The sequence below is a fragment of the Silene latifolia genome, chromosome 4 (genome assembly GCF_048544455.1).
Source record: "Silene latifolia isolate original U9 population chromosome 4, ASM4854445v1, whole genome shotgun sequence".
Lineage (NCBI taxonomy): Eukaryota > Viridiplantae > Streptophyta > Magnoliopsida > Caryophyllales > Caryophyllaceae > Silene > Silene latifolia.
The window spans coordinates 26,826,783-26,898,191 of record NC_133529.1 but is presented as its reverse complement, the minus strand read 5'-3'; the positions used below and the strand labels follow the sequence as shown (position 1 = coordinate 26,898,191).

Sequence of the window (71,409 nt, the reverse complement as noted above, 5' to 3'; positions counted from 1 at the left end):
CATGCCAGTGACATAGTGAGCAGTTCAAAAATTCTACCGCCCGTCCTCCGGGAGGACGGTAGAATTACTCGTGAGCAGTTATAGGAATGGGCAGTGTTGGAACCCTAAAATATTAATATAGCAGTTCTATTTGCAGCAATGTTTGGAAGCAGTTTTCCCTTTTAAAAAACTATACAGAAGAACACCCAAAATTGATAGAGTTTTTTTTTTTTGGTGAAAGAGTAGCAGAAAATTGATAGAGTTATTAATAGTAAAAATATAATCTTAAAACGAAAAAGGTAAGTAAATGAACGACACAAAAAGAGTAATCGTCTAAGGTTAGATTAACTAATAATCTAAATGAAGATTATGTATGATGTTGCAAATTAGTTATGTTCATCTCCGATTATATTAATTATTGAATTTGACTTTTAAAATAATAATCTTATTGTGTTAAGCAATGTCAACAAAGCTAGCGCTTTGCTAACTGCTTACTATTAAAGTATATATTTTAACAAAGCGTCTTGCTTGTGACGGGCTAATCCCATCACAAGCTGAAGACCTCTCACAAAAAGGGAAAGGGGACAAGGTGGGGCACCCCCATGTGCTTCCCACTTACCTCTCAATGGGTATTTTGTGAGAGAAAACGGTATCCGTCACAAGCTTGTGACGGATATCGCCCGTTGTCAATGAGATTTTGTGATATTTTAAAGCCTACATATTGAATCCATGTGTGGCATCTCCATTTTCCAAACCCCCTTGTCCATCCATAACACATGAATCCCCATCAACCACTACATATAACTATATAAGTTTCTGGACAAGCACGCATTTCTACAAGCGGCAATTGTATTTGCGCTAGGCAGCTTTTTCATTCTATCGACAATTCAAATGACAGTCGTTTGCCTATTCTTATAAAATACTCCCTCTCTCTTGGTTAATTGTTTACTTTTAGGTGTTAGCACAAAAACTAAGGAAAGGGGATGGGACCATTTGTGATTGTTTATAATGAATGACAAGTGGCTATAAAAATCTTCCTAATATTGAAGGTAAACAAATGACGGAGACATCCTAAAATGGAATAGTTAAACAAATGATAGGATTAAAGAGAGTAATTTGACTTTGGAAAAACAAGTCTCAGTTATGAAAAATAACAATAAGCTAATTATGCTTTAAATGTGTAACCGTGTAACCTCGTCATTCCTTCCTATATAAATTACACCATAGATGACCCAAGGAGGTATACAAGTTACAACCCACCAAGTAAAACAAAATAAAATAAAACATGTTCAGCAGATTCACCATCATAGTTAATTAGAGTGATCTACATCTTTGTCACTATCATCTTTCACTTCATTCCTTGGCATGTTCTCCTTTGGCCTTACTGTAGACGGTTCAACGGCTCGAGGAGTACATTTGCCTTCAAGCACGAACATTTTTAGAATCAGATTAAATTAAAATTTACAAAAATTTACAAAAGAAAGTACTGAAACATAAATTTCGACCATTCTCCTTAGCAAATTGAATATCTTCTTCCTCACCTAAATAAGCTACAAAAATACAATAGTACGATTTTTCAATTAGGGTCACCATTCTCCCTAACAATCCTTTAAAAACATCATTTTACTACTAATTTTGTCTCAAACATGAACCGTAAGTCCGTCCGTTATTCTCCTACTGTTAGACGGAAGTGCACAGAAAACCTGAAGACAACGCACCTGAGATTGTTAGAGCGAGCAGGAGCAGTAGCAATATTCAGTACCAGTAATGAACCGAAGTCGCACTGATTTGATCCTGGTGGCCTCTTGATTCTGGTCGTTTTCATATCTACAAATTAACCCATTTCACGACTAAAGATGAGTAGATACTCTGCATAAAATGAGCTAGGTGAGCAGGAAAATGCAGGCATCTTGTGTTCATTATTCAACGATAAACAACGATTTCTATGGGACATTTTCTAAATTTGACCTTCCACTCAGGCACAAATCTGCATAATTATGGGGTTGGCAACATAATTATGTGAACAAACAAAGGAAATCCAGCAATTCCAACAAACACACTACACAGCTACCTCCCTTCCAATTTAATGATGTTAATAAATGAAGATTTGAAATTTGTGCTTCTTTCTTCTGATTTTTAATGGTTGTGGAATCTATTCCATTCTCAGAACCTTTGAAGTTTTTTATCTTTTGCTTTTGTTGAGGTGCAGTCTTTTGGCTTATTTATATTGTTCTTGTAATGTTTAGTTTAAATCTTTAGATCTATATATGTTTTTGTGCTCTAATTTAACTCTCATTGTTTTCTGGAACTTTTTCATGTGGGTTGTGTTTTAGACTTTCTCTTTTGAGAGTCACTTTGCTCTGGCCCTTCATGTTCTTCTTCCTCTTATTTGGTTTTCCTGGTATTTTGGAACTCTGAGCCTGCCTTTTACCGTTCTCATCAGTAAGGATGATATAGGAACGATCAACCTAGTTTCCTTTCCATAGCCAAAAAAAAAAAATTCAATTACCTTTTCCTAATTCTGCCTCCATAATTTTTTTTTTCCTATTTCCCACCTAACCATATGCAAAGCTAGTAAGCTTATAGCTATCCAATAATTTATTAACAATAGGAGAGACATGATAAGAAAAGTCTTGTTGTTTCGACATGGGATCGAAAATTCATCGCTTAATCTACCAAGACTTTAAGAAACGTATACAATCAAATGTGTTACATTGCATAGACATAGACTTAAGTTCTATGGAGAAATAAATGGGAGCTTCTGCATTGCAATTCCGCATATATATGTGTTACTTCATTCCTCTTTCCATTTGATTGTATATGTTCAATATGTGAGGAGACTTTAAGAAACGTACAACCAAATCCAATAGAGAAAGTGTAATACAACATGCTGCATTTTAGCTTGTTATCTTGGAGTTTATAGTGAAATGACTATAACAAGGATGAAAAATTAGCACAATTCAACATATAATACTCACCATTAAAATCATGAGATTGAAACTAAGCTTCCAGCCTTCCACTGTTACGTTCCACCTTGCATCACCACTCACCACCACCGGCTCTGGCAAGCAGCCAGTATGATACTCAAGCATTGGTCACGTCGTTTCTCTCTGTCCACCGGAAGCCCCAACATATCTACTTAACCAACTGCCATCTCGCAATCTATTCAACTGCAGAAAGTCGAAACATAAATCTAAACTTTAGACCAAGACCCACCATATCTCCTTCGACAGCCATGGTTTGAGCTTTACTTGGTATTCAATTGCAGAGCTACAAATTACCACAAATTTATTCAAATAATCGGTTTTTTTTTCAAGCTAACTTTTCAAGTGATTAAATCTATAACCTGTAATTGAGATCACGAAAGAGGCGATTTGTGATGCTTGTCTACCACCATGTCCAAAGGTTTCTACTATCGAATGACCCACTTGTTGACAAATAACATTTACATCATATAGTTTCACTCTCTTCATTCGCTTATTCGTCTGGAAAGCGCCGCCCCACAATCTCAATTACAACAGTGAGAAGTAAAATAGTAGTAGTAACTTAAACATCAGTTCAAAGAACTCAATAACAAACCTTACTTGGCGACGATTAACCTTCCTCTTCCCATATCTTGCCTTCTTAAGGTTTTCAGTAGTCTCCAACAACCTATCTATATCTAAACTCTGTGGAGCAGACTGGGATTATCGTGCACTTGCATCTTATCGTCCTGTCAGTGTTCGCTTTCCAAGTCCGCTGCGTTTTCACAATATCAGAGTTCCTTGGACCCTTCTTCGCCTCTTCCAACTCCAATGCTCTCTTTAACTCCTTTGACAATTTGCACCTTTTTCTTCTTCTCTTTGAATAAATCAAGTTGACTATGTGCTACAGAATCGAATTTAAGGGTTGAGTGATCAATCTGATACAGAACTATTGAGCCGAACTTCATTAAAGAAACAAAATCCCTCTTCTAATTTATATTTTGTGAATCCAATAACCTGCCTCTCCCTAAAAAGGAACATACATCGGATGTACTACATCCAACTTTTTTATTTTTTGAGCATATATGTATTTTTTTTTGAGCTTATTGCCTCAAACTTTATTTGTTTTTGAGCATATGTATATTTCTTTGAGCATATTAAAGTTTATAAGTTAGATTTTAATATTTTTTCCGTCAAAACTCAAATTTAACTAAACTAATATGTAATATTTTTGAGTTTTATTGTAATTTTTTAGAGCTTAATTTTTAAGTGAATAAACTCTGAAACTTTATAGTAAAACTCAAAAACTTTAAAATAAAACTCAAAAACTTGATTAGAATACTCAAAAACTATAGAATTGGAGGTAATACATCAGATGCATAATCCTCTTACTGCTATTAAACAGACATTTGTAATTTATACGTTTTGACGTGGGTCCGACACGGGGAGGCCGATTAGGAGGAGTGCCTGTGCTACCTATGTGAACAGTAGCCGCCACGCCATGGCCCGTTCAACCGGTTCCCATGATTGACGGTGAACTTCCCTATTAAACAAACATTTCTCTCCCTGGGCTTTGAGGTAGTATTTGAATGGCCTGAAACTAAATATGTATTGAAACTTGACAACTGTAGACGCCATCTTAATGCCTATATTAAACCCAAGTCGCTATATTTAGAAAGGAAATACCATGGGAAGTAAAACACATTAACTAACACATTACCTAAGCAGGAGGTCCAAGTTATCTAAAAGGACTTGACTTTTTACAATAACACCGAAAACCATGAGACGAAGGGAGAGACACTTGCAACTGAAACCAGGACAATTCCTAGTCGGACATGAAGAACACCCCCTTAGTGAACTAACTCAACGACTATAACTGTCATAAGAAGAAGGTGAAGAGTCAAGCTCTCGAAGTATCTCTTCTTTAAGTCCTTGATAAAGCACATCTAAATGATCACAATAAACGTGAAGAATTCTGAGAGACAGGTGTTGTTCTTGGGGTAGAACCACAACCCTTCCATGCGCTCGACAGATATCGTAAACCAGATTCCAGTCCAGGACATTCCAGATCCTTTCAAATAGCATGACCACCTCTTCAGTCAACCGTTTGAGCTCCTTCTGTTTAACCTCTACTACTACAACAGCATTTGAAACATACGATTGCATTAAACAACTGGCATCTGTAAGGAATAAGTAGCGTAACAATTAACAATTAGTAGCAGAAATAGATTGGAACCTACTATTTGAAACGACCCCATTTAAAAATCGGAGCCGAAAATGGGCTTGGATTATTGAAGTAGAGAGGTCATAGAAGTCGGAGGACAGGTTCTTTCACACAATAGGACGCACAGAGCGGTTCATGGCATGACAATATGTAAACGGGCCAATAGTTTTGGAGCATCCTCCACGATTTGACCCATTTTTTCTTCTATTCTCGAACCACAGACGCGTTCTTGTCCATCTTGTGTAGTCGCAGCACACCTTTACATCATCAATAAGCGAAACGAAATTAGCAGACCACAACACAAACAACTAAGAGCCCTGGAAAGAGCATAGTGCAAAGATGCATCTCAATTACGCACATAAGACACAACCCCATATTAGATAAAATAAGGAGTAGGAGAATATATAAATCAAAGCAATGTTGCTTTACTCAACTATAACTTAGAGCCCAAAGATAATGAATGTAAATATGTAAGAGCAAGTTGTGTAGACCATCTCAATGAGTCAAGTGTCTCGAAAGTCTTTTTTCATATAATAGAAGATAGGATGATTAAAATTAGTTTGTGAATATCCTCTAAATAATTAACTCTGAATTATTGAGATTAGATAAAAGTGGAAGCATGTTAGGCCCAAAATCTGGATATGGGCTGATCTGGGGTAGCGAGTCTGGAAGCAGTGTGGGACGCAGGGCGTCAGGGAGCTAGGGTGGCGGCATCAGCGTGCAGCGCAAGGTGTGGGCTTTGGATCCGTATGGAAGAAGTATATGGAAACTCTATCACTTATCATATCCAATGGAGGAAAATCCTATTCTGTGTCAAATTAGGAATAACTTGGAAGAAAAGCAAGGAACCCTAGCTGAGCGAGCTTCACTATATAAAGGGCATCAATGCCAAGGAGAAAGACCATCGAAAAATACGAGAATTATACCCTAGCCTCCATAGCATAACACACGAACTGTACTCCCACACGAATTATAGTGAAAATCTTGGTGGGATTCCGTCTCCCACCGCGGTTGTTTCCCAAATTGGGTTTTCCGCGTCACCAAAATCGCTTGTGTTATTTATTTACGTCACACATTCAAATTATCATACAACAAACAAACAAATCATAATACAGACCTAACATTAAGACCGCTTTAACCCTAATTGGTAGAAATTTACCAAAACAGTTTGGCGCCCACCGTGGGGCATAGTGTTCGTCTTCGTTAGCCAGTCTACACAGCAAGCATAACATGTCCGGACACCAAGAAACCAACTCAAGCAACACCAACGGTGCCCCAGCAACACGGGCACCATCCCCCTCGGCAGCAACACGGGCACCATCTCCCTCGGCAGCAGCAGCAGGCGCGAACCCGATTCAGCCCACCAGTGCCGTCCAGATACCAGCCGTCAAGCAGAGTCAAAGCTCCCAGGCGGCAGCAAACCCGTCGTCAGAGAGAACCCAGGATAAAGAATAAGGAGCAGTCCAGGGACGGCAAGGAATCCCGCAACCTGAGAAAGAGGGACACTCCAGACAACAAACTCACGCTCCTCCGAGTCCCACCAGCATCATGATAAGCGGATTGGACACTTTAGCAAAGACAATCCGAGCAATGCAAAACGAGAACAGGAGCATGAGATCCCAGATGGAAGAGGACAACAATCTCCTCCGAGCACAGATCAACGAGTTAAGAAGCCATGCCACTAATTCAGCCCCTTGGATGCAGGAAGATAGATCCAGGGGATCACCAGGAGAAAATAGGGATCGGAGGCAGACGCGGGTGCTGCCACGCGATGTAGCACTTAGATTGGATATGGACATAACACCGCAGCCAAGAGGAGGCCTGGTCCCAACAGGACTAGGAACATTGACACCAGACGATGAGCCAGCAAGCCATGAGCCAACACCCACGTCGGATGCAGAAGGACGCCAGCAGAGCAGAGCGGCAGCTGCGATCCCGGCGATAAGGGCTTAAGTTACAAATCAAGCTGAGTATACCTGGGAAAGCGGCCCGGCTGCAGCAGCATCACAAATGCACCAACCGGTAGTCTTAGGACAACAGAACTTCATACGAGTGGCAGAACGTCAGTCACAGGAGCATCTGCGACCCGCCGGGAGATAGACATATATAGAACAGCAATACCAGGAACTACGAAGCCTCCTCCGGAGGGTCCCAAGAATGCCGCTGCCTATGGAGATGGCTGCACCGGAAAGCTACGTTGACTCACCTTTTACTGACGATATAGCTACAGTGGCCTTACCAAAAGGATTTAACGTCCCAACAATGACCCTCTTCGATGGAACCACAGACCCCTGCGATCATATTAGCCAATTTAAGCAAAAGATGATGGTTACCACTGCCACAGGAGCCTCGAAGGAGGCATGCATGTGTAAAGGATTTGGTTCAACCCTAACCGGAGCAGCACTACAATGGTTCGTTGGCTTGCCTAACGGAACCATATCATCATTCACCGATTTGGTCAACGCCTTCAATCAGCAGTTCTCCAGCAGCCGGAGAACACCAAAGCAGCCAAGCGATCTGTATAGGATTGTTCAGGAAATAGGTGAATCAATCAAAGATTATGTCACAAGGTTCAACGCAGAGAAAGTCTCAATACGAGGCTGCGACACGTCCACGGCCATCAAGGCCTTCAGGCAGGGCTTGGATAAGGAATCGGACCTCTACAAAGAATTAACGATGTACCCTTGTGAGAGATTCGAAGAAGTCCAGCAGAGAGCTACAGCGGCATTAAGGTTGGAAGAAGACATACAAGCTAGAAAGGGAATAACAAACTTCGACAAACCTATCAGGAAAATCTCAATAGAGAAGAAAGACGAACGAGCTAAGCCATACCGCAGACCCAATATTAGCAGAGTAGCATAAAAAACCCAGCAAGTGGACGACTCCCAGCATCCTCCTAAGCTATCTGAGTACGGATTCAACACGGGAATGGAAGGGTTGCTGAAAGCACTAAGAGGCTTAGGTGATCAGGTGAGGTGGCCAAAGCCTCCCACTCAGAATCGACCCAACGACGACAGAGACAGCATCAAGAGATGTGAATGGCATCAGGACATAGGGCACAGGACAGAAGACTGCTACAGGCTGCGCATGGAAGTTAAGTTCCAGATACGCAGGGGAAACTTGGACCACCTGTTATCACGTGGGGGCAAGCAGGACATGAGAGAAGCAGCGAACCAGGTGCTTCCTTCTGCCCCACCCATATGCACGAAAATTATTAACGTGATAACAGACGGATCCGAGCTATCGGGTTTGACATATTCCGCCGCTAAGAGGAAAGCCACCGAAAGTAAAGGAAATCATCAAGAAACTTCATACAGGGTAAGCCAGAGCAATTTACCCCCGGTAACTTTCGACGAAACCGACATAGAAAGCGGCGCAGAGCAACATGACGATGCCCTAACTATAACGTTATCCATTGGCAATTGCACCGCACGAAAATCATTAGTGGATACAGGGAGTTCTGTGAACGTCATTATACTGGAAACCAACCATGGGTTTTGATAAATAGAACCTGATAAAGAAATCTGTACCCCTGGTGGGATTCAGTGGTGAGACTGCACATTCGGTAGGTGAGATAACCATCCCAACGTATATTGAAGGAGTTAACAAACTGGTAAGATACTTAGTCATTGAGGGTCCAACCACTTACAACGTGATACTAGGAAGACCATGGCTGCATCAGATGAAGGTGGTGCCCTCAACATATCATCAGTGTCTCAAGTTCTCAACACCATGGGGTACGGTCACAGTAAAAGGGGATCGAGAGGAATCCAGGAACTGCTACGCTCAAGCCCTCAAAGCTACAACCAGGCTTCTCTCATAGCAATTACAGGACCGAGGCACCTCGAAAGAATACAAGGAGCCTCCCTCAGAGGAACTAGACCAGGTCCACCTGGACGAGGAGCACCCGGACAGGACAGTATTAATTGGAGAAACTTGCAGTGAAAAGCTACGCAGCCAGCTGACTCAATTTCTGAAAACCAACATGGACTGTTTTGCTTGGTCCCACGACGATATGGTAGGTATAGATCCATCCGTTATTTTGCACAAGTTAAGCGTGAACCCAGGCTGCACCCCGGTACAGCAGAAAAGAAGAAAGTTCGCGGCAAAATGAAACGAAGTCATTAACAAAGAAGTAGACAGTCTCTTGGTAGCAGGTAAAATTAGAGAAGTTAGCTACCCTGAATGGCTTTCTAATGTGGTAGTTGTGCCCAAGAAAAACGGAAAATGGAGAGTATGCGTAGACTTCACAGATTTGAACAAAGCTTGTCCCAAAGACCCATTCCCACTACTGCATATCGATGCAATTGTGGGATTTATCTGTATGCATCCCTTTAATTTAAGGACTATAATGAATTTATAAGATGATGAAAGCTAGTCATAAAATTAAATTGCATAAACAATATTGTAAAAGATTAAGAAATAACCTTTGGTCCTAGCAAAAACGGCCTAAGAACAATATCAAAGTTGATATTCGCCTATCAGTTGCACCCAAGACGATATGCGAAATGCCCTTTGATTTTGCTAGAATCGATCCAAAAATCACTGATTAATTTTTAGGTTTTTTTTTTTGTGTACTTCCGATGAGAGGAGGCAAGAATTGGGAAAAGAATTAGGTTAAGAAAATTCACTCATCTCCCCTTATAACAACCGAGTATATGGAGAAATAGCGTGGATTTTCTTTTCCATAATTTTGGCCCAATTTACCGAAATTAAGAGAGTTATTTCTCTTATTTTCGGTTATTCCAAAAATGTATAAAATGTGTAAATTGTCATCTAGTGAGGATCGAACCCATGACCTCTTGGTTTGAGTACCCTCACTATTACCACTATGACACATTCATCTTGTTGATATTAAATATAACCGATTACATTTAATTACGAATTAACAGATTAATTCGTCCAAGCTAACATTACATACATTTAATTAAATATAACTTATTATATTCAATTTACGAATTGACAGTTAATTCGTTTCAACTAATATTATTTAATCTTCATTAAATAATTGTCTCATCAACACATTGACTAACTGTTTAGTCATATAAGGCATCAATGTGATTATATTCACATCTCTCAAACACATCCTATAGGTGTGACCTTTAGGGACCAGTTGATCACCGTCATCTGTATGATAATAATGTCAAACTTTCTAGCAAGCCAACCGTTATTAGGTAATCGTTAATCAACTGATTAAAATACGAAGTATACCCTTGTGAACCTGTAAGAGATTTACAAATGTTATCACAATAATTTGTGGAGGACACAAGCTCCAACAACAATGGTAGATGCCACCGCTGGACACGAAGTACTTACTTTTCTTGACGCCTGGAGCGGTTAAAATCAGATCAAGATGCATCCACAAGATCAAGAAAAAACGGCATTCATGTCAGAAAGAGGTATATATTGTTACAACGTCATGTCCTTTGGCCTAAAGAAAGCCGGGTCCACTTACCAACGGTTGGTAAATAAAATGTTCAAGCAACAAATAGGGAAGACAATGGAAGTATACATAGATGACATGGTAGTAAAGTCCAAAAAAGCAGGAATGCATATGGAACACTTGGCAGACACCTTCCAGACATTAAGGGAGTTTAAAATGAAGCTTAATCCGTCCAAGTGTTCGTTTGGAGTATCCTCAGGAAAATTCTTAGGATACATGGTGACCCATAGAGAAATTGAAGCAAGCAATGAGCAGATAAAAGCAATACTCCAGCTGGAATCACCGCAGAAACCAAAAGATGTGCAAAGGCTAGAAGGGAAGGTGGCGGCCCTAAACAAGTTCATATCAAGGGCTTCGGATAGATGCAAGCTGTTCTATGATATACTGAGAAAGAGTCAAAAATTCGAATGGACCAAGGAACACGAGAAAGCATTCACGGAACTTAAAAACTATCTAAGCACGCCACCATTACTCGTGAAGCCAGAGCAAGGGGAGCCTCTATTGCTATATCTATCAGTTACGGAAGTAGCTGTAAGCGCGGTCTTGGTCAAAGAATAAGAAGGAGTACAATATCCTGTGTATTACATCAGCAAATCTCTGCTTCCTGCAGAAACTAGGTACACTTCCTTCGAGAAACTAGCATTGGCTTTGGTTACTGCTTCCTATAAACTGCGACCATACTTTGAATATCACATCATCCACGTCATAACCAATTACCCGCTAAAAACTATCATGAGGAAGCCCGAACTCTCAGGGAGAATGACTAAATGGTCGGTACATCTTAGTGGGTATGACTTGCAATTCGAACCCAGAACGGCGACAAAGTCTCAAGCCTTAGCAGATTTCGTTTCCGACTTCTGCCCTGATACCCGTGGGGAGGCAGAAAAGGGAATGCTGACAATAATGGGGAATCAGGATAGTGGAATATGGACCTTATACATCGATGTAGCCTCAAACGCGAGAGGGGCTGGTGTAGGTTTAGTCCTGCGATCACCTAAAGGTGATATGATAGTGCAAGCTGTCAGATGTGAGTTCAAAGCAACCAACAACGAAGCCGAGTATGAAGCCCTAATACTAGGGATGCAGATGGCGCTGGGGCTTAAGGTGAGGAACCTGAGGGTGTTTAGCGATTCCTTACTTGTGGTGAATCATGTAAACAACGAATACGTGGCACGTGATTCAAAGATGGTGGCTTACCTGAAGATAGCCACAGAGCAAAAATCAAAGTTTAGGTCGTTCAAAATAACTCAGGTTCCACGAGATTAGAACGTAGAAGCAGATGCCCTAGCCACGTTAGGGGCCACCTTCCAGCCCACAGAGTTATCAAATATACCTATCACCCATGTGTTGACCCCGGCCATTCAGAAGGAGCCAGACCAGGATCCGTGTGATGAAGCGATACACGTACAATATGCGCGGGAGGCCAGGACCACTGGTTTCCAGTGAAGAACAGCAGGATCCAGATTGGAGAGTGCCGTACATAAATTGGCTAAGGGATGGAACGCTCCCCGAGGATAGAAAGGAAGCGCAAAGTTTCAGGATAAAAGCCTCCAGGTATATCTTAATCGATAACATTCTTTTTGGGAAATCACTGGCAGGACCATGCCTCAGGTGCTTGAGCAGAAAGGAGGCAGGGACAGTGCTGCATGACGTACATGGTGGAGAATGTAGGAACCACGCCGGTGGACGAAGTCTGTCTAACAAAATTTTGAGACAGGGATATTTCTGGCCCACCATGCGTGCAGATGCCGTTAACCATGCCAAACGACGTGAATCATGTCAAAAGGCGGCCCTAGCAATCTACCAGGCGGCGGAGCCAATGCATCTAATTATCTCTCCATGGCCATTCATGGTGGGGCATGGATATAGTGGGTAAGCTGCCTAGAGCCCCAGGAAACAGGGTGTATATGCTAGTCATGACTGATTATTTTTCAAAGTGGATTGAAGCAGAGGCAATGACGGAAGTAAAAGAACGGCAGGTGATCTCTTTCATAAAACGTAACATCATAAGCAGGTTTGGGATACCATCCGAAATCATATGCGACAATGGATCCCAGTTCATATCAGATAACACCGAGGGCTTTTGTGCGCGATGGAACATAACATTAAGAAAGTCAGCCCCCAGATATCCACAGACCAACGGCCAAGCCGAGTCCAGTAACAAAATAATTGTAGAAAATCTCAGAAAACGGCTGGAGGAATTGGGAGGAAAATGGGCAGACGAATTACCGTTGGTACTCTGGTCAGACAGAACAACACCGAAAGTTGCAACAGGCCAGACTCCATTTAGCCTCGTATACGGAGCGGAGGCAGTGATACCCTCAGAGGTTCTGATACCCACGCATAGGTATGGTTGTCAGACGGCAGAGCAGAATCAGGTCGAAATGACTAGTAGTCTGGATACGGTTGATGAACTGCGAGAAAGCGCTTACATACGTATGGCATCATATAAGCAATCTGTGGCCAAGACATATAACAAGAACGTCAAAATCAGAACCCTCGCAGTAGGGGACCTCGTACTCAGAAGGGTATTCGAAAATACCAAGAATCACAAGGCAGGCAAGTTTGCCTACAAATGGGAAGGACCGTATCAGGTCGAGAGCATTATTAAGAATGGGGCATACAGGTTGATGACCATGCACGGTCAAATCCTGGATAAACCCTGGAACATTCGTCACTTGAAACGGTACTTTGTCTGACAAGGTGCCAAAACTTTAGTGTACAAAAGACCTTTCAAAAGTCCGTGAAGCAAAAAAAAAAGGGTGGGGGTTAGTATATGCTTTAGGTACTGGTGTGTTTTAGAAAACTTTTTTCTTTTATTTGTTTTCCCTAGTTTTTCTTTTTTTTTTTTAAACCAAATCGAGTCATTTTTAAACTAAGTAGTCCATATTGTGGCTTCCTGGATCCAGCTATTGCTCTGGAACACCATGAGATAGCACCAGGTAATTTGCACTACTTTGGAATTTATCATGCTTCTACGAAGAAAGGCTTTGATACTAATGTTGGTTACTTGTCAGATAAGGAACACTCTGAGGGTTCAGCCCCTGTCATGTGAGGCTGCGAGACATTTACTAAGTCAAGCCACATGGGGAGCATACGCCGAGGTAGCGCGCAGGGTACGACATACTAAGACCACCCATACCTTGACGTTAATCTCAGTAAATCCATAGCTATGACGTAGAGCAAAAGGTGCACGCACGAAATTTCAAACGTCTGGAACCACAAGGAACGCAACATTCCTTGTTAGTCAGAAACAGTCAATGAAGGTATGCTCTAGTTAGCTAACCCTAGTGATAAGATATTTTACGTCATGGGTAAAATATGTTATCAAAAACCTGTCACCAGGAACAAGGGCTGTGCACCTGGAATCAGGTCAGCCTCCTAGATATACCTATGTGGAATCAAAACTCCAGAAACCAATGGCAAATAACTCAAGTATAACAAAAGGAGGGTCTAAAACCTAGACCCGGAACTACTTCAAGTTAAGGCGCCTGCTATCTATAGCAGGCACCATCAGAGTTTGAAAACCTGCGTACCAGCAGGCACAAAACAAGCCAAAATAAAAAAAGAGTTTTTGAAACATAAATACAAACTTGCACCACACGGGGCCAAGTCTCCAGACAACTTAAAATTTAGGAGAGGTCAATCCTCTCAACAACTGCATCCTGACCAATACTCTGCTCCCCGTGCTCCATTTGTTTCTCTGTTGCAGGTACCTGAACAGCCTCAGGGGTTGCAGCAGCACCGTCACCAGTCTCCTCAGCCAGGATCTCCTCTATAGCGTTAGTCCCACAGATAGCCCCAGAGATGTCCATGGCTGTGAATTCAGGCTCCAGGCTTGCAGCCTCAGCATCAGGAGGGAACAGGGCGCTCAGGTCCAAACCATTGGGAAAGACACGGGCAAACTCAGCCAGCTCTTCCTCCAGGTTCCAGGATGTGTGCCTCCCCTCAGTATAGGCATGAATGCAGTCAGCTCTGCCATCTCCTCAGCACGGGCTTATGCCTTTGTCAGCCCAGAAGTCAGAGCGCAGTTGGCCTCCTGCGTCCTCGCCAGCTGGTCTTTAGCTGCCTCCTTTTCCTTTTTGGCCGCATGAAGTCTGCTCCTCGGTTTGCTTGGCACAGTAGTCGTGAGTTCCTTGTTCTTCCCCACGGAAGCCAGGCACTCAACTTTGGCCCTCTGTAGCATCTTACGGAGATAGAGGGATGATTGAAGAGCCTGCAATGAAGAAAACCACTAGTCAGGGAAGCACAGGGGCAAAGAAAGAAAGGAGCCAGTAAAAAGAAGACTCACAAGGAAGCAGTGTTTAGCAGCCAAGTCAGCCATCTCCTGGGGGGCAGTCTCGTCAAATGCTCTGGAGCAAGCCGGAGTCAGGAGCCGCTCTAATGCAGGCTAGTAGTTGGCACGTTCAGTATCCTCAAAGTTAGCAGGGAGGCGCATCAGTAGATCATCAGCATGGACAGGGGACCCAGGGGCACGTGATATTGGGGTCACTTCGATAGGTTCTGGAGCAGGCCTTGAGGTGGATCTCTTTCTTGAGGAGGCAGGAGAGGTAAAGGAGTCAGCAGTTCTTTTCCTGGCTTGACGCATCAGGATCTCGGAAGCAGAGGGTCTAACGTTTCCTATGGAGGAGCCAGGATACAAGAAGTCATAACAAAGGGTAAATAGATGTGGAAGCTTATGGAAATCAAAAGAGGATATTTACCAGAGGACATAGTTTCTTCAAAGCGGGAGTCGTTTAAACCGGAGAGCGAAATGGGGAACAACTGCGGTCTTCGAGGATGGAAAAGAGCTTGGCAACGGAAGTTTCCTCGTTCTCGGATTTCTCAGGGTTCTTGAGTTCTGCATTAGATCAAAGAGTAAGAACAGTAAGTAACAAGGGCAATCAGAAATAGACATGCAAATACACTTACTCTTAGCAAAAACCCAGTGCTCGAACAGATAGTCAGCATGGATGGGGAGTGAGTCAAGCTTGACGTAGAAGAAGTCTTCATACCACCCGTCATCTTTGCCCTTAGCCGCCGACTGAAGAAATTTTTCAGTCTTCTCCACAGCCCTGAAAGTGTATTGGCCTTTCCCTAATGACCGACACTCAAACCTATGGGCCATATCTGACAACCCAATTCCGGCGTCCAGGCTATTGTTCAAAGCAACAGTTGACAAGAGGATCCTCCATGCAAAAGGGGCAATTTGGGTCATGGGAAGGGAGTTCAGGCGGATGAACTCTTAGATCATCAGGGGAAAGGGGAATCTAAGGCCAAGGACGAAGGGGTAGGTGTACAGGCAGATCCACCCCTCACGAAAAGCATATGCTTTCTGACCAGGCTTGGGGATGTGAATCACCACATCGTCGCCTAAGCCGAGCAGGGCTTTGATTCTAGGGATGTCCTTCTGGGTTAAGTGGGAGTCACCGGAATGCGGTTTTTTGAGGACTCCCTGCGAAGGGAAGTCGTCATCCTCGACGAGGTCAAAAGTGGTGGATGAAAATGATGTGAATCGGGTTTTGGCCATGATAAATGAGGAGAGAGAAGTGAAAGTACCTGAAGAGACGAAGGGACACGGCACTGACAGTGAAAGGACGACTGAAAGGATGAGTTTTGAAAATGTGAATTGAAAAGGAGTATGTGAGAAGTCACTCAACGATACACTGCAATTTCCCTCTCAATTAATAAGGGTTGGATTTACGCGGAAAATTAGGGGCAAACTGTTAGGCCCAAAATCTGGATATGGACTGATCTGTGGCAGCGAGTCTGGAAGCAGTGTGGGACGCAGGGCGTCAGGGAGCTAGGGTGGCGGCATCAGCGTGCAGCGCTAGGCGTGGGCTTTGGATCCGTATGGAAGAAGTATATGGAAACTGATGACCGGGTTTTGCCGTCACTTCCGGTACCAAAAAACTATTTATAAAGAACCAAATAAAAGTAGTATTTATTCGGGTGTCGAACACAAAGATGGCGGGGGTTAGATACTTGGTTTGTTTAAGTCTTTAGTTTAGTCAAATAAAAATAAAGTTGATTAATTATAAACTAAGATGCAACAAGGTATAAAATTTAAACTAAATGAAATTGCTTTTAATTAATAAGGAAAGGCTAAGGTCTTTGGGTTCATAAAGGGCAATTAGGGGGAGAAACAAGGTCTAACAAGAGAAGGGTAATAATAGTGGTCAAGGGTTTAAGACTAATTTCTTAGTCACCTTAAGCTCCTCAATAAGTTGTCACTTGATCGAGATGAACTAGCTACAAATAAAGCATAAAGACTACCCAATAGCATGAGCACCAAGACGGATCGAATGCATCAAAGAGATGTTCTAACTTTCATTAAAACTCATCGATAAGCACTTCTAAAACTATCTAATAGCACAATGCACCAAGGTAAGCCAAACATGTTAATGAAATGTCCAATTTTCATTGAGGCATTTCCACAAACACTTCAAATGCATTAAGAGTAGAAACCACATAATCACCCAATTCAAAAGGTTAACAACCCAAATTCATCCCCTTAATTACCCAAATTCCCCCTAGACCCTAGATAAGACTACTCACACATGTTCATGGGTGAGAATTCAACAATAAATTGCAACAAAACACAAGTAAACATTGTAAACATGATAAAGATTACTACTTTAGATGAATAATGATAAAACAACATAAGAAATGTAAACTAATGAAAGTAATGTAAACAAAAGATGAGAATTGTACCAACAAAGAGGAAAGTAGCAATCTTGAATAATAATGGAAGAATGAATTTCTTCTAATCTTCAAATACAACCCAAAATACTAATTGTATACTAATGAGAGATGAAGAATTTGCATAAACAAAGGAAGAATTAAACTAATAATTAAAGAAAGATTGCAAATTTTATTGAATGAAAAGGAGAGAGTAAATATTAGGGTTCTTGGGTTACAATATAGAGAGACTAGAGAGAATAAAACTAAGGTAAACTAATTTCTATCTAATTCTATGGTAGTGGTAGTAATGTCTAATATGAGGTAGGGTATGATGTGTCTTTTATACTACTAGCCTAATATTAATAATACTCCTAATAATAATAATTAATAATAATAATTAATAATAATAATAATAATAATAATAATAATAATAATAATAATAATAATAATAATAATAATAATAATAATAATAATAATAATAATAATAATAATAATAATAATAATAATAATAATATCTCTAATTCTATGAGAAATCATCGACACACACCTTCTATCATAACAAAACAAACAATTTAAAAGGGGAAAGGGGAAAAGATGACAAAACGCAGCAGGGGAGTGTCCTGCCGGCCCGCCGGCGGCCGGGCTTGACACCGGCAGCGAGGCCATTGAAGAAAGAACAGAAAAATGATGGGGTGTGCGTTATGCCGATGGAGCTGCTGCCGGGGCACCGGTAGAGAGCAGCAGTAGTTGATGCGAGATGAAGATTGGGTTCGTTGTGCCGGTAGGCCGGCTGCCGGTGCCTATGCCGGTAGCGAGGCCTTCACAAAAAGGAGGAAAAAAGTGTGTGTTCTGCCGGTTGAGGGAGTCGACTGCCGGGGCACCGACAGAAAGTACATATGCTTCAAATCAGCTCGGTTTCGAGCTTGAGGTACGAAATGATGATATATCAGCTGCTGGTGTTGTGATGCGTGGTGGTTAATGGCGGTTCTGATGGTGGAGTTGTTGGTTGTTGTCGACATTGATGATGATGAAGGCTGAAATGATGCAGGTGGAGATGGTGGAATGATGACGGTGTGAAGACGGGGAAAATGAAGGAATGTTAATGGTGATGGATGAATGGGCATGGTTGATAATGGTGATGCGTGGTGTTATGGTGATGGAGGCAGGATGACGAGGTGAGTAGTGTATAAGAGTGGTGGCTGGGTATTAGTGAATAGTGGGGTATGCGGGGTTGTTAATGGTGAAGGTGATTGGAGTCGCTGATGGACACGGGTTGAGATGAGGAGGAAACCACGGTGGTTGTGGCTACTACTGATTCGGGTTGAGATGTCGAGTTGGAGTGAGATGATGATGATGAATGTAGTGAGATGGTGGTGTTTGAAAATGGCGGTGGTGATGGAATGTCGAGTTGTTGGTGATGAGAATGGTGATGGACTCGGTTGCGGTTCTGAGTTGCTGCAAAAAATGGTGACAGCGGTGAGGCAGAGATGATGAAGATGATATGTTGGGTTTTGGCGTGCTGCTGCTTGTTGTTTTGTCGAGGTTCGGATTCAGAGGAGAAGCAGGGGAGTTGTAAATGGTGATGATTGTTAAAAATGGTGAAGGTGTTTGCTGTGAATGAGGAAGGTGATGAAGGACGAGTTTGACTTGGGGATTTGGTTGACTTTTGATTTGTAATTGGCAATTGAGCTATTTGGTTACGTTTTCCACCCCGTCTTATTTCATCTTGCTTGACTCGCCTTTGACCCGTCTTGATCATTTGTCTTTCCATTCTCCGTCTTTATTCCTATAAAAGTTGAAACAAAATAAAGTGGTATCAAATACTTGACAAATAACCATTATTCGCACTAAATTATAATAAAACTATAATTACTAATTAACGAATAAAACGAGTTATAAAGCTAGACTACGACGAATAAATATATTTATTAGCGATAAATAGAATTAAATTATTAAATATTAATTAAACTAATAAATGAGCTATTTAACGGTTAAAGCACACAAAATCGAGTTGGAATAAGGTATAAATGCGGGGTAAAAAGCCACTAAAATACTATTCATCAACCTCCCCACACTTAAACCTTACTCGTCCTCGAGTAAGCTCATTTAAACTAAACCGAGACCCATAATATAAAAGACTAGCTAAAATAATAATATCCGTTGAAAGGCAATTAACGGGCCTCCTTCGTACCTTCAACTCACACCGAAACACAATGAGGTATGCATTCCGATGCAAGGCAAGTGGGGGCTTGCGGAAAATTCTTGACACATCTAACATTTAAGCACGAATCAACATATAAGATGCATCACAAAAATCAAACCGCTTTCCTCATCTAAGCGGCCGTTTTACTTTGAACAATTAAAGGTTTTGGTCGGGAGATACCGTCTCATAGTCTTGGCGGGTGTCAATGCCCTAGTGGTGGCTCAAGCAACCACAATAAGACAACCAAATGCCAATGAAACAAATTCAAAGGCGGGAAAGGGGGAAGCAAAGCTTAACCTTCGAGATTTACACGACACACACAAGATTCGACCAAATTGACCCATGACTAAGGGGACCAAGACTACCGACTTCCTCACGGTTGTCACTGGTCTCACATTTTCTTTTTAGAACGGGTGATTTTTGTGCAAAAAGTAACCAAAATCACTCAACTACTGGACTCGTGAGACATGCCCGCAATCTAACATGGAATCCTCTCCTACAAGACCATTTATGAGATGCAAAAAAGGAAAACATGCATAAAGATAAACAAGGGTTGTAACGGGGCTAGGTGATGGGTCGAAACGGGGTTGGTGCAAGCACCATTTTGGGAAAAATGTGGAGGTACACATCAAGAAGTTGCCAAAATTCCATTTCTTCCACTTTACTACAACAAATGAGTAACGTCTACACCCTAACAAAAATTGGTTTCCCGAATTTATGCAAACATTGTGCAAACCCGACTCACTTTGGAAAAACACGAAAATTATCACCTTATTGCAACCAATGAGTAACGTCCACACCCTAACAAGAAATTGGCTTGCCAAAATCAAGCAAAAATTGTGTAAACCCGACTCACTTAGGAAAAACATCAAATGCCCATTTATTCTTGCAACGCCTTTTTCTACTCCATTGATGAAGGAGTGTTGCTTGGCTTTTTCTCATCAAACAAAGTAATTGTGCAAATTTTTTTCTTTTTCATTACATTTTTTTCTTTTTCTATTTCAAAAACCTCTTATTCCAACAACAAACCAAAATAAGAACCATTATTTCAACTCAAATCATCAACTAGGACTCAAAAACACCCTTCTTCATACAACCAACAACATGTAAGCAACTTTCTTGATGAGGGAAGGTTGTTTATGGTATGTAGCTAGTTTTGTAGGTGCCAAAAGAGAGGTTCAAGCTCAAAAGGGGTTAGCAAAATAGGACCTAGTCTAAAGGGTCGAAAAATAGGCTTATTTGGCAATGTGAGGCTCAAAAGAGAAATGCAACTAATTGTTTCAAAATATGCATATAAATGAACATCTCATGGTCTAAAAAGGAAAGGACGCCATGCTTGTGCGTCGTGATGTAACATGTCACGCAAGGAGCCTACTCACACCTAAGGGAGACCGGGTATGGATGTACCGGTCCCAAGGAGGCTCTAAATCTCACATGTAAGTAGCTATGTCGAAATCTAGGCCTAGTCTACGGTCTTGGTCTCACATGGTGGTCAAAACTCTCCGGTCTAGCCTCATTTCCCGGGTATTTGCAAGCAAACACCCTAACAAGGAGGTCACAAGGTGCAAGCCACTAAGAGGGGAAAGACACGACCTAGACAATATCATCATAGAGGGTATCATACTCCCTTCCTAGACCAAATTCTGTTCAAAAATTTATATACAAACTCAATGCAACAAGAAGGGAACACAACATATATATACATGTGAAACAAATGCATGCGAGAAATGGAAATGAACATAAGGTAAACATGCAACAATTTTGACTAATCCTAGCAACACATCAACACCAACAATCCACAAGTTCCCCAAGGGAACATCCAAGGCACAAAATCCCATTCTCCTTCAAATATACAAGATATAAAAAGAAAGAACGGTAAAGGAGTAAGGGATTAGAACGAGTTTACCAAGCGACTTCTAGCTCCTTTTTGCCTCAAATGGTAGATGCATATGTCAAAGGTTAGCCAAACATATATATATATACAATGCAATATTTTTGTATTTTTCAGAAATTTTTCAATTTTTAGGCATTTTCTTAATTTTTCTTAAATTTACAAGTATATATGTATATGTACAAATATAGACAATATTCACAAAGTGGATATTTCCCTCCCCACACTTGAAATTTACATTGTCCTCAATGGAACAAAGTATAGGAAGAGAATAGGAAAAATAAACAACATATTTTTGGTGGTTTTTGAATTTTTCGAAATTAAAGAACATATTTTTGGATTTTTTTGAATATTTGAAAATAAATAACATGTTTTTGTATTTTTAAAATGATGGAATTTCCTCCCCACACTTATTTATTTACATATTCTCAATGGAAATAAATGTGTGGAGGAAATTCGGAAATGAAATACATGTTTTTGTTGATTTTTGATTTTTCAAATTTTCAGTGATTTTCAAATAAGCATGCAATGCATGATCTAACCTATATGCAATATTGAAATACGATGCAAGCTATACTATATGAATGCAAAGAGAGCTAATTTAGATTAGCTCCTTATCGAAACATGTCACTAAATGCAAAATGCGGTAAAAACTTAATTAAAGAGAAGAAGAATATATACATTGCGGTGGTTCTTAAGTAACTCCACCAAACCTCTTCATTCAAAGACTCCATTCAACCGGGATCAATATCCCGAGATCCCACCAACCTTCCTCCTTCAACACAAGAATTAGCAACACACGAACCCTTGGTCTTCATCATCAAATCATGCAACTTACTCATGACATCTTGAATCTCTTGCCATTTTCGGTTTATTTCTTCTTCAAACTTTTCCTTAGTCTCTTTGTCAACATTAGGGTCACATACCCTATTTCCTTTCGATCTCTTCCTCCATCTTTTTGGCTTCTTCTTTTCAATTCCCGGTTTTGATTTTGGAGGGGCGTTGGTGCTAGAATTGAACTCGGTTTCCCAACACTTATCTTTAGCATTCACTTCTTTTTCAAGGAACTTATCCGGTGGCTCATCATCAACTTTCGGCTCACAAGAAATTAAGAGCTCCATGTTCTCATCTTCATTCTCATGGAGTTCTAATGATTCCACGGCAAACATGTTTTGAACCACGGTTTTCTTTGAAGCATGTGGTAGCTTGAATTCAACTTTTTCCTCCCCAACTTTGAATGACAATAGTCCCTCTTTGACATTTATGGTAGCTCCTCCCGTGGCCAAAAATGGCCTACCAAGAATGATACGAGAGCGTCTTCCCATAGGGATGTCCAATACAACAAAATCGGTAGGAATTGAAAGCTTACCAACTTGAACCATGATATCCTTAAGAATCCCATTTGGAGATTTGATTGTTCCATCGGCAAGTTTGATTGTAATGGAAGTGCGGGCTAAGCTTGAAATATTCAACCTCTTCACAAGGGCAAGTGGTATGACACTCACACTTGCCCCTAAGTCACATAAAGCACTATCCACCTTTTGGTCACCAACGGTACATGGAATTGAGAAACTCCCGGGGTCATCAAGTTTTATGGGGATTTCTTTAGATTTGACCACATTGTACTTCTCACTTGAGGCATCAAGCTCATGGCTACTAATGTCCACTCTTCTAGAAATGACTTCTTCTTGCTTGGCCAAAGAGTGTTCTTCCATCATGACCATCTCTTCCTTTTCCGGGTTCTCCTCAACTTCTACCATCACATTTGGTGCTTTCACAATTTCCTCAAGCACAAATTCTTTACTCATAATGGTTGGTGTAGTCATAACCATCTCTCCCTTATCCGGGTCAACTTCAACATCCAAGTTTGTACCATGAATTGTCATTATTTGCTCAAGCACATAATCTTCTATGAACTCTTTTTCGGGCTCATGGTCAACTTTTTGGAATGTTTCCATAGCCATGAAAAAGGGAGTAGTGTAAGATAACTCCTCTTGACTTGGCAAATCAAATGACTCTTCTTTTTCCTCTTCAACTCCAACCATGATAGCATTAACTTCCTTTGTCTTCATAGGGTCTCTTGGATTTTGCCTTTGTCTTAGAAATACATCCGGTGGTTTTTGAGAACTCATGAGAGCTTGGGAAGCCACTTTAGCTTCAAGACTCTTGATTTGTTGTTGGGTATTACTTGCCAAATCCCCTATCAACTTCACCAAGTTTTCATATTTATCATCTCCCATGGTATTGCTTGCTTGGGGTGGTGGCTCTTGGTTGAAAGGTTGGTTGGAAATTGGAGGAGGAAAGCCATATCCTTGATCTCTAAAGTTGGAATTTTGGTTGTTCCCTTGGTACCCTTTATTGAACCCTTGGTTTTGCCCTTGGTTGTACCTTTGATTATTGTTGTATCCTTGATTGTTCCAATTGTTGTTGTTCCATTGATTGAATCCTTGGCCAAACCCTTGGTTGGCTTGGTTTCCTTGGTAAAAGTTTTGATTACCTTGGTTTCCTTGGTTACCTCTATATTCTTGGTATGCTTGAGTTTGGTTGGCAAAACTTTGGTTGGGTCCTTGATTGTTGTTGAATGAGGGCCTAGGTGGACGGTTGGAAAAAATTGTTAAATGCTTGGAAAGCATTCACCTCTTGCACATTGTTTCCATCAAAGTTGTTATAATGGTTATTTGCACATACTTCATAAGTGTGACCCATCCCTCGACATGACTCACATGTTGATCTTTGCATCACTTCCTCCATGGATGGTCCATGAGATGTGGTAGTTTGGCTCACTTGGTTCACTTGCTTCTTCTTACTCAACTCTTCAAGCTTCTTGGTGAGCATATCAAGCTTAGCATTAGTCTCCACATTCACTAAGAATTCGGGAGGGTGCTTACTTCTTCTCAAGACATTCACTCTTGTGCCATAGTTTGCCTCGGAGTCCACCATTTTCTTGATCAATGTCGTGCCTTCTTCATCATTCAAGTGATCAAATCCTCCCCCCGCGGAGGCATTTACCATCTCCTTAGTCCTAGGTAGCAACGTTTGAAAGAATGTTTGAGTGATGTACCATTCCGGGATTCCATGATGGGGACAACTTGCTATTAAGTCTTGATATCGGTCCCAAGCTTCACCTAAAGACTCCCCGTCTTCTTGTTGAAATGTATGAATCTCATTACGGAGCATTGCGGTCTTTGATTAAGGGTAATATTTGGCCATGAATGCTTTAGCCAAGGCATCCCATGTCGTGAAGGTACCCGGGGGTGAATGTTCAACCACCGGTCCGCCTTGCCCGTCAATGAAAACGGAAACAACATCATTCTCAAGGTGTCCTCGGACACCCCATTCTTTTTCATCATTGAAATCTTCCTCTTAAACTTCCGGAGGTGAGCATGGGCATCCTCTTCAATATGCCCCCCGAACAAATCCTTCTCAATCAACCCGACTTGGGCGGGATGCATTTCAAAGTTGTTTGGGGCCAAGGTGCCAAAATTAATTGGGTCACAAGCATCATTGTGGTTAGGACGGTTATGGTCACGTAAAGCCATTGGTGGTGGTGGATTTGGTATATGAGGGGGTGTTGTTTGAGGTGGGCTATTAGAAAATTGGAAGTTGTGAAATGGATCTTCTATTGAAGGCTCAATTGTGTTGTTTGGTTGTTGTTGAGTTGTGTTTTCAATGAGAGGTTGGATGGGTGGATTTGCTTGGTTTATGGTTGCTTGAGAAGAGGTTATAACCCTTGCAATGGTCCTATTCCTTAAGGCTCTAAAAAGCCTTTCGGGGTCGGAGTCAAAGAGCAAAGCTTGGTGGTTCCTCCTAGGCATACAACTTGTTAAACCGTAAGACTCCTAGTGCTTTTACACACTAGGGTAAGGCAAAAATCACACACACTCTACAAGAAGCACACAAACTACACAAACAAGCAAACAAGAAGTAAAGACTAAGCCTAAGACTCTAACTAACTAAGCATAACCTAACGCCATCCCCGGCAATGGCGCCATTTTGATGACCGGGTTTTGCCGTCACTTCCGGTACCAAAAAACTATTTATAAAGAACCAAATAAAAGTAGTATTTATTCGGGTGTCGAACACAAAGATGGCGGGGGTTAGATACTTGGTTTGTTTAAGTCTTTAGTTTAGTCAAATAAAAATAAAGTTGATTAATTATAAACTAAGATGCAACAAGGTATAAAATTTAAACTAAATGAAATTACTTTTAATTAATAAGGAAAGGCTAAGGTCTTTGGGTTCACAAAGGGCAATTAGGGGGAGAAACAAGGTCTAACAAGAGAAGGGTAATAATAGTGGTCAAGGGTTTAAGACTAATTTCTTAGTCACCTTAAGCTCCTCAATAAGTTGTCACTTGATCGAGATGAACTAGCTACAAATAAAGCATAAAGACTACCCAATAGCATGAGCACCAAGACGGATCGAATGCATCAAAGAGATGTTCTAACTTTCATTAAAACTCATCGATAAGCACTTCTAAAACTATCTAATAGCACAATGCACCAAGGTAAGCCAAACATGTTAATGAAATGTCCAATTTTCATTGAGGCATTTCCACAAACACTTCAAATGCATTAAGAGTAGAAACCACATAATCACCCAATTCAAAAGGTTAACAACCCAAATTCATCCCCTTAATTACCCAAATTCCCCCTAGACCCTAGATAAGACTACTCACACATGTTCATGGGTGAGAATTCAACAATAAATTGCAACAAAACACAAGTAAACATTGTAAACATGATAAAGATTACTACTTTAGATGAATAATGATAAAACAACATAAGAAATGTAAACTAATGAAAGTAATGTAAACAAAAGATGAGAATTGTACCAACAAAGAGGAAAGTAGCAATCTTGAATAATAATGGAAGAATGAATTTCTTCTAATCTTCAAATACAACCCAAAATACTAATTGTATACTAATGAGAGATGAAGAATTTGCATAAACAAAGGAAGAATTAAACTAATAATTAAAGAAAGATTGCAAATTTTATTGAATGAAAAGGAGAGAGTAAATATTAGGGTTCTTGAGTTACAATATAGAGAGACTAGAGAGAATAAAACTAAGGTAAACTAATTTCTATCTAATTCTATGGTAGTGGTAGTAATGTCTAATATGAGGTAGGGTATGATGTGTCTTTTATACTACTAGCCTAATATTAATAATACTCCTAATAATAATAATCTTAATAATCTAATAATAATAATAATAATAATAATAATAATAATAATAATAATAATAATAATAATAATAATAATAATAATAATAATAATAATAATAATAATAATAATAATAATAATAATATCTCTAATTCTATGAGAAATCATCGACACACACCTTCTATCATAACAAAACAAACAATTTAAAAGGGGAAAGGGGAAAAGATGACAAAACGCAGCAGGGGAGTGTCCTGCCGGCCCGCCGGCGGCCGGGCTTGACACCGGCAGCGAGGCCATTGAAGAAAGAACAGAAAAATGATGGGGTGTGCGTTATGCCGATGGAGCTGCTGCCGGGGCACCGGTAGAGAGCAGCAGTAGTTGATGCGAGATGAAGATTGGGTTCGTTGTGCCGGTAGGCCGGCTGCCGGTGCCTATGCCGGTAGCGAGGCCTTCACAAAAAGGAGGAAAAAAGTGTGTGTTCTGCCGGTTGAGGGAGTCGACTGCCGGGGCACCGGCAGAAAGTACATATGCTTCAAATCAGCTCGGTTTCGAGCTTGAGGTACGAAATGATGATATAACAGCTGCTGGTGTTGTGATGCGTGGTGGTTAATGGCGGTTCTGATGGTAGAGTTGTTGGTTGTTGTCGACATTGATGATGATGAAGGCTGAAATGATGCAGGTGGAGATGGTGGAATGATGACGGTGTGAAGACGGGGAAAATGAAGGAATGTTAATGGTGATGGATGAATGGGCATGGTTGATAATGGTGATGCGTGGTGTTATGGTGATGGAGGCAGGATGACGAGGTGAGTAGTGTATAAGAGTGGTGGCTGGGTATTAGTGAATAGTGGGGTATGCGGGGTTGTTAATGGTGAAGGTGATTGGAGTCGCTGATGGACACGGGTTGAGATGAGGAGGAAACCACGGTGGTTGTGGCTACTGCTGATTCGGGTTGAGATGTCGAGTTGGAGTGAGATGATGATGATGAATGTAGTGAGATGGTGGTGTTATGGCGGTGGTGATGGAATGTCGAGTTGTTGGTGATGAGAATGGTGATGGACTCGGTTGCGGTTCTGAGTTGCTGCAAAAAATGGTGACAGCGGTGAGGCAGAGATGATGAAGATGATATGTTGGGTTTTGCGTCTTCTTTTGTTGTTTTGTCGAGGTTCGGATTCGGAGGAGAAGCGGGGAGTTGTAAATGGTGATGATGGTTAAAAATGGTGAAGGTGTTTCTTTGTGAATGAGGAAGGTGATGAAGGACGAGTTTGACTTGGGGATTTGGTTGACTTTTGATTTGTAATTGGCAATTGAGCTATTTGGTTACGTTTTCCACCCCGTCTTATTTCATCTTGCTTGACTCGCCTTTGACCCGTCTTGATCATTTGTCTTTCCATTCTCCGTCTTTATTCCTATAAAAGTTGAAACAAAATAAAGTGGTATCAAATACTTGACAAATAACCATTATTCGCACTAAATTATAATAAAACTATAATTACTAATTAACGAATAAAACGAGTTATAAAGCTCGACTACGACGAATAAATATATTTATTAGCGATAAATAGAATTAAATTATTAAATACTAATTAAACTAATAAATGAGCTATTTAACGGTTAAAGCACACAAAATCGAGTTGGAATAAGGTATAAATGCGGGGTAAAAAGCCACTAAAATACTATTCATCAGAAACTCTATCACTTATCATATCCAATGGAGGAAAGTCCTATTCTGTGTCAAATTAGGAATAACTTGGAAGAAAAGCAAGGAACCCTAGCTGAGCGAGCTTTACTATATAAGGGGCATCAATGCCAAGGAGAAAGACCATCGAAAAATACAAGAATTATACCCTAGCCTCCATAGCATAACACACGAACTGTACTCCCACACGAATTATAGTGAAAATCTTGGTGGGATTCCGTCTCCCCCGCGGTTGTTTCCCAAATTGGTTTTTCCGTGTCACCAAAATCGCTTGTGTTATTTATTTACGTCAAGCATTCAAATTATCATACAACAAACAAACAAATCATAATACAGACCTAACATTAAGACCGCTTTAACCCTAATTGGTAGAAATTTACCAAAACAAAGCATTTGATGAAACTGAATATACTACTCCCCATCTGATGAAAAGAATACCATGTTTGAAACACTTGTAGATCAAAACATAGAAAACTTAAACGTATATATTCAGGATAGATTCAATTTTAAAAATATTAAGGGAGTAGATATTGCAAGTTAGATGTTATTAGAATCTAATTAACATGAAGCTTGCAGCTATTGTACTTGAATCAAGCTTAGTGCAAAACGAACAGAAGTTTATCAACTCGTATCTCTAATTCATACTCAACCAAATCAAAATAAGGCATGATAATAATCAAACAAACCCCAAAATCCACAGTAGGAGACAATAAAAATCCAAGCGAAAAAATTGCAAATCGAACAGAAGTTTACTAACTCGTATCTCTAATTCATACTCAACCAAATGAAAATCAATAATCAGACAAACCCCCAAAAACTACACATAAACCAAGAGCAATTAAGCAGTAGGAGACCAAATAACTTACCGATGAGGAGGCAATGAAGAAGCGTCAAAAGAGAAGGAGATAGGCAAGCAAGAAAGGAGAAAAGGAGAATAAAGGGGAAAAGGAGACCAGGAAGTGATTGAGTAGGATAAGAATGAGTGGTTTGGATGGGAGTTGAGGAACTAAGTGAATGAGGGGCTCAGATCCAACAAAACACTTTGCTCCCATCTTTTCTAAGAGACGCAGTGTTCATAAGCAACAGTTGAGGGAACTTCATACATTTTAGATGTTAAGGATTCTTGTCGAGCTAAATAAGGAAGGTCAATTCGGGTTTCAGGTTCTCATTTCGGGTGCGGGTTGGTTTCGGGTAGGGTTAATTTTGTTAGAACTACTCCAAAGCCCATCAAAGTATTTCTCATAGTGGCCTTTCATATGCCTTCTCTAAAGTAATAAAAACTATAGGCATTGCTTTTTCACATATGAATTTTACTCTTTCACATACGTCATTTACAATGTCACCCTGTCATTTTTCATCCCTTACCCAATTAATTTTTTTTTTCCCTTCACCACTAAATCACCAACACCCACATCCAAATACCCACTTGGCGAACATGCACTCCCCGCCCTTACTCTACGCTCCTCATCCCCCATGCACTCCCTCCCCGCTCCTACCACCACCGTCCAACAACCAAACCATGTCTTACGCCATCAACCAAACATACTAGCATCTAAAGAGACTGATCATTAGCGACACTGAAATTAGTGAATTCTAAGAATAATTCACGACACCCAAAAACATTGCCCATAAATTCACGGTGGGAATATACTGGGACACGGATGTTCATGCATATGGACAAAGCAAGTTGGGCCCACTGTTGTGCAGCTTAAAGTTAATAAGGGCGCATTTAAGGGCAGCTTTATAATCTTCCGTGTCCAAGTACATATAGCCCGTGTATTTATAGCTACCCTTAAATTACGTCTCAATCCATATAAAGGGACTACATAAGAGTCAATTATGTCCTGCAACAAAATTCCCAGTTAGGACTTAGGGCAATACTCGACTATTAGTCATTAACCTAATTGAAGAATTTTAAGAATTATAAACCCTAATTTTAGGACAAAATAATTAATAAACAAATTTTTAATAACTACTAAACAAAATAACTACATAACTAATTGAAGAATTTGAAAAATTGTAATCATTGTTCAAGTCTTTAGAACAATTAGATTTAATTTTAGGACAACAGGTATGTATAAAACCTAATTTGTTTAGATCTAGAAAAAGGGTAGTATGGAAATATTATAAAAAAAAAAAATGTATGTGAAAGAGCCCGTATGTGAAAAAGCAACGCCGAAACTATATACAGGTTTTTTTTTTTGAAAAATGAAAGGGCGCCACCCTCTCACATGGGGTAAGTGAGGACCCCTTTAATTAAGAATGGTTATGAGAGGGTGACACCCAATTTGAGCGTCACCCGGTGACGCCCTATCACTTTGTTTTTCCCTTATCTCAATAGTGTTCCATCACCTGTCGCATAATATAAATCTCCGAGTTATAAATGTAAATTGATTATCCACAATGTCTACCCATTCAAATATCCAATGGTTCACTTAGATTACCAATAGCGAGACAATATACGTCTATCTCAATTATCGATGGTATAAACATGGTATAAACTCCTTTTCGATTCTAATTTCTAAGTAATACTGTAGTATAAAAGTTTAGAATTATTGTCAAAAAAAAAAAAAAAGTTTAGAATTTTGTGTTGGATTCAAATTTTGCCTTGGGTCGACAATAATCATGGTACACCTAACAATTTCACCAAAAAAGATTATGGGCTAGAAAATTAGGAGACTTAATTTGGTACTCCCTCCATTTTTTTATATATGACGTTTTACATTTACGAGGTAAGTCTTTGACTTTAATATTTACAAAAATATATTTGTTCAAAAAATATAAAAATGGTACCATTAAATTCGTTACGAAAAACTCTTTCATATAAGTATACATATCATAATATTTAGTCTTATATTTTAAGAGATATTGAAGAGAGAAGGGAGTGTCTCGAAATGTGAGAAAGTCATATAAAAAAATGGAGGGAGTATCATTTGTTGGTACAATTATAATGCACATTTGAAAACTGTTTTGAGAATGATTGCAGCTGACAAATGACAAGCCCTATCAAAAGTGACCATACTGTCTTCTGAAACATCATTGTTAAGAGATGGGACCAAATTCAGAGAATCATCTCAACTTGCATCAGAAAGGACTTCCAAGTCCAAACATTGTACCCACAAAACAAAAACAACAAATTACAGTACTTTTTACAAGATAATTAACAAAACAAATTCATTATCTTCCAACTTCTCTAACTTACTTCACTGATAAAACTTGTATCTTTGATTGTGTTCTGTCTGCTTCAAAGGCTGTGCTTAAAATTACACATCCTGGGTGCAAAACCCCATTTATAATCAACATTCCCAGTACAACAAAACTACAGAAATCCAAGTAGCCGAGACCGACTATGTTTACACAGTAATAACCTCGGGTAAGGGCTCTGGTGGTGCTCCGCTACTTCCATTAAGAACGATGACGTTTCCATCCGAGTCGACATCTACAATCACAGAGTCGCCTTCCTTGATTTCCCGGGAAAGCATTTTTTCAGCCATGCTGTCTTCAAGAAGTCTCATAATGGCTCTTCTCAAAGGCCTGGCCCCGTAACTTGGGTTGTAACCCTCGTCCACCACTCGGTCTCTAAACCTCTCCGTTACTTGAAGTTCTATCTCCTTGTTCTTCAACCTCTCAAACACTTCCTTCAACATTATGTCTGCAATTTCCTTCACCTCCAGCTTTGTGAGCTGTCTGAACACAATCATCTCATCCAACCTATTCAAGAACTCAGGACGGAAGTATTGCTTCAACTCCTCAGTCACCAGGCTCTTTATTCTGTTGTAGCTACTGTCCTTCTCGTCATAGTCTAAGTCGAATCCTATCTTCCGGCCACCTTTCTCGATCACGCTGCTTCCAACGTTTGATGTCATGATTAGAAGGGTGTTCTTAAAGTCAACTGTCCGGCCTTTGCTGTCCGTCAGCCTTCCATCTTCGAGTATTTGGAGCATCATGTTAAATACATCCGGATGGGCTTTTTCAATTTCATCGAAAAGGACCACGGTGTAAGGGCGGCGGCGGACGGCCTCAGTGAGTTGACCACCCTCAGTGTATCCCACGTAACCAGGCGGTGACCCAATTAGCTTGGAGACGGTGTGTCTCTCCATGAACTCACTCATATCAAGCCGGATCATGGCTTCCTCAGACCCAAAGTAATAGGCGGCTAGGGTTTTTGCAAGCTCAGATTTTCCAACACCAGTGGGGCCAGAGAATATGAAGCTTGCGATGGGACGGTTTGGGTTCTTGAGACCAACACGAGCACGACGAATGGCTCGACTAATGGCTTTGACAGCCTCATCTTGACCGATGACTCTACTGTGGAGTGTTTCTTCCATTTTGAGCAGACGGTCGGACTCATCTGTAGAGACTTTATCGACTGGAATACCAGTCCAAGAGGCGACAATGTGCTGAATGTCCACTTCTGTCACCACAGGACCGACATCGCCTGCTTCTGTCTCGGCCTTGCTCATTTCTTTATTCTTATCTATCAGAGCACTAATTTGGGCCTTAAGGTCCATTTCCCGGTCCCGCAATTCTCCGGCCTACCCAAGATAAATGTCATCAATAAACAGGAAAATTACACATTACACTAAAAGAATACCGAACAAAGCTAACGTAACAAACATTTTCCATCATCAATTTATACATGCAATGATGCAATATCCAAAATATGAAGCCAAAATGGACCAAACGACAACATTACCCCCAATGCCTCAATGGACCAAATGAGTGAATATACAACAATAATTTGTGCTTTTTCACATACAAACTGTTGGAGTTTGACACTTACCAAACAAGGCCTTAATTGTGTAACTTAACTTCTTTTAAGATACATTAAACTTATGTTGTTATTATATTACTCCCTCCGTCCCGGTCATTTGTTGTCCTTTGGTTTTGGCACAAAGAAGAGGAGGGGACCAATTACTACATGACAAGTGGACCAGATTGAGTGTGAATGATCAAATTGCTCTTCAAATTCATTTTTAAAATACAAAGGACAAAAATTGACTGAAGCACCCCAAAATGGAATAGGACAACAAATGACCGGCACAGAGAGAGTACATGTTAAATGTCATTATACTAGGAGGGAGTTACAGAGAGCATGTACAATAATAGCTAAGAGAAGTTTATAATCATGTATGTTGTACAGTAGGCTTATGTACAATGCATTATATTGTGTGCGCTTGTACTCTCATTGAGAGCTACAAGTTCTCACCCTATGAGAGTAGTTCTCTTACACCCTCCCCCACAATTATAGAAGTGTATCACATCCAATTTATATAAATGATCTATGTTGATGACTCTTGGGTCCACGATACTTCCGCTGCCCAAATTCTAACACAAACTTTAGTCTCCCAATTTTACCCTTGTCGTTCCCATATATGATATACCCCACTCAAAACCCAATACAACTCACCCATAAACAACCACCCACACCCTCCCTATGCTCCACCCTAGCCCATCCCCGCCTCTCTTTCCCCAGCTCCTCGTCAACAACCTTCATCGTAAAATTGATTAAATTTCTGGGGATTTCTAGGATTTTTGGAGGAAAATTTCTCACTTTAATCATGCATTCAATCAACCAAATTTCCCTAAAAAGCTACTCCCTCCTATTCTCTATGTTCTGCCACTTTTATTTTTGGGTAAAATTTAGTGGTATGATGATATGTGGATGTAAATGAAAGTAATAGAGAGATTGTGGGGTCATAAGTTGTTATAACCACAAATAATAGACAAATAAGGAAAGTGAAAGATCTTTGTGAATTTGCCGTTTTAGCAAATGTGGAAGATCTTAGAGAATAGGAGGGAGTACATTACAGTGGAAACAAAAGCATTGACATCAAACATCATGCTTCTGGACAAATATGAAGTAAATCACAAAGTGTACAGTCAACTTTATTTAAAGCCCGCAGAAATGCTAAATGTAATGCAACAGTGGAAACTTGATTTGCATACTACTACCTATTAAACTCCAAAATTTTCAAATTACTACCTAATAAGTCTAATTATGCAAATTACTATCTAATACATTACAACTAAATATATTATACTACTTTGTTGACGGAATTTGCGAATTTGGTACTTATAATTTGCCGGAGCATGTTAAATGACAAGTCTACCCTTAATTAACACACTCCCCTCAATTACCCACCTCTACCACTCAATCTCTAAAACTTCTCACATACTCCTCATCTCACTGTAAAAGACATTCATCCACCAAAAATCATCTCACCACCGAACCACCGTCAAACTGAAACACCCCACCGACAGCCACCCTATAGTCAGACCCCCACCGACTTCCCATCACCATCCCCACCTCTAACATCCACCACCATCATGGCAGCCCTGCCGTCCCCACCTTTAACACCCATTACCAAAACACCCCGCCTGTGACTGACATACACCACAAGCGAAACCCTACCTCCATCTGAAAAACTGCACCCCACCACCATAAACACCACCCTTAACCCAAATAAAGAGAAACTAAATGACGGTGATGCAATTGCTAATAATAACCAAAACCAATTGTTTGTTGCAACATGTACATAATTGTAAAGATAAGAGGTTGTTTATGGTGCTGTTAATTGGTTGTTCAACACTTCAATTTTTGGATTTTGATTCAAAAACAAGAGTGGTGAATTAGTGGTGTTGATTCCTCAAAACTAATACGAGCATTCATTTTAGGATGTGTACGACACGTTTGACAACCCTAGAGCGCCGGCGACGGTAACAATGTCGTCGGCGTCGGTGGCCGTTGAGTGTGATGGGCGGAGGTCTTTTTTAAAATTTGTGTTTGTTGGTGGTTGAAGATAGAATGGGTGGTTGTTGGGTTCAATGTTCTTTCATTTGACGAAGTAACCAAACAACTAAGTAAATTTGGGGTAAAATCATTCCATTCCCTTTTTTTCCCTTTCTTGATTTCATTCCCTTGTCCTTTGATGAAACAAACGCCTCCTAATTAATGGAAATAAGTGTAAAGTTTAAGAGAGATAAAACTTATCTTTAATGGAGGAGAGAAGAGATGGATTAAAGAAGAAGAAGAAGCTGATAATGGAGGGAGAGTTGTGTTTTGAATGCTTATGGTGAATTGGAGAAGGGTAATATGGGTATAAAGGATGAGGAAAGAAAAGAAAAATTGAAAGAAAGCAAATCTTACCTGAAATTGGTAGAATTAGTTGCGTTTTCCGTCGATTAGGTAGTAGTCAGAGGTTATTTGTAGTTTAATAGGTAGTAGTTCGCAGTTTTCAACATAATATGTAGTAAAATAAAAAAACCGAACTTTAATAGGTAGTATTTTGCCATTTTTCCTAATTGTATAGATAAACCACAGAACTTTGGGGAAGTTTATTTCTTTTGGGAAATGAGAAGCGCATGTTCTCAAAAAGGTAAGAGGCGCCAAAACAATGGTGGAAATTAGAGAGGGAGGATTGGAAGGCTAGTACATGTCAATTTCAAGAAAAAAATGTATGTGATGGAGTAAAACTCGTATGTGAAAGAGTATTTACGTAACTTTAATATAAAAAGAAGGGTCCTAAAAAGAATGAAGAATACCTTCTCAAAATCTTGGCCTCGGACAGATTCGTTCTTTTCTTTTGTAATCTGTCGGAGTTCTTTTTCAAGCTCCCTAGCTTCTTCTGGTAGCTGCAAAGGATTGAAATAGTGAGAAAAATGGCGGATCTTAATCAGAGTGAATGTGAGATAGTAGGATACACAGCACAAATTCGTACCTGCGCATGGCGCAGTCTAACACGAGAACCAGCTTCATCAATAAGGTCAATAGCTTTATCAGGCAGGAAACGATCACTGTAGCAAAATAACCACAATATCATTACATACAGAAAATATCATATAAACCCATCTCAAGAAGAACCAAACATGTATCATGCTACCAAATCCCTCTCTAACATGTAATAGAAGAAAACTGGCTAATGGTTTATATCGAGACTGGCGATATATAATTTAGAAGACTAATGTAGTTATATACTTATATCTCTATAAATTACAAAACTACCCTTTTGGGTAGATTATCTGTCCTTTTTCTTATAGAATGCTGCATTCACATATCCCAACACTCACTTTGTCCCATTATATATCTCAAAATAGTGTAACAACAACGGAAGCAGCATTACACCAATATGCTTCAATGGTTCCCGCATGTGGTGGGGTAAAGGGGGTCAAAACTCAAATGTATTTAGCCGTAACTTTGTTAAAAGCTCAAATAGATTGATTCAGCGTTGCTCATAATGAAATTTGTGTCCAAAATTCATGGACAATCTGCTACTTCACAAGTTCGCGGTACAAGTATAGCAAGTTTTTATTCTTATGAAGGTGTCTTTTCAACTGACCGTCATTTTTGTGAAATTTAAAATCACATGGCTTGCTGAAAAATATGAAAGTGTCATATAGTGAAGTGAAATTCGATGGAGAACACTATTGACTGTTGGTTAATGTTTCATGTTACTGATAGCTTCCAGTTTTATGTTTAGAATTTTCTACGTACATCTTTGGTTTTTTTGTTTTTTTTTTGTCAAATTTTATCACATGCCCCCCAAATTTCAAAATCAACTCATACCCCTGAATTCAATGAATTCCTCAATTAAGCTAAATTATCACATGAAAATGTTGATGGCTCCACGAATTATGGATGAGTAATCCTATTAAAAGTGATAATAATCCTATTAAAAGTGATAACTGTTAAAGAGGGAAATTTGGGTATTTAGGTCATTTATTGAGCTTTTTATTGAAATTAGGGATATATAAATATATCATAGTATGTTGTAAAAAACGGTGGTGCATATTAGTTATGGTACTCCAACTCCCAAATTATCTTGCATGCCGGTGTCTCACACTAAACACTCCTCGCATTATTTCGCATGCTAGTGTCCAATACTAGACACTCGACCACTCGTACATGTAAAAGGCACAACTCATACAATTACCGAGTCCAACAATTACAATGCATCAGTATCAAATCATTCCAACTGAGTCAGAGTAGGATAGCATGTTAGAACACAAATATACACAGGCTAAAGGTATGCACCAATTTTGTACACGAGTATGATTTATGAAAAGTCAAGTCACAGTAACATACATAAACACAAGTTAAAGCTATGCACTGGGGAGGAATCAACGATATGGACATATGGTTCAAATTCTCATAGCAACACTTTTCTATCACTATTGTTCTTTAACTTGGGGTTTTTTAACAAACAGAAAGCTTATGAAATAAAGACTGCACTGTTTAAACACAATGTCATGGGAGTGCAAGGCAAACCTGATATACTGGTAAGAAAGTCGCGCTGCAGCCTCCAGAGATTCATCCGTGTAACGGAGTTTATGATGTATCTCGTAGCGTTCACGAAGGCCTTTCAGAATTTGTATGGTTTCATCTACAGTGGGTTCAGGCACTTTAACAGGCTGAAACCTTCTCTCCAGCGCTGGATCTTTCTCAATGTGTTTTCTGTATTCATCAAGGGTGGTGGCTCCAATGCACTAGGAGCAATCACATAAAATTTGACATTTTCATAACTCACATAATATAATAATATTAATATAAAGCCACAAATACTTATATATAGCCAGATTGATAAGAAAGTGTTAACCAATGTCAGCTAACAGGAATGAATTAAAAAGTACCTGCAATTCACCTCTTGCAAGAGCTGGTTTTAAGATATTAGCGGCATCAATGGCTCCTTCTGCTGCTCCAGCCCCAATCAAAGTGTGTACCTCATCAATAAACAGAATTATCTCGTCGCTCTGCTTAATTTCCTCCATTAACTTCTTCAATCTTTCCTCAAACTCTCCACGGTACTTAGTTCCAGCCACCAAAAGACCCATATCAAGAGTTATAACCTGAAATTAAATTCAATGCTGTGTGAATAATCAACAAAGTCCCACTAAAGCAGTTAAATTAAAAGCCTTAGTATGAGACTGAAGTAGCAACTAAACGACTATTGAACAATAGTGTCTCAATTCCAAAATGATTTGGTGATGGAAAAAAAATCAATCAACATTTGAAACCAACAATAATGTAAAATAATGAAAAAACATATATAACAGAGATTAAGTAGACTTCAGTTGCCTTAATTCTGATATAGCAAATTCCATATCTTTGCAGTCATAGACTGTAATGACTGCAGCAGACTTGCTCAGGGACACACATTATTCTCATGAGCATGTCTACAGCAAAAAGTGTTATAGCGTAATTTTGTATCATATATATAGACTCTAAAAGAAACCAAAGTTGTTTAGCACTTTAGCATGTGCTGACGTTGAGTGTGATACCTTCTTCCCTTCAATTGTTTCAGGAACATCACCATTTGCAATTCTTTGTGCAAGGCCCTCGGCAATTGCTGTCTTACCAACCCCTGGCTCTCCAATAAGACAAGGATTGTTCTTTGTTCTTCTACCGAGAATCTGGGTGACACGCTCAATCTGTGGCTGCCTTCCAACAACAGGATCCAATTTTCCCTTCAAGGATGAAAATACCAGCAAGTCAAATCATGAATATTGTTTTCTATTTCAAAAATATATGAACTTGAACTTTCTTTGATTTACCATTGTGATTTTCTTTAATTCTAATATTACCCATCTTAAGAATAAACAAACAAGTTACCATGTTATATTTGAAAAGTTTCCAATGAGTACATAGTAGAAAATACTATAACGAAAATGTTTTTACATGCTCATGCTAAAGCACAATTATTACATGAGTCCTAATACCTACCTCTTCTGCCAACTTTGTCAGATTTGTTCCATACTCCTCCAAGGTTGGCATCTTATTGCCAGAAGTGCCTCCACCAACACCAGCACCAACAGCTTCTGTGTTCTCACCCACCATACGAATAACCTATCGAAAACAGTGAAATTTTTTTGCTTTTTAAGAAAGTCAAATAACAATGAGAAAACAGGTTACAAAGCACAACTTTCGAACCTGTGTTCGGATATTACTTGGATCAGCGCCCAAGTTCTCCAGGACACGAGCAGCCACTCCTTCACCCTCACGAAGAAGACCCAGAAGCAAGTGTTCAGATCCAATATAGTTGTGACCTACATTAATAAAGCAACAACATAAATATTGTACATGTATAATACATTAATCACAGAATCATACACATTATAACATCAGTTCAAATCCCATCCAAGGACAGTTAACCCTATTTGAAGTTCATACACAAACAGATAACAGAAGAGATGAAAAGAAATTAGGAAAATTAGCCAAGAAGGTCAGATAAAAACCAACTGTCTGCCTAACTTGATTTTTCAGAACCGAAGATCAATACTGTGGTTTTTGACTATCATATTAAAATCCAAATTATGGGAAGACAAGACATCTCCAATTGAAATATGGGAAGGCATGACATCTCTGAGAACTTGACCAGACGGCGGGTTTACCTCCATCCTCATTATATTGTCACCATATAATGATATGAATTTTGATCATTAATCTCTCTAACTTCGATACTTGTCTCATTTCATTTAGCAAAATAACTATTTTCGTATAATCATGTGTAAACAGTTGTAACTAGGGTATACTATGAAAAAGTATTGGTCAAAGATTACTATTTGAGCGCCAAAACCAAATGGTAACAAGATAGAGGGTGTAAAACTGTAAAATAATTGGAGTTTGTAGGTCACATTCACTTACCAAGTTGACGAGCTTCCTCCAATGAAAGTTCCAACACGCGCTTGGCACGGGGAGTGAATGGAATCTCAACAGCTACAAATCCACTTCCCCTTCCAATTATCTTCTCAACTTCAACACGGGCATCTTTCAGATTAATTCCCATTGATTTCAAAACCTTAGCAGCTATACCGGTGCCTTCACCAATAAGACCCAGCAGAATTTGCTCCGTGCCAACAAAATTGTGTCCTAACCGTCTCGCCTCCTCTTGAGCAAGCATAATTACTTTAATAGCTTTCTCAGTGAAACGTTCAAACATTGCTCTAACTACACCACGACTGGCTCTCCCTCTCCGTACAGATATCACCGCCCTCATTTTGGTGTAGAAGCAATCGTTAGTGGATCCCAAGGAATCCAAAGAATTACCACCATGCAACCCTGAGAAACTTTTCATTCGATATCCAGGTGCTTGAAGGGTGGCCATCATCTTTACAGACTTTCTACCCTTTCCCGATCTCTGAAATTGTCCATTTCTTTGATAGGCAAATGTAGCAGGGATATTAGTTGACTGTAGTAAAGCCCCAGCCATGACTCACACCAATCAACCTGCAGTTAGTGACAAAGCCATTGTTAACATAACCATAAATATTGAAGATCACAGATGATACTTATAACACAAATTTAAGCCGACCTGATCCCAACCACAAATAGTATAGGGGGAGCTTAGCACACTGTCCCTAAACTAACCAACTCACAGTTCAACTACACACAACCATGGATGGTTATCGATCTTTAGCATAAGCAAGCAAAATAATTGATATGACAAATCAAGATGAGTAACGCTTGTTTTCCATTGGAGAAAAAAAGTTCATCAAATGACCACTAACCAAAGCCAACAAGCAGAATATTAGGTTCGACGATTATGTTAAAGGTTCTAAAACAGCATACCAACACTAAGAAGAAACAACCCAAACACTCAAAGCAGTCAAGCACACAACTCAACTCATATTTCACAAGCAGGCAAATGAAATACTTCGTCTCTAAACCAAAACCACATTATCTCGCTCTGTTAGTGTCAAGCTTTGCATCAGAACTAAATAACCCAATCCAGATAACCCATATTATCACACCAAAATACACCTTTAGGCATTTCCTAGTTCACATAACACGCTTTAATCCATCATCTAGACACCCGAAATACGCCATTAATCTACTATTTCAAATACCAAATTCGAAGATTAACAAGCTAAATATCCAGAAATGTTCATTATTTCATGTTCTACAGCTCAACAAATGATCCTCCCCAACACTTCCAATCTCCACCACAACATATCCACAATCTTTGCAACCCAAAGAAACATCCAACCAAAACAATTTATTTAAACTAATAAAAAAAAGTAGAAACCACTAATTTCTATTAAATCCTCAACATACCCAGATTAAAAATACACAACTAAATCACTAAATAGCAAATACCCCCATCTTAAATAACAAAATAAAACAAACCCACATAAGAAATTACGCGTATAATGCCACAGAAAAGAGATCCCAATAACTATAACACTAAAAAAAAGCAGAAATGGGGGAAGAAAACCCTAATTTAAAACTGAAGCAATCATAGTAATAAGAAGGAAATTGCAGAAAGTTAGCAAACTTTGATAAATTAAGAGATAAAATAGATAAGTATACCTGAAGAAGAGAGAGAGAATGGGGGAGAAAGGTGGGTGAAGGAAGAACAAGAGAAGGAAAAGAAAAGAGGAGGGGGTAAAAAAAAACCTTCTAAGTGAGAGGAAGCAAAGGAAGGAAGAGCTTAAATTATAGGATGAGGTTGGGCTTTGTTGAATGCTGATTGGGAGATATTTGTTGTGGTCTACAAACTTACAAATTCCCATTTTTGGTCGGTCTTAAGACATGTATATCTATTTAAAAGTAAAACAAGATAATTATTTAGATGAATTAGATGAATTATTTTTATGTTGTTATGAGATAGATATATCTGTTTTAAAAGTAAAATGAGATAATTAGATAAGTTAGATTCCATTTACATAAATAAGATAAAACTTTTTTGTTAGTTACTAGTGATTTTGCTTTTGTCTCCTTATCCAATTTTATTAGATTTGAGTTTAAGATGAATTTGTCAATCTTAAACAGTAATTGTTTTATTATGATTAATATGTAATAATTTCATTAATTAGCTTTCAATTGTTGACATAGTTGATTTTATGGCTGAGGTTGGACATTTGATAGTACTCCCTCCTATTTATTAACATCTTCCACATTTCCTAAAGCGGAAAATTCACAAAGATCTTCCACTTTCCTTATTTGTCTATCATTTGTGGTTAATATAACATGTAACCCCACATTCTCTCTCCTACTTTCATTTTCCTCTACATATTACCACTCCACTAAATATTGGTCCAAAACCGATGTGGAAGATCATATAGAATAGGAGGGAATAGTATTTTGATATTGAATGGTTTTGATGTTGTTAGCTCATTCCTAAAAAGTAAGATCAATTAATTTTATCTTTGGACTTTAGCTTAATTTTATTCTTCGTTAGAAATGTATTGGATGGTTAAAGCATACCATGTTCATTATAGTAGTACCTCTTTTGTAGAATCGTCTATAATAGAATAGACAAGACAAAAATTAAATTTAAATTAATCCAAATATCTATAGTTAAAGTTTTTAAATTGAATTGATTTTACTATTGAGATTATATATATTTTTATTAAAAAATTAAATTGTGTCGTCGTGGAATCCTTTTTGGTAACTATCAAATCCTTGACGAAGTTAACATGTACAAGCTTCTTCTGGTTTGTTCATTCGCCAACTTTGATTTTTCTTTTTCTTTCTTTAATGAAACCTTTCTAGTTTTAGCATTGCCTTAATTTGGATTATGCTAACTTTCTCCATAAAAAGCTCTAGGAACATTCTTGATAATTTTTCCTATGGCCCCATATGTTCAGATTTTTGTTTGTTTTAAATTTCAATGGCCATTTGATTACGTTTCCAATGGAATTTAAGTGCGCATTTCGTTAAAAAAAAAAAAAAAAACATAAAAAGGAGAATAAATTTAGAGAAAAGCTTCACAATTGTATCGGCGAATCCGCCATAGAGGGAATCTGAAAAGCTTGACAATTGTATCTGTGATTTAGTGGTTCTCAACTAGAGTTTTGATTCAATCCAATAATATCGAGTCCAATGGTGCTAGTTCGAACCCACAATAATATGTAGTCCAATGATATCTTCCATGAAGGATGAGATTGATCATTTCCCGTTTTGACGGGTCTTCATCAACCCCCAATAGAATCAAGAAACGGATCAGCCAAACTCGTAAGTCGTAACCACCAGTTTAGAAGCAATGTAAAAAAGAAACGGGTAGGCTCGAGGGTCAAACAAAAGAAACGATAATAGAATGGCAACACCAACACCAATAGGGTAGCAGGATGCTGCTTACAAGAAGAAGTCACTTTGTCAGTGGAACATGGGATTTATGTACAAAGATTGATTCCAGGTGAAGAGGCAAATACATATAACGCCCCTTCGCAGCTACGGCATTCAGGCATTCATATATTATGTATATATGGCCAGACATCAAACTAGACTAATAAACAATGGCCAAAACTGGGGATATAGGGCAGACTTTACTGACCATTCCATCCATCTGGAAGACGGCCTCAATACAACATGATCAGGCTTAAATCACGACGAATATGTGTGACTATCTTCTTGATGCAACACCAAATAACCTACAAAGAGGAATGTTGATGAACAAGTCATTCAGTAATTATTCATCTCAACAAAGTGGGAACTTAAAAAAATTAAACGCAAAAATTGCTCACCTAAAACCAGAAAGTTAACTACTAATGGCTTTCAGCATTAGATGCTGACGAGGGTGATGATTGATTCGCTTCTGATGAGTTAGGACCTCTAGCGACTGGATGATTATCTTCACAAATTGAGTTCAAAGTCCTTGGGGTCATCTTCTGTACTTCCTCCTTAGTGTAGATCAAAATTTTGCGAACCATGCCACAAAATTCCCTGTTTCAAGATAAAAATAATATCAAATCAATTCAGCCAGAAAATTTAACGAAGTGATGAAAATTGAGATCCAAAAGAATCTAAATAGTAATATTCGGCTTTTCAAAATTAAAAAAGTGACATCAGTCAGGAAGTAGCACATACTGCCATGGGTCATCCCCAACCAACATCATATCACCCTCATCATCCGTGTAGATTATTAGCCAATTCTTCTCGGGTACCTTGAGTGCCCCATTAAAATCAAACATGTGATCCAACTCCTCAACCAACTGATCATAATTGTTGAACTTTGAGAGGTCAACGGATCTGCCTAGGGCAATGCCCTGTTTGTGCACCTAAAATCAGGAAGAGATAAGATTATAGAAATGTAGAAAAGCTGCCACTACAAAACAAAAACAATACATCGGAAAGAAACAGCTGAACTGAGATAATAAATACTAGTACCTTTGTACAGCTTCTGGAGGATCCACCCTGAAATTGTTGTTGAAAATCTCGTGACTTTGCCTCTTTCTTTTCATGTTCACTGCTAGTAGGCATGTTATCAGTCTGTTTAGAACCCCTTGATTGTTCTGAATTTTGATCACGTTCGATATTTTGCCCATTTTGCAATATTTGTTCGCTAACTGACTCATCGGCATTTCGGTCTTGTGTAGTAGGACTGCTAAATAATGGAATTCCAAATAATTTATACTTCCCGTCTTTAGGTGTCATAGGTTCCTGCTCCATCCGCATGGGACATGCCGTCATCTCTTTTGAATGAGCGTGATTATCGAAGTGAACTGGACCTGGTGGAGGCATCAGCCAGCTTCTATTGTGGTGATCAACATCAACTTTGTGATCATGAAACACACGGTTCTCACCAAAGCCTCCATACCTCACATTCCCTCGGATGTGATAAGGCATGTTTATATTTTGAGAAGAAACCTTCACGTTAGTTTCAGACAAATCTAGTGAGAGACCAGCTGGCATCATAGACCATGGATTCCCAAGAATATTGAATCTGCCGTCTTGGTCCACTGAATGTTTCTTTATAGGTGAAGCCATTGCAGTTTGGAAAGTTGAATGAAACCCATCACCCAGGTCATTATGGGACCCAAAACCCATCAGCAGGTCTGCATAGGTTGGTTCGGGTCTGACGGGCCCCCAATTTTCAGGGACATACTTCCGCGGCGCAGAGTCAAAATCAGCTTTTTCCTTATTTATAGTACTCGGGCACACAATTGGCTTCTCAACCGGTTCAGATTCATTGCTGTGCGCAAGACTGTGTTTCAAGGTCAGATATTCTTGACCTTGCAAGACCCTAGACAGGCCACTTGTTGGTGAAGCAGTCACCTTAGATGAACCTGAGTAGCATCGGAATGATCAGCTCACAGTTAAAGATAATAAGCTGAAAGAAGCAGAGCATTCTACAAAACAATATGTAATCCACCCAAACCTACCACAGACTGACAAAAGTGGCTCAAAGTAATCATTACCTGTAAGAACAGATGAGTCTGGACATTGAGTCACATTCGGACGAGGCCTTTTTACTCTGGGCACTGGTAGGGGATTTAGCGTGGGACTCACTGCAGGTTCAATCTGCCACGGTGAGACCCTATCTGGACGAGGTATAGCAGAATTTTCATCCCAACGAACCTTTAAAAAATGGGGAAAAAAACCAGAATTCACAAGGAAATTTGGTCAGCACATTATGTCTGATAAATAAGTATACAAGTTTTGCTTAGGAACAAACAAAATCACAATTGAATGAAGATATACCTTCAGGCTTCTCCATTTTGATTCTTTCCATCTTTTTGCATCAGCATCTTCAATGCCAACAACAGTGCCTGTAAACCTACAAAGAAGCACAAAAACAATGAGTTATCACATCAACCATTTGTAATCTTTAACAAAAATCTGCATTAACTATACAGATCAGGAAAAGACCATCCCAATGGAAAAAACAAGGAGTTATCACATCAACCATCCCAACTGTAAAGATCAGGAAAAGACCTCAATCACTCAGAAACGCAAGATAACTAGTGGATGATAGTATCTGCTGATAGAGCATATACCTTTGTTCTGGAGATTCTTCCCCTTCAAACCTCATTTTGAATCTCATCCCAATGGAATACTGATTCTTCACACACTCAGTGTACTGATCATAAGGAACAATGAACTGAGCAGGACTTGTCCTGCAAGAAACCCCATTATTATAACAATTAAAAGACGCACACTACTTTAAAAACCTACTGCCAATAACATCTTTGAGCCAATGAAAAACTTCTAGCCTATACAGAGCATACTGCCATATACCAAACTAGAGAAATAGTATGAGCCTCATATGAAGCAACATACATATATTAGGTGCGGTAAGATTTGCGACAACAAGTTAAACATCGGGTAAACAATGCAAATGACAAATTAAGTATGAAGACCAAAAAAACAGAACATAGCAAACATATTGATAATGATGAAAGAGCCCCCGTTTCAGTTAAAGAACGGAAAAAATTTGTTAGTCCTCAAGGATAAATAAAAACAAAAAGCTACTACATTTCAAGTAGCATGATATTAAGGAAACATAGCATTCAACAAGAGATGAATAACCTGTGTTAGGTGTATCAGGCACATACCTAGGCTTGTAGTAAACATTAAACATAGTTCCAGTTGAGATTGCATGCCATGCTGTCGCCAGAACGCCAAGGTGCATGCTGTGGCTAGATATAACGGAAGAAGGAACAACACCCTGCTGCCTCATGGCACGTCTAACACCAACACGTAATTCCCCATTTTCCCCTCTACATGTTAAAATCAAAACTAACTTATCTCACAAACTCCATGGCATAGTCAGGATACTTACAATTTAGGAGTAAAATTCATGGAAAACCTGAGAAAAATAAAGGCATCCCCAGCAACAAGCCTTTTTGAGTTCACAAATACACTCCAACCACTTTGAAGCAGGTGCCTCCTTGGCTGACCTGTCATTGAGTAGATGAAGTGAGCATCAGAAATAAGTAATCCCGAAAGATACGATGGTCGCGCAAGCATAATATATTTACAATCATATATATATGCAAGACAATTCAAAATCCAAACTTGAACTAAAAGATCTAAATAATAACATTCATATTGATATTAAGGAGCCTGATGCACGTTGCTTTAAACGATGTCACACTAAAGACGACAGATTGAAAAAAGATAAAATTTCACAAGAATTACATGAATTTCAAATGCAATTACAAATGAAACCAGTATGCGAAAGAACCATTACCATTTGACAACTAAGTGAAGTGAAACCATGTAACCTACCCTTAAAGAAGTTCTTTCAGCACTTACCAAGAAATTGACACAACTATAGAACACCCGCATTCTACATTGTGTACATTCCAGCTCACAGAATAGCACATAGAATTGCAAGGCAAAAAGTCTAATCTAATCAAAGTTATTTTTGAATAGAGGGAGCAATTCCAGGTCAAGACATCACATATAACAATGTAAATCTCTAATGAGTTGCGTGCAGAGTGAAGAGTTTCACACTCATGAAGGAAAACTAACCATGAAATACAATATTGAGATGACGCACCAATAAAAAGACAAGTTGCAAAATGTATGTTATTGGGAACTCACCCCTAAAAATATGCCTAAAACGCCATTCATTTCCATGCAAGTCCTTCGCCACCAACTCTTGTGTAGGTGGTTGCCGCGACATATCCTGGAAAATGCAAAAGAAATGTATATCACGAAACAATCCAAACCTAATGACAATCCCACCAAACCTATCAACATCCTAGCAATGCACATGAATGAACCTTATTTCCCCTAATTTCCACTCACCAGTGGAGGGAGGCATTCATCAGCATGTCGTCTTAGTACAGAGAATCCCCCATGAGTGCTTGTATCAGAGGCAGTCAACGTCTTACAAAATGAGTGCACCTGAAACCGAGGCTGAGGTGGCGTCGGTACCTCCTTCTCCACAGATCCCTCCTCTTTCTGCCAGACAATAAAAGTGCCACAACTTTTAAGTCCACATGGGGTGACATGGGCAATGAATTTTCTTCAACGAAATTTCATTACACCCCATATTCCATAATAATAATAATAATAATAATAATAATAATAATAATAATAATAATAATAATAATAATAATAAATAAAAATCTCACGTCCGTACTTACCTGTGGCACCAACATTACTTGAGCATATACCTCATCAGTATCCGGTTCAGCCTACAAGTTTAGAACAAATCATAATAAACCAACAAAACCCATAAACCTTGACTTTAATTATCATTATAAACCAAACAAAAACTGTCCCATAATCCAAAATTCGATACAAAACCTTTAATTGTACGTCGATAACACGGCAAAGAATCTTCCATGGGAGATCATAAACAGGCATTTGCTGATCAGCTACTTGATTAGTCGAAGCTTCCACCTAATTAATTTCAAAACCCCCCAAAAAAACAAACAATTTAGCAACTCAATTACATTACAAAGTAATAAATAAATTACCATAACTGACCATTTCATAATTATTTTTTGGCGTCAAATAAGCCACAAGGACAGTACAATATAGGGGAATGGGGATTCTAACTTGAGACCTACTAGCCACAATACCTCCGTCTTAACCACTAGGCTAAAACCTTATTGAGTGTATTAAAATTGTAGAATATCAGAATTTAAAGCTACCTGTTCAATATGACCTTGAGGAAAGTAATAAACGAGGTCGTTTAAGCGAGGAACAGTCACCAAAGGTCCTGCACAAGCATGCCATAACTCCCTATACAACACTGTTTCCTGATCCACTGTTACATCACCAAATTATAACAATATTATCAGTAATTATCGTGTAAGACCGTCGTACGACATATACATAAACTTATACACACAATTCTATCAAACACATATTTTACCTTTGATTAAAACAAGCCTCACGAAATAATAAAAACGTAAAAAAATCTATTAACTAACAAGATGTCTCACATTAACGTTATTAAAAGACCGTCTCACATATTCATATTCATATTCCTATCAACAACAACAACAATAATGATCAATGATGATAATTACTGTATAATCATAATTTACCTAATGAATCGGAATTTTGTTTGAATGATACTTCAGATGAACTCATTTTACCCCAATCAGTAACTTGAATTGAATTAATTCCCTCTTTTTGACGAATTTCTGGAGAAAATGGTAAAATTTTAGACACTGTAAATTTCTCTTTCTCTCTTTCACTTGATCCAGTAAAAAAAGAGTAAAAAAATCGTCGAAAAAAACAGCACGAATTTCGAGATTGAAGAAGATAGTGATTATTATACTATTTATTATTTGTGAATATAATTTAAGAGGAAAAAACGGAAAAAATGAAATAAGTGTGAGTAAATATGGGTGTGATAAACTGAAGGTAGAAGGAAGATGAGGGGAGGGGGTTGAGCCGGTAGGGTTGTTATTTTAGGACATTGGGTTGACCGGGAACATCCGGTTCACTTCTACTCTAACAACCTATGACTAGTAGTAGAGTACTAGTCTAGTGACAACATAGTGTCTTTTCGGGCTATTTTTTTTTTTTTTTGTTGAAAATAGTGTCTTTTCGGGCTATTGTGTTATGGTTCGTCTATTTTAAAACGGGTATATTTATTTTAAATTTAATTGAGAAAAAATGTTTTTTTTTTGTTAATTCTTAGATATTTTACTTTTGTCTTATTTATTATTTTGGCATATTTTAAGTTTAACATTGATGTAGTTTTAAACAGAATTTGTGATTTAGATCAGGTCATTTTAAGATTTATAATGTGACATTGGTCCGTCGGGTTGGTTGATTTTGGTATCTTTGAAGTTTAAGTATGTTGTTTGATGGAATACGGGTTGGTTGATCTTGGTTTTGTGGTATGTGATTTTAAATTTTTCTTATTTTGGTAATATGATACTCCATAGTCAAATTTCAGCTTTCATGAATATCTTTTGACGTGACTAGAATAAAATATTTATTTTGTTAAAAATACGGAACATTCTAGATTTCTAGGTGTTGTTCATTTGTTATCTTTGTTAGAAATTTCCCTTAATGACAACAACTAATTAGACTAAGAAAACTCAAATCCAAACGTCATTATTTTACGTGTTTAGTCATCATAACTCACAGACGAAAAATAGCTTAACTCTCGAGTCAACTTACTAAATTTGTGCAATATTATATTGAAATTACCCAACACTTAAAAATCAAAATACTCCAAAAAATCACAAAATAAACATATCTTTTGACTAATGTTGATATGTGTTTAATTTCCATTTTCCTGGTTAAGGTTATATTTTCCAAATCAATAGTTTACCTTTGAAATTGCCTTTATCCCCAACTTTCCTCTAATAAGCCAAATCGTCCCATTATATAGCTCATTGATTTGTCAATGTTGATTTCATTGCTGTCTTGTTTATATTGGTAAGTTGAAGATAAGGAAATGTTAATGCGCGTTGCACTTGCCTTTCTCTTGAGCCCCTTCTGGTGAATGCATCCCACCACATCACTCTCATTACCAAGTCCGGATTCTCTGTTCCATTTTTGCGTTTTATCATGTATATCCAACTGTCTCTTCATTTAATACATACTTCATATTAAACATTAAAAATAAGTACTATTTAAATATCATAAAATGATGAGTTATTAGAAGATTAAGGCGGTAAGACAAAAATGGATTAATCCAAAAACTCCACATTACTCCTTTCATTGTAGGGTACTCTTCTTTTGGTATACTCCCATAAGACTAAGAGTATGGTCCAAACACATTGATATTCAACAAAGAGTTTACTTGTGTTTGAAATTTCTTAGGACGGTTCTACTACTTTTGTTTGAACAATTAGCCTCTCCTAAGATGGAAATTGTTGGTCAAATATGCCACGCCACACGGACAATGATGTGTAATAGGTGTTGGCTCGAACTATAATACATGTATGTTTTTACATCACTTTCAATGGGATTAGAAGCGAGTTTTACAAGCGCAAACAAAAACACAATTTTTTTTCTCATTTACATGATCGAATATGTAACAAAATTGTGCAAAGCTACCATCCTAGGAGCAATTTTTACAGCAGTTCATCGACAAAATCAAGTCCCCGGACCTTCCTTTGTGTGTAACGATGAGGGGAATATACACTTCCAAGCAATTTGCCTGAAAAAGACTATATGTGATTCCCTTTACCTTGCCACAATTGTTTGACACACAATGTGACGATTCGTTGTTTACATTACAAAAGGGCAACCTATTGACACAAATTCTCGATTTTTTGTTGTTGTTGTGAAGCTTCAGAGCTATATACTACTATGATATGTACCAACCTCCTCCTCAAGTAAGATTGCGAGACATGATTGTGAACAAGGAACATTGTCGAGGTCTTGTGATCCCTGCACATGCTTCAGTCGAGGAAAAAACAGGGTGCATTTCTTCAAGGCAGAGCTATCGGCTATCCTATAATGAACCTCTATATATGCTTGTGATGTTATCTGCAATTATCTCTTAGGAGTGCCAAAAGCTCACCATCATTTAGGCCTATATCCAATGCTAGCTGCATTGCAGATTTACCCTTGTTGTCCATTGCTTTTGCGCTAGCGCCCCTGTAAAAATATACATAGTTATAAAGATGAAATTCTTATCGCACAACGGGATAGGAAATTGAATACTTTCGGCCATTGCCCTGACAATATAGTCCTCCATTCTACTTTTAAACAACCATGCAGTGTAATACAAGAATATCTCATGAAGGTTCAAACAAGTATATAGAGCATTAGACATTCGTTTGAATTTATTATCCCAGCTGCTTGTACAACAATACCAATATTACCTTTGTGCTGCAGCCTGCAAGGGCTCGACCAAATGGCATGATGAAAATAGAGTCGGAAACTGCAACTAACTCAATTAAACGAAGTGCTGCCAGTTTTAATGAGCTGTTTTGTTTTATTCCATCATAATCTAGAAAGCGACTTTAACTTGTAGTTGAGCTATGTGGATTATACACATCAGTACACATGCGTGTTGCATGTTGACACAACACTCGACCATCATGGTACATTACATTGACACTTAAGGTAAAAAAACACTAAAAAGTTTCACATAAGTCATGTCCGCCACATCAAGATGCACATGCATCCGACAATTGAATTTGAGTTGGTGCAAGGTTCTAAATGGGCATTCAAGTATCGATCTCATCTATTTACGCAAGGATCGAGATCAGGCCGGGACTATCGGTTTTGAAAACAACTCCCAAACCGAGATTTAATACCGTGTAATTAGGTGAATGCTTTGCAGTATAGTTTTGAACAAAATACATGAATTCTCCATGCTATGAGCAAGTGGTCAACGCGAAAATACCTCATGAGAAGCACTTTTGCTATATCCGCTTTTTGGCCCGTAATGCAGTAATGAAGTGGGGTTTGACCTCCAGGATCCAAAAAATTAATATCTGCACCATACTGTAGGAGTAGCTCAACCATGCCTACATCAGCATATTGACAAGCTAGGTGAAGCAATGAACATCCATCAACAGAATCTTCCCTAAAAGTGCCTTTTCCCTTATTAAGTGAGGTCACCGATCTAGAGGCAGCTCGGTCAGCGGATACAGCTCTTCCACTGGTCGAGTTGTGAACAAGCGGAGCCTCTTCTAAATGTTTGACACGAGGCATAATAAACGATTTGACAGATGCTGGTTGCTGATTCACCTCATTAACATCCGCTCCTGAGCATACAATGAGACGATACACTGCTTTCTTATTATTGGCACGCACGCTTTCCCACATCTGTTGTGACACTGAAAATATATGTTGATGCCCCTTCATCTTGCGAACAAACACTTTTTCTTCATACTGTAAACAGAGAAATCCCAAAATATTTTCTTAGACTTGCTTAGAACTCTTAGAAGCATCCAGCACAAGTTCATGTTTAAGTGTAAGGTTGGCTATTTTTGTTGAAAGAATTCAGGCTTATGGTGTAAAATGCAGCGTCCTACCTAATAGGAATATTTATAATAGTTGGGCCTCAACCATAACCTTAAGGTTTTGGTTGAGTTGGTTCATCTATCATGGTATCAGAGCCAGTGTGACCGTAGGTCACGGGTTCGAATCCTGGCAACCTCAAAACTCCTCAAAAACTCGAAGTGGAAACCCAGCACACGGTACGGGGGAGCCGGTGCACAACTAACCACTCTTCAAGCCCAACGGGCATTTGAGTGAGGGAGCGTAATAGAAATATTTATAATAGTTGGACCTCAACCATAACCTTAAGGTTTTGGTTGAGTTGGTTCATCTATCACTACCCATGTCAGAGCGTCAAGTGCCGGACATGGATATTCGAGGCAACATTAAGAGTCAGGAGTAACATAGCTTCCAACATCTAAAATACTAACATAAGTTTAGACAGAGAGAATAAAATGAAACACCTTTGCATGAATAAACAGCTCTTTCACTGCAACAGGATCATTATGTGTGGGCCTTTTCATGAACGATGGTTTATGTTTTTCGGACTTTGGAAAACTGCAAAGGGAAACTCAAAAATTATTGTGGTTCAAGCTGAAAGACATGTCTTTCAATTGACGTCAATGTAGAAATTAACTTACATTGTTGGTCGTTCTTCTGATTGGGAAAAGTTTCGGGCATGCAAAAATTCCTCCCAGACCGAATTTGCAAAGACATTACCCACAGATTTAAACAAAGATATGACTGAAGGCTCCCACACTCTTACATCCAATGTCAAAGATCTTACCTGTATCGATGTTCATAAGCATCATCATCAAATAGGTACAATAAGGGAAAGGGAGGGGGGCTTCCACTGGACTAAGCAAAAAATCGAATTATGTTTCTTATGCCGAATTAAATTGTGTGTGTATCCATAACTTGTAAGGGAGGAAGATCAACCTCTCTTATTTTAAAAATGTCTTTCAACAAAGCCGAAAATCCGTTGTACTATAGGAGTTGGAATAAAATGGAATAATCAAGATGACTTTTAAAATCTTCCGGATGTTTTTTGTTTTAAACCGAAAAAGCAGGTCATTTTGTTTCAATCAAATTGAACAAAATAACCTGGCTACTGCCGCAGGAACGTAGTATGCTAATGCTGGCAAGTTAGCACAACTTAATTCGCAGGGTAAGTAAGAAAGGCTAGATGAATTCCTAAATGACACTCTCATAGCTACTTAGAAACAAGGAGCAGGAGGTGATAAAGAATCAATGGAGTTGAAGGACTCTCCTTAGGATGTACACTTTGCTGCTTATTCCATATTCCATTAACTTTTGCGGGAGCCACTTTGGAGACATTAGGGTAGGACGGTTATGACTAGAAAGTACTATATCCACTATTTCAAGGTTCGGAATTCGATTTGATTTGGACAGTGGCAGACTGGCAGAGCAAAGGGGACTAGCAAGGGTTACCGCCAACCCGTCACCCAAAAGAATTAATAATTGTCCCCCAAAAATTTTAATCTACAGGTTAGCCCATCAAACATTGAATCCCGGCTCCGCCACTGGAATCAGGGAACGGGTTTGAATGGGTAGAACAATGCTAACTTCATCGACAGAATCTAGTTTGCAAACAACATTTGTTCCATATTGGAAGCTTGGCCGAGGAATGGCTAGCCAAAACCAGAGCAAATTAACAGTGGTTATGCCAAAATTACTTCAACTTCTTCCTATTAGCAAAGTCTCTCAGACTCTCACCTTGTTAAGTCACTGCCGAACCTAGAGCACAAAAGGTTTAAGTAAGATGCAAATCATACTATTTTTGTAACTAACCTTTGATATATGAACACCAAGATTGCGATGGACACCAGAACATTCAATGCAAATGAGAATTCCGAGGTTTAAGGAAGCCCAGTCCGGTCCTGGAGCACCACAATCAGCGCATTTGTCATTACCAGGCACCTTTCTTAATAGGTCAATAGGTTTATCAACTCTCACACTCTGTCGTTGCTGCTGGAAACTGATAGGTCCAGAGAAGTTTGATAAACCTTCTGCTACTGACGGATCAATAACAGCAGAGCATTCAGAACCACCACTATCGGTCACACTGGCTGGACCCCTATGATCGAGCCACGTCGAAACACGCTGAGATGCAATTTTGTTCACGTCATTGCAAGAAAATTGGCAGATATCTATGATGAAAATAAGACTACAAAATAGAGAGTATATGTATAGTAATATACCCCTTCAATGGCCTGCGAGGTCAGTAACGAAGCAATTACCCCCCTTATCTTCTCAATCCAGTCCATCTGATCTGCTGTATTCTCAGCCTGCAGTTCTCAGAAAGTAATACTCACATTAGCTTTTGATTATGGCTTTAGTCTGGCTTACTACAAAATTACCCCAGTGCCTCAAGAGGAGTTGTATATATGTAGTCTAACCCCTGCGTTAGCAACGCACAAAGACTGTTTCTGGATGATCCATAATGTAAATTTCGCTATGCTACATCAAATTTAAAATTGAGCAAAACTGTAGCCACTTTAGCAAGCCATTTGCTACATTCAATCATTATACAAAACCAAAGAACCACGTCTCTGGCAACAAATGGAAAAAATACAATTCCAAAAAAAGGAGGGCCCGAGTTTGCATATTCCCCATCAATTACAGAGCAGTTATTGTATTACAACAACAACATTACCCCAGTGCCTCAATGGCTCCCGCAAATTGCGGGGTAAGGGGGGGTCGGATGTACGCAGCCTTACCCTTGCGTTAGCAACACAAGGAGGCTGTTTCCGAATGACCCAAGATGAAAATTGCGTCGAGAACTGCATCGAAGGACCGCTACTTCACAAAAGAAAGAAGCGCAGCCACTTTAGAAGAGCAGTTATTGTATTGATTTAAAAAAAAATACCTGTAACGTATAAGTCTTCACTGGTGATATGATCCGGAAGCAAAACCTCATATCTGACTGCTCTGCATCAGGCTTTATCGTTGATGTTAATAGGTTGACAGTATGACGAGCCACAGACTTCTCTTCGTGATTGGAAACAGTATGGTAATGAGAAGAAAGCCATCGACCAAGCACTCCTGACGCAGGGTCAGAGCCAGTCAAGGGACCTGATAACTTACTGTTCTGAACACATAAAAAAACCAATAAGTTGAGTCGCAGTAAGAACCTGACAGAAAAGGTTTCTTTTATAGGACTTACAGATGCTTTGCTTCGTGGCTTGCGATAATAATACAACATGCCACGACTATCAAGCACAAAAAACCTTCTTTTCCAATCACCTCTCAAATTAGTAGAACGCTTGAAAAGATACCCTTGTCGGATGATTTGGACCTGGAATATGCCAAGTAAGTACACTTAACTAGAACACCACGAAAAAGACAGAAAGCAGTGGCAATTGAGCATAATCAATGAGATTTAGGTGAATTTACCTTCCCATTTACAGAAGTCTGCATAACTTCTTCTATACTCTTATCAGTGCCTTTAGAAAAAGGTTGTGGACAATCATCTAGAGGAAAATGACGGGATCCATTAACAGATTGCCTACTTTGTTGTTCTATTTGCCTTTTGTATTGTTTCATCTTTTCACTAAGAGACGTGAGCTCATTGATGGAACTTTGCTTTGATTCCTCTGAATATGTCAAAACCTGCAAGGAATACGCTATCTCATTAGCATCACTTGATAAAAAAATAATGTATTATATAGCAGATAAATGGAGTTGAGTTATCATGTATAGTCCATATGATAAAACTTGCGGGCTTTCGACATTCAATAACAAAACTGCTGATACAAAGAAGAAAAAATTGTGTCCAGTTAGTTCCAACAAAATCAAGCAGCAATATTAGAAACGAATATAATCTAGGCTATTGTTATCGCCTTTTGGAATAAACTGTCAAGGAACCACAACGCAGTTTTGATTTTGATGCTGACTGATTTCAAACTGAGGTCATGAGTACCTACCCTCAAAGCTAAGCTAAGCTAAGCTGGCATCTGCTGGACCATTATATTCTACAGTGCACAGGAATACATTCTTGCTATCCACCTTCTGACCTTCTGTCCTACCGTGTCACATAAAAAGTATACCATTATCGTTATGTTTGTTTTTATCATCCAGTTTTACTTCCTCTCCAAATGACAATAATTGGCGTGGCGAATATGTAAATCTTTTAAGAGGAGAACCTTATGATTGTAAAGCATATGTCTTTAGCTTCAAAAGTTCCACTAAGAGAAAGGCACTCAATGCAGCTGTCTTGTTTTACTACTAAGTTGATAGAAAAAGTATAGATTTCGTTCCATCAAATTTTTTACTATCTCAAAACGAGCCAAATTATGGTATCTGCTGATTCTAGCAGGCAACAGCTTTCAATAGAGCTAAACCATGTATAACACTATGAAATGCTTTTCCAGATTACTCTCTAGCTTTTCAGCTTATTGCCGCCACTATCGACCAAATTCTTTGAAGTATAAATAGTTTCCAATGAACAGCCATGTATAATTCACTATGTAACAGGCAAATTAGAAAACACATAATCCAAATAGGCCAAAAAGACAACTAAGCGAACCTGTTTTATATAAGGCTCCATTTGATGTAATAGTTCATATCCCTGGAAGCAAAACAAATATGATTGTCAAAGCACTGCACACGATGAAGACATCATATGCGTCTGATCAATAATCAATGCACTATGGACCTGTTTAAAGTAATGGAGGTGAGCATCCATTGCACGACTAACAGCTTCTAGGAACTCATAACGTTTTTTGGCCTCAACATTTGATAGGGTAGTGACCTAAAAAGCAAGAGTTGTACTCCAATAAACAACTGTCGAATTTGTATTGTCAGCCAAATTGATTTGGAAAAATTCACTCTTGGGGAAATGTAGAGGAATACCAAATTGAAACGGGCTTGATCATACAAAGCTCGCGCAGAATGAAGTTCCTGGAATGTATCTCCAATAAATTATAATATGCGAAATACTGATTCTTGACAATAGTTAGACTATCTAATATCATCAGAGATACTCATTACAAAAAAAATATAAAAAAAAAAAAAGTCCCCTACCTCTTCAACAAGGGCAACTGTATCCTTCCTGGCATTTTTCTTCAGTGATAAAAATCTTTCACGAGCCTGGAGCACCGCATGGAAGTTATTATGAGTATCAAATGAAAAGGGGTAAAGATTTCCAATGTTATTTAGATTTTATTTTTTTAGTGATTCTGAAATTTTCAAATGGAATCAAGGACTCACTACTCTGAGGTTAGAATTATGATGAAACAAAGCAAAATGGCTCAATAACTAACAATACCGGAAAATATCATTTCAGGATTGTTACAGACAAATATACCATGGATCAGGCAAAAGGACAACATGAGGCAAAGTATGTAAGAACAAGCACGATACAGCATATAATTAACTTAAAAAACTAAGAAACTCGCCTGATCATACATAATGGCGGCCTTGTCAAAGCGCTTTCGAGCCTCCTGCAGGAAACCATAAAAAGTAGACAAATAAGCAAGAATATTATTATAGTATAGCCAGCTAACCGGTCATGTGAGATAGTCCAATTTTTTAAGCATTTATCAGAAAAAGCAGACAAATAGGGCCTTGGCTACACCTAATAATGTATTGCAGTTTTTTGGAAATAATTTTGTGACTTGTTCAAGAATGAAGCTTGATCTGACTCTGGGTGTTCCAACGAAAAAACGGTACTCCGTAATTGTGCCAGGGCACAAAAAACAATGTTTTTCCATTTGAAGGTATTAAATATTAACAGAATATCTCCAATATCCTCCATATCTTCCACCTCCAAAGATATCTCAACATAAAGAGCAACTTATATTTTAGAGTATTGCATATATTGTAACTATAGGATGTATTCTTACACAAGACACCTATATTAGCCTAAATTAGATGCTAGGTTTTTGTATAAATAGATTAGCATTCACTGTAATTATCATCATTCAGAAATACATTACATTCACCAATCTTATATGGTATCACACAGTCCCCATCGATCCACAAAAAAACCTTCCTACAACCTCTATCCGCGCGCCGCTGCATTCAAACGCACCTCCACCACCATCCAAACCTCTCAACCTCGCCTCAATATGTCACCAACTGAAAACTCCATCCCTAACCCACATGATGCAACTCACCCGCTCACATCGATCAATTTGAATCACTGTGTGAAATTAACCTCTGTTAATTACACCTCTTGGAGATTCCAACTGACTAACATCCTCTTTGGTTTTAGTCTTTTGGGTTTTCTTGATGGATCTCACCCTCAGCCGTCACCCACAATTACCTCGGACGATAAATCCGAAAAACCCAATCCTGCTTATTATACATGGCTTAAGCAGGATGGCCTATTACTTGGTGCTCTTATGGGCACCCTATCACCAACCATTCAAGCATTGATAGTCCGCGCAACCACCTCGAAAGAGGCGTGGGACATCCTTGCACAAACGTATGCCAACCCGTCCCGCATACACATTTTACAACTAAAGGATCGACTCGATTCAATAGTTAAAACCGCAGACCAAAATATCACCGAATATATGCACGCCATCAAGGCATGTGTCGATCAATTAGCCCTTATGGGCAAAATATTAGATCCTGAAGATGTCATTGCCAAGGTTCTCAAGGGCCTTGACTATAACGTCTTCAAACCCGTCATTGACGTAATTAGAGCACGAGACACACCAATTGCATTTGAAGCACTTCACGAGAAGTTGCTTCAACATGAACTGCTCAATAAACAAAACCCCACAATCGACCCTTTTCAACCTACTGCAAACCTCAATTATCGACACAACAACCACTACCGTCACAATGACCGCCACCAAAACAACCACAACACCACCGCCAAACCCAAAAACAACAACCCCACCCCACGCCCTTCAAAGGCCGCGCGAAACGGTGCGGCGGGTCGGTCATGTCATCGCAGACTGTCCCCTTTTCCGCAAACTCTTCCCCACCATCATATTTCCTGCACCCCCCACTCGCCAACACCAGGCCGCACCTCAGGCTCACACCGCCACAACCCCAGCCGCACCAATACCCAACCCTCACTACCTTCCGAAAATATCTAGAAATATAATTTCAATTTCACAGTTATGCAAAGATAACAATGCTTACGTTTTGTTCTCTGCTTCCAATTTTTGTGTTAAGGACTTGAAGACAGGAACAATCTTGCTGCAGGCCAGGCTAAAAACGGCATTTATGACCTGAGCCCGAAGCCCAAAACCGTTTACTCAACACAACCCGGCTCAACTCCGAACTCATGGCATCACAAATTAGGGCACCCTACTTATGATGTAATGAGATTAATTAATAAAGATTTCCAATTTCGTTTAAACAATTTTTCTCACTGTGATTCATGTTTAATAAGCAAAAGCACCAAATTACCTTTTGCGACATCGTCATTTAAAACCACGGCACCGCTTGATTTAATATTCTCGGACCTATGGACTAGCCCCGTCCTATCTAGAGAAAAATATAAATACTATGTCATATTCGTTGACCACTTTAGTAAATATGTATGGTTATTCCCGCTTAGGCAAAAATCCGAAACAACCCAAGTTTTTATTCGGTTCAAAGCACTTGTTGAAAAATATTTTAACAAACCAATTCGACGTTTCTTCTCCGACAATGGTGGAGAATTTCAAAAACTGACGCACCATCTTCTCGACAATGGTATTAGTCATTATACATCTCCTCCTCACACTCCGGAACATAATGGATACGCCGAGAGGAGACACCGTCATATTGTTGAAACCGGACTCGCCTTGCTAGCACATGCTCGGCTTCCCACCACTCTTTGGCCGTTCGCGTTTAGTACGGCAACTTACTTGATCAATCGTTTGCCTACCACCACTCTTCATAACTCTACTCCATTTTTTCAATTACACAATATAAAACCCGACTACTCCAAATTACATAATTTTGGTTGTTTATGTTATCCATGGTTACGACCCTATACCAAACATAAACTCGAATACCGCTCTACTCCATGTATCTTTGTTGGGTATTCTTCGACCCAAAGTGCTTATCACTGTCTTGAACCAAAAACAAACCGACTCTACACCTCAAGACATGTCAAATTTGTTGAAGAAGAATACCCATATACCCGTCTTCTATCCCAAAATCCGCCACCACCCGACAACACAACCATCGATGATTGGTGTCACATAATACTACCTCCAATTCCACCTCCTCCTACTACTGAACCCTCTATACCTTCTCCTCATCCAAGACCTCCTATAACCCAAGTATATACCCGTCGAAAGCCCACTATCCAACCGTCACCATCCACTCTACCGCCCACCGAACCCACTCCCGACACCCAACCTCCATCCCCCACCTCCATCTCCACTTCTCCCATGTCGCCCCCCACTCCAACACCCTCTACGGTTCCCACTCGCACTGTTGTCACACGGCTGGACCATGGCATTCGTAAGCCCAACCCACGATATGCCAATCTCGCTCAAGCTTTAGTCACACCGACATCCTTACCAAACACCGTCAAACAAGCCCTTGTTTCCTCGCAATGGCGACAAGCAATGGAAGACGAATTCCAAGCTCTTATCAAGAACAATACCTGGTCTCTTGTTCCTCGTCATCAATCTCAAAATGTAGTTGGCTGCAAATGGGTCTATCGCATAAAGTATAACCCCGATGGGTCCCTCAAACAGCACAAAGCTCGTCTCGTTGCCAAAGGCTTTCACCAACGTCCAGGTGTTGATTACACTGAAACATTTAGTCCAGTAGTCAAGCCCACCACCGTTCGGCTAATTCTATCTCTCGCTGTAACTCATTCATGGTCCCTACGCCAACTCGACGTTAATAATGCCTTCCTACAAGGCACATTAACCGACAATGTCTATATGGCCCAACCGCAGGGATTTATTGATGAATCCAAACCAGACTATGTTTGTAAGCTAAATAAAGCTATTTATGGACTAAAACAAGCTCCTCGAGCTTGGCATACTGAACTCAAAACATATCTCACTTCCTATGGTTTCAAACAATCGATCTCTGACTCGTCATTATTTATTTTACAAACACATACCACTCGTATCTATATGCTAGTCTATGTTGACGACATCATAGTTACAGGACCTGACAATACCCACCTCCAACAATTTGTCACACATTTAGCAAACCGCTTCTCCATTAAAGACCTTGGACCACTCTCTTATTTTCTCGGTATTGAAGTCACACCCAACCATCTTGGACTTCATCTAAATCAGTCTAAATATGTTCATGATCTTTTACTTAAATATAACATGTCTAATACCAAACCTATCACAACCCCTATGGCTGCTGACACACACCTCATTCGTGAAGACAATAAACCAATTAACAACCACTCCGACTATCGAGCTATTGTTGGTAGTCTCCAATATCTCTCCCTCACCAGACCGGACATTGCTTTCACCGTCAATAGGCTTGCACAATTCCTTCATCATCCAACCTCAACCCACTGGTCTACTTTGAAACGCCTACTACGTTATCTCCAGGGTACCCAGACCTATGGCATTCAACTACATCGCCTCTCTCCCATGTGTTTACATGCATACTGCGATGCCGACTTTGCAGGTGACAAAGACAATTATCTCTCCACCTCTGGATACATCATCTACCTTGGTCGTAATCCCATCTCCTGGTCATCCAAAAAACAACGTGGCCTTGCACTCTCTACGACAGAAGCCGAATTTCGAGCCGTCGCAGCTGTTACAACTGAAACACTCTGGCTTCGCAATCTCCTCACTGAACTCAACATTGTAATCACTAAAGCACCTGCGCTATATTGTGACAATATGTCGGCCACACTCTACGCCAAAAATCCGGTTTTCCACTCCAGAATGAAGCATATGGCACTCTCTTTTCACTTTGTTCGGGAACAGCTTCAACTTGGTCGCATTCGTATACAACATATTGCTAGCAAAGACCAACTGGCCGATGCTCTAACCAAACCACTTCCCAAGCATCGCTTCAATGAACTACGAGACAAGATTGGACTCCTCTCTCGCAACGTCCATCTTGGGGCGTATTAACGAGAATATCTCCAATATCCTCCATATCTTCCACCTCCAAAGATATCTCAACATAAAGAGCAACTTATATTTTAGAGTATTGCATATATTGTAACTATAGGATGTATTCTTACACAAGACACCTATATTAGCCTAAATTAGATGCTAGGTTTTTGTATAAATAGATTAGCATTCACTGTAATTATCATCATTCAGAAATACATTACATTCACCAATCTTATATTAAAGACATGGAGAGAGCTGATAGGGCAGATATGGTAAATACCGTTAAGTACCTTGACATCATGTAAGTCGACATTGACAAACTGCAGCAGCTTAACATTTAATAGATTCTCCACCTAATGAAGCCAATAAACAACATCAGTAATTATGAAAACTGCAATGATCTTAATGCCATCGCATCAGAGTAACATCTTTACTAATATGGCAACGCACTGTTCTCCAAAGAATAGTCATTGTTCTCTGCGACCAAGATTGCTTCACGAATATGACGGTATTGATGGAATAAAGCAAACTGATTCATTAAACGGCTTGTGCTTCTAAGATTTGTGAAATAATTGTCTATCGATACAATTTACAACACAATTTTCATTGAGTCAGAGGGGTAACCATGTAAGACTGCAGACATCCCCCCACACCCACTCCATTGCCCAACCTACAGCAGGCCTTTGAGTCACTAGGTTGATGTTGTTGCTTTCCATGTATTATGGAAGTATAATGTTTGGTAGACAACACGTGAAACAGAAAATCATACAGACTTTGATAGAACATGTTTTGGAAAAAACGATGGGAAGTAGTGATAGAAGTAGGAAGTAGCAGTACCTGGGATCGAAGAACCTCCTTGTATGTAGCAATTTCTCTCAAAGCAATTGTAAACTTTGTCATAACAGGGCCTGGAATTATATTTGAGTTGGATCATATAAAGTAAAAGTATAATACTTCTAGATATACAAATAATGTGACTTGAGTCAATGTTCTAGATATAGTCTACCATTACAGAGTTTATTCCTAGTTCCTGGACAGAATCCGTGGTATCAAAATGCGAAATTGGTTGCATTGCAGTAACAGTCACAAATATTTGTATCAGGATGTTGCAGATCTAACAAAACGGTGGCGACCAATACGAATATTATTTCAAAAATGTTTAACAAACGTGTAAATCTTCACTTCATTAGATCTTAAATTTAGAATATTATCCATGTTTGCAGGCTCTAGCCTATCTTTTCTCTGCAAAGTAATGGTGATTATTTTGTAATACTGGATGAGGCGGCTTAGATATCGACATTATTTCCAGGGCCTCATATAACAGTACATTGGATAACAGCGGCTGGAAATCCCTAGATAATGGGGGAATTTTTAAACCATGACAAACCCAATACATATGACAAACATCAAATGGGGTTTTAGGTGAGTTTTTGAATTCCGAACCAAAGGGAAAAAAAATTATGAATCAGTTACCTCCAAAAGAAACACCTAAAGGATCATTGTTTCCTCCTCCAAATGCTTCAAGAGCACTTGCAAAACCAATATCTCCGTCATAACCCTCTCCAAGTCCTTCCCTGAGTTATAATGACAGCAGAAGTTTGTATGAACAAGTGAAACAGAACTCTATTGCTTGTCAATTTGTCATAGCCAGATAAATAATGTGAGAAGAGTGGAAGATATTCTTAATTCAAAAGAAGTTTGTTTAGCAAATCAGAATGATGTAGGCAGTAAATTTGTACAGAAGAAGAAAAATGCATGTCTAAAACAGCTTGTTGTTCAACCATGAGACAAAGAGACAGAACTTGTTAAAGAAGCAGTCTAGCCAGATCACATTACACAATTCTATACTAAAAGCTGGGTAAGTGTAGAGAAATCGACTCACGTGTACTTGTGACATCCCTTGTAGAATCTTAAACTTCTATCCTTCAGCAATTCGGCACTATCTTCTAAACATTGAAGCTGTTGCACCACGTCGTAATATAATTCAGTAGCTTGCTCAGTAAAAAGGACGCAGAATGTGATCATTCAACAAAAAATTACAAACTATAAAGACCTCAGAAAAGAGCATCAATAAAGGTCAGGTCGTCCAACTTCCCCCGCTGCACGAAGTTTAGACTTCCATTATTCCAACACATCTTACCCCAAGGAAACCTGAGACGGAAATGACACTCCAACAAGAGACACTCTAGGACTCTAGGTGACTCTAAATGAAGCTTACAAGTTACAACCTCCACCCCCCCCCCAGTTTGTCAAGGGTTTCCTCCTACTGCGGGATAAGTGGTCAATGTAAGCAGTGTTACTCTTATATTAGAAAACTCAGAGAGCAGTTTCTGAAGAACCCCATAATGGCATCGAGTATTGCATCATCCGGCTATTGCTCCACAGTACAAGAAAACCAGCTGGACCCTCAATGAAGCTTAGAGCCTAACTACTAATTTATTTTTATGCGAGTTTATGCTCTCTTAAACCCCACTTGTGTCAGAAACCTTAAACGAGTCTTGAGCAACACGGGGTTAAAGCAATGCATAACCTACCATTAAATTTTTACTGTTGGGGAAGGCAGCCCGAGGAGGAGTAAAGGCTTGGTATGTATGTAGGTTGGGCAACATTCTATCTTAAAACCATTGGCAATAAGGAGTAGCAATAGGGGTTAGGCGTACGCAGCCTTACCCATGTTAACAATCAACAACATTACTCCAGTGCCTCAAGGGCTCCCGTAAATTGCAGGTTGAGTGGGGGGAGAGGGGGTTGGATGTACGCAGCCTTACAGGCTGTTCCCGATATAATAGAACAGACATTGATCCACATATTTGATACCCCGGCTGTTCCCGATACCAGGTTACAACTAAGCCTATTGTTACTCCACAAAGGAAAGCAATGAGAAGCGTCAACTAGTTTAGCCGGTAAAGTCTTAAATCGCCTTATTCTAATCAACTTTCCCTTAAACCACAATAATGTAACATTTCCGTACACAAATCAAGGAAATAAACAAACAGGAAATTCAAGCAACAAAAAACCTGAGTCCTGAACATAGGAGAATCATCAAGCTTTAAGAAACTCATCTTTGAATCACCGGGCATCCGTTTCTGAAAAAACACCAAACCCAACAAAAATTATTCCAAAATAAATCACAAAATGAGAAAAAAAAAAAACACTCTCAAAATTCCTAATACTTTTATTGGGCCCGTTCGTTCCAATATTTTTTTATCTGTAACATAAAAACTAAACAAATGAACGGGAAAAATAAATAAATGATTGAGACGGATGGAATATCCTACCCGATGAGGATGTCTGTAACACAACATGCAATTATATTACGTTTTTTTCCCCTTCAGAACACAATTTTTGAACAATTTGGTTGAAAAAATTATTTAAAGATCATAAAAAAAACAGAGATTTTCTCAGATATAACATAAAAGAGAGAAGAATTTGCTAAAAAAATTTATGGGTAGTAAAAAGAATGGAATTTATAGTAGTTGTAAAATTAAAAATTAAAAATAAATAAAAGAACATGTTAGCGCATTCAGTGGACGGTTTTGGTTAATGGAATGATGGGGTCATGACTTTTGAGGTTTATGGAGAGTGTTTTTATGTGATTTTATATATGATTTGTACGACAAAGTAGTGATTAATTATGATTGATTATATGAATGTAGGACGTAAACTGCATTATAAGCGGCTGAATTAGAATTGAGAGAATATGGGAGTGGGAGGCATGTCTGTTTTAGTCTAGTTGCTCTTGTTTAATGCATTTGGAATATCTGATTTGATGAATGATGATTACTGAATATCTGCATTTTTATTGTCAAAAAAAAAGAATATCTGCAGTTTGTTGACATTTCTACGGTAAGGATAAAGTGGGTCCTGAGTGGTCAGATCTCTGAGAGAAAAAACAAATCGTTGTGACACTTGTAAGTAGAGGTGGCGAACTCGGTTCGCCGTTCGCCATCGAGTCGTGACCACCCCGACTCGCATGATTCGAAATTTAGGACAACGGTTCTTTATTTGGAGAGTTGGGGTTGAGTTTTCCCACTCGGCATGGACCTAATTCTTCGGAAACGTTTAAACTAAAATTGATCCAGTCTGTCTTATTCAACCTCCCTATATCGATTCGCGGATTAGCTTAATGTTAGCTTGACCCGACCAGCTATATCCCTCCGCACGATTAGTTTCACCCACCTATCCACCTTTACTTGTAAATACTCCATTTTGTCTTGGTTATTTGGTTACTTTTTATATTCTCTGTGAGCAATGTTTTAATTAAAGGTGACGTGACACACAAATTAGGCTTGTACAGACCAAGTATGAGTGCGGATCACCCCATGACCTCCAAACCAAAAGCATAATATGTCCCCAAGGGATAACACCTGCTCGGTGCCAATGTCCTCCGTGTACCAATAATGCAGTGCCGAGCCGAGCTTGGAATGCCTTGCCGTGGCCGCCCTACAAGGGCCCAGCTCCGTGGCAGATCATCAGTAGGGACGCGTCCACGTGGACGTCTTCAATCAATAAAAGTTATCCCTTATAAATAAGGATCACTATTCATCCTAAGAGGTATTTAATCTCCAACTCTCTAAGCTAATACTTTCTCTCACTACATAAGCTCGGCTCAAAGTGACTCATCGCGAGGAACTTAGTCGGGCCAAGTGGGAAGTAAAAATCTGACTTAGGTATCAGAGGGACTCTCTACGAAACCCTTCGATATTAGGTTTGCTTTCTATTTCAAGTGTTGGCGAAGAGATGAGAAGTATCGCAGGGACCTCATGTCCACACAAAATCAAGTCATCGGACCAGATTAGCATAACATAATCATTCATTAGTCACGTGTATAATTGTACTTTAAGAATAATGTATTTATAGCCGAAACAATTGGCACCGTCGTCTGTGGGAACCTAACACAAAGGTCCTAAAAAACAATCATCTAGAATGCCCGACCCCAACAACACCACAACCCCCGTTACTAACCCTCAATTTGGAATGTCACTCATGTCTAACACCGACCAGGGCACGACCCTAGGCGATGGTGTAGCCACAGAGGTGAACCATCGACTAGGAAAGGAGATCGCAGGAGAGGAAACCATGGTCGTCGTGGACCATAACGTGGAAGACGACGAGGTCGACGAAATGACCCCGGCCCAAAAGGCTCGAGCATTGGCGTTCATCGAAAAGAGGTTGGCCGAGAACAAGGCAAATGCAAATAAGAGTGCAATAACAAGGGGCTTGTTCAATACATGCCACGATGGAAAGCTCCCAGACGAAGACGAGGCCACGACTGATGACCCGAGCGGAAACCCTATTGGAAACCACACCAAGGGCATCGAGATGAGAGATATTGGTGGAACATTTACTAAACCAGCGACGGATGTGACCTCAAACGTTCGAATGTCAACGGTAACCCCATTTACAAAGGAAATCCTAAGCTGCTCCATGGGCAAGTTTAATTACATGGGTATTTAGTTTTATGGATCTTCTGACCTAAACGATCATCTTGCTTCGTTCGAGTGCCATGCACATGAGCACTACCCAAGCATGAGATGTCGTGTGGTGCAGGATCTTCCCAACAAGGCTTACAGGACTGGCTCAACAATGGTTCCGCAATCTCCCTCAAGGATCGGTGGACTACCATCACACCCTCAAAGAGAAGTTCTTATCCCTTTTATGCTTGTAATAAGCGAAAGGAGAAAAAAACAATAGAAATGATACAAATTCAACATGGGGGAGGAGGAGTCCGTTTGCAAATATGTTAGGCATTTTTACCTCGAAACACAACTGATAAAAGAGCCGGATAAACCCATGGCAGTCTTGCTTTCTCTCACAGTCTGCTCTATGGGCCGATGAAAAGCGAGTATTAAGGCACAAACCAAAAACCATGGTAGAAGCAAGAACCATCGCCGATGGTTACATCCGAGAGGAGGAATACTCCAGGACCTACGAAGAGTCGTCCTCCAAGAAGAGTTGTACTGAAGACGGTGGACGAGAAAGAAGAAACAAAAACAAGAAAGGAAAAAGCATACTCGAACGGCTCGGCTCGACAAGAGAGAAGAAGAGCAGAGTGCCTGTAACGCCCCGAGAACGTAGGGAGTAACAAAATAGCATAACTTTATTTTATTATTAAAACTTCAGCAGTAACTTATAAAATAACGGTTAGAATTACAATAGCGTCACTGCCGTATCTCCCCTTACTAGGCTAAATTACAAAAGAAAACTTGTTACTCGCCTAATGATGTGTTCATTTTATATATATTTTTACCCCTCATTTTAGCTCGGTTTTTATTGTATATCATACTTTAATTAGTATATTTGTGAGCTAATCTTGTGTTCTAGGTGTATTGTTTGTATTTGTTATATTTTGTAGGAATCTAAGCATTTAGAGACTTTTTCCTATCACATTAGCAAGCACCAAGTTCATTAAGCTAAATGGAAACAAGATGGACCAAGTATGACAATGGAAGGTGTGTTTCCAAGCCCAAGCAAGAGTGTATGAGATAATGCAAAATGATCCTACAAAAGAGCCCAAAAAAAGTCCAAATTTATGAGAGAGTTCCAAGCTTAGGATGCTGCTTTGGATGCTCTAAGAAGGATTTATGAAGCATTTATCGGAGGCATTAAGAGGCATTTATCGCATACTTAGGATTCCCTTAGCATTTAAGCAAGGAATTAAGGGGAATTAGCCGGATAAACACGCCCTTGATCGGGGCTGGCAACCCCGATCGGGGTTGACCTCCTCTTGAATTTTTACGCTATGCCCCTATTTTCTTATAAATAGGGGCCTTAATCCGTCATTAGGGATATCTTTTGTTACGTCTTTCATACACTATATTAGCCTTAAGCAAAATTCTCTCATTAGTTTTCATCTTTAGTTTCAATATTGTTAAGTTTTTGTTTGATGTTAAACGTTTGGTTCTAAGTTATTCAAGCATTTGGTTCTCTTTACTCTTCTTTGCAATTCAAGTTCTAGTTCCTTATTTTGGTAATTCTAATTCTAGTTTATTAATTTACATTTCTATTTTAGTTTTCACATAGTTTATCATTAGTACTTTTATTATATCTTTTTTTTTTTTGGTGAAATGTGAAATATATTATAATAATAAAGAGTTTAAGATTACAAGTTCACCAAGTACATCAAACCAAATTACCATAAACTACTAGCATATACGATCAAACCATACTAGTCCATGGTAACCAATTCATTTGTTGAAGTCTAGTCCCCCATGTAATGCAATGCCCACGCATCTGGACATCTTTCTTCACCCTCGCAACAATCACCTCAGGTCTAGGTACCAAAAGATCAATCCTGCTAAGGTTGCGAACTTGCTATATATGATACACCATTGCAAGTAGAGCAGCAAAAACAATGTATTTCTTCATCAAAGATCTGCAGCATACCACCGTAAACTCCATCCCGAATATTATCGCAGGCATATTAATCCCTAGCCATTGCTTGAAAAACACCAAAGACTGCACCGAATACACATTCATATAATATGTGATGATGCGTCTCAGTGTGAGCCATACACAAGTCACAATGCTCATCAGAGATGACTCCAAACTGCAACAATCTATCCTTTGTCAGGAGCCGCTGTTGGACAGCTAGCCACCCAATGAACGAGTGTTTAGGTAAATTAATTTTATTCCAAATCAGAGGAAGCCAACTCACCTTTTCCTGAGGACCTTGCAGCCAATGGTACCCAAGAGCAACAGAATAAGCATGTTGCTCAGTCCATTCCCCTGCATAGAACCCTTCCTTCAATTTTTCCTTAGTTTTACATATCATACGCCAAGACCAACTAGACTGAACAGGGGGAATGTAAGAAAGCCAGTCCTGACCCTTAATGTAAATATGGTTAACCCATTTGATCCACATATGATCAGCCTTAGATACTAACCACCAAACAAATTTACCCATCATAGCCATGTTCCACTTCCCGAATGAATAATGCCCAGTCCACCATACTTCTTATCACAAAGATACTTTTTCCCAAGCAACATTAGGAACTTTGTGGAACTGCTCAGATCCTCCCCACAAGTAATTCCTGCATATCCTCTCTATCCTATCAAGTACAGATCACAGGAATAAGGAAAATGCGAGCCCGGAAAGTATGTAATTGAGTCAATACTGACTGAACAAGGACCAATCTCCCGATAGCTAAGCTTCCTGGCCCCCAACCTCGATTCTCGACACCACTTTCTCTACAAGTCTAGAGCAATCACCAATGGCCATCCTTTTATGAGAAATGGGTATCCCTAAATACCTAAAAGGAAGCTGCCCTTCGCTAAACCCGGATATGTTCGGAAGGTAGTGAATCTCCTCATCTCTCACCCCATTAAAGTGGATGTCGATTTCTCACAATTCATCACCAAACCGAAGCTTTGTGAAAAAGTAGCAAATGCTCTCAACATCACAATTATAGAACCTCTATCCCCCTACAAAACATTAGGAGATCATCAAAGAAAGCACAAATGAGTCAACCTAAGGGGTCTACGAGAGGGATGATAACTAAACTCCATGGTAGAAGTCACCTCAGCAAGTATTCTACTTAAGTATTCCATA

The 71,409-nt window shown here is 39.3% G+C and overlaps 7 protein-coding genes and 1 non-coding gene across 9 annotated transcripts; 5 read left to right on the top strand and 3 right to left on the bottom strand.

The window, feature by feature from the left end:
- Positions 1-7,323: 7,323 nt before the first annotated feature.
- On the top strand, positions 7,324-8,028 carry LOC141651275 (uncharacterized). Its single transcript, XM_074458994.1, has one exon. It carries the CDS (start codon positions 7,324-7,326, stop codon positions 8,026-8,028), a length of 705 nt encoding a protein of 234 aa, XP_074315095.1.
- Positions 8,029-8,094: 66 nt separating this feature from the next.
- LOC141651274 (uncharacterized) lies at positions 8,095-8,667 on the top strand. Its single transcript, XM_074458993.1, has one exon. It carries the CDS (start codon positions 8,095-8,097, stop codon positions 8,665-8,667), a length of 573 nt encoding a protein of 190 aa, XP_074315094.1.
- A 2,674-nt stretch (positions 8,668-11,341) lies between these two features.
- On the top strand, positions 11,342-11,875 carry LOC141651273 (uncharacterized). The gene has a single exon (XM_074458992.1). It carries the CDS (start codon positions 11,342-11,344, stop codon positions 11,873-11,875), a length of 534 nt encoding a protein of 177 aa, XP_074315093.1.
- A 145-nt stretch (positions 11,876-12,020) lies between these two features.
- On the top strand, positions 12,021-12,485 carry LOC141651272 (uncharacterized). Its single transcript, XM_074458991.1, has one exon. The coding sequence runs from the start codon at positions 12,021-12,023 to the stop codon at positions 12,483-12,485; it is 465 nt and encodes a 154-aa protein (XP_074315092.1).
- Positions 12,486-24,436: 11,951 nt separating this feature from the next.
- Positions 24,437-24,543, top strand: LOC141654540 (small nucleolar RNA R71). Its single transcript, XR_012548097.1, has one exon. It is a non-coding gene; the product is annotated as a small nucleolar RNA R71 (small nucleolar RNA).
- A 6,746-nt stretch (positions 24,544-31,289) lies between these two features.
- LOC141653326 (ATP-dependent Clp protease ATP-binding subunit ClpA homolog CD4B, chloroplastic) lies at positions 31,290-41,683 on the bottom strand. The gene is made up of 10 exons (XM_074461050.1): positions 41,536-41,683; positions 39,871-40,452; positions 39,157-39,272; positions 38,950-39,072; positions 38,508-38,693; positions 37,860-38,075; positions 37,498-37,715; positions 35,951-36,026; positions 35,775-35,864; positions 31,290-32,764 (listed from the first exon to the last, which is right to left on the bottom strand). Exons 2-10 carry the CDS (start codon positions 40,433-40,435, stop codon positions 31,583-31,585), a joined length of 2,772 nt encoding a protein of 923 aa, XP_074317151.1. The 5' UTR covers positions 40,436-40,452; positions 41,536-41,683; the 3' UTR covers positions 31,290-31,582.
- Positions 41,684-43,240: 1,557 nt separating this feature from the next.
- On the bottom strand, positions 43,241-49,430 carry LOC141653325 (auxin response factor 2A-like). Its single transcript, XM_074461049.1, has 15 exons — positions 48,957-49,430; positions 48,558-48,673; positions 48,208-48,303; positions 48,045-48,095; positions 47,704-47,859; positions 47,497-47,581; positions 46,757-46,847; positions 46,503-46,667; positions 45,945-46,064; positions 45,649-45,724; positions 45,366-45,525; positions 44,335-45,233; positions 44,035-44,225; positions 43,692-43,890; positions 43,241-43,598 (listed from the first exon to the last, which is right to left on the bottom strand). Exons 1-14 carry the CDS (start codon positions 49,000-49,002, stop codon positions 43,713-43,715), a joined length of 2,430 nt encoding a protein of 809 aa, XP_074317150.1. The 5' UTR covers positions 49,003-49,430; the 3' UTR covers positions 43,241-43,598; positions 43,692-43,712.
- A 1,423-nt stretch (positions 49,431-50,853) lies between these two features.
- On the bottom strand, positions 50,854-66,640 carry LOC141653324 (ADP-ribosylation factor GTPase-activating protein AGD1-like). Of its 2 annotated transcripts, none has more exons than XM_074461048.1 (20): positions 66,137-66,640; positions 65,876-65,944; positions 64,741-64,817; positions 64,332-64,432; positions 63,696-63,766; positions 63,139-63,211; positions 58,251-58,295; positions 57,877-57,942; positions 57,706-57,753; positions 57,509-57,604; positions 57,380-57,421; positions 56,248-56,463; positions 56,018-56,149; positions 55,721-55,942; positions 55,053-55,139; positions 54,643-54,954; positions 53,472-53,617; positions 53,295-53,388; positions 52,232-52,722; positions 50,854-51,477 (listed from the first exon to the last, which is right to left on the bottom strand). In XM_074461048.1, exons 6-20 carry the CDS (start codon positions 63,193-63,195, stop codon positions 51,363-51,365), a joined length of 2,169 nt encoding a protein of 722 aa, XP_074317149.1. In that variant the 5' UTR covers positions 63,196-63,211; positions 63,696-63,766; positions 64,332-64,432; positions 64,741-64,817; positions 65,876-65,944; positions 66,137-66,640; the 3' UTR covers positions 50,854-51,362. The 2 variants fall into 2 exon arrangements, with proteins under 2 accessions (XP_074317149.1, XP_074317147.1); XM_074461046.1 differs by having other exon boundaries at positions 63,149-63,211.
- Between the last annotated feature and the right edge of the window lie 4,769 nt (positions 66,641-71,409).

Excerpts from the sequence above, each read along its gene's own strand:
- LOC141651272 (XM_074458991.1), top strand. The coding sequence starts at position 12,021 with ATGCGCGGGAGGCCAGGACCACTGGTTTCCAGTGAAGAACAGCAGGAT.
- LOC141653324 (XM_074461046.1), bottom strand. The coding sequence starts at position 66,163 with ATGTTGTGTTACAGACATCCTCATCGG. Across the intron at positions 64,818-65,875 it reads CTCCTATGTTCAGGACTCAG|CTTCAATGTTTAGAAGATAG; the intron begins GTTTTTTGTTGC and ends GTGGTGCAACAG. Across the intron at positions 64,433-64,740 it reads AAGGGATGTCACAAGTACAC|GGAAGGACTTGGAGAGGGTT; the intron begins GTGAGTCGATTT and ends ATTATAACTCAG.
- LOC141653326 (XM_074461050.1), bottom strand. The coding sequence starts at position 40,435 with ATGGCTGGGGCTTTACTACAGTCAACTAATATCCCTGCTACATTTGCC. Across the intron at positions 39,073-39,156 it reads CAAGTAATATCCGAACACAG|GTTATTCGTATGGTGGGTGA; the intron begins GTTCGAAAGTTG and ends TGTTTTCGATAG. Across the intron at positions 36,027-37,497 it reads CTTTCTTACCAGTATATCAG|TGATCGTTTCCTGCCTGATA; the intron begins GTTTGCCTTGCA and ends ATTTTGCTACAG.
- LOC141651274 (XM_074458993.1), top strand. The coding sequence starts at position 8,095 with ATGGAAGGGTTGCTGAAAGCACTAAGAGGCTTAGGTGATCAGGTGAGG.
- LOC141653325 (XM_074461049.1), bottom strand. The coding sequence starts at position 49,002 with ATGAGTTCATCTGAAGTATCATTCAAACAAAATTCCGATTCATTAG. Across the intron at positions 48,096-48,207 it reads TTATCGACGTACAATTAAAG|GCTGAACCGGATACTGATGA; the intron begins GTTTTGTATCGA and ends CTAAACTTGTAG. Across the intron at positions 45,526-45,648 it reads CAAAATGGAGAAGCCTGAAG|GTTCGTTGGGATGAAAATTC; the intron begins GTATATCTTCAT and ends CATTTTTTAAAG.
- LOC141651275 (XM_074458994.1), top strand. The coding sequence starts at position 7,324 with ATGCCGCTGCCTATGGAGATGGCTGCACCGGAAAGCTACGTTGACTCA.
- LOC141651273 (XM_074458992.1), top strand. The coding sequence starts at position 11,342 with ATGAGGAAGCCCGAACTCTCAGGGAGAATGACTAAATGGTCGGTACAT.